General features: G+C 37.3%; 1 long non-coding RNA gene across 1 annotated transcript; it reads right to left on the reverse strand.

Moving 5' to 3' along the window:
- Window positions 1-1,961: 1,961 nt before the first annotated feature.
- LOC103886043 lies at window positions 1,962-35,437 on the reverse strand. Its single transcript, XR_002523211.2, has 3 exons — window positions 35,164-35,437; window positions 12,341-12,456; window positions 1,962-7,735 (listed from the first exon to the last, which is right to left on the reverse strand). It is a non-coding gene; the product is annotated as an uncharacterized LOC103886043 (long non-coding RNA).
- Window positions 35,438-72,089: the final 36,652 nt, after the last annotated feature.

The following is a 72,089-nucleotide window of genomic DNA, read 5'->3' on the forward strand; positions in this document are numbered from 1 at the left end:
GCAGCAGAGCAAGACCCTGTCTAGGGGGGAAAAAAAAAAGAGAACTTCACCCCAGTCATATAGTCACAGGGGTTGGGGTGGGGAGAGCTATACAGAGAAGGTATGCATGCTTTAATTGCCTTAATTTACAAGACGCACTTATCACTTAAACACAATTTAATTGATGGGAACTAGTTCACAAGGGCCCACCAGGATGCAAATGGACTTGGAATTGTGGTTTAGTTGCATGCCCAGTACAAATAAATGATTTGGCAAGGTGCTATCCGGTGTCTATTCAGATCATAGAGGAAGAAACTTTGTATTTTATCCTAAAGGTTACTACGGGGTGGTAACATTGCTGTGGTCTGAATGTTTGTGTCCCACCAAAATGTGGGAGGTTATTAGGTCATGAGGGTGGGGTCCTTATGAATGAAATTAGAGCCTTTCTAAAAGAAGCCTGAAATGTGATTATGTCACTGTACTCTAGGCTGGGTGACAACAGGAGTGAGAACCTGTCTCAAAAAACCCCAAACAAACAAACAAAACCAGACAAAACAAGCAAAAGAGGCCCGAGGGAGCTCAGTTGGCCCACAGAGGGGAAGACACAGGGAGAGTGCATCCTTTCTGAGCCAGGAAGCAGGATCTTACTGGACACCAAATCTGCTGGTACCTTGATTTTGGACATCTCATCCACCAGAACTGTGAGAAATAAATTTCTGTTGTTTGTAAGCTACCCAGTCTGATGTATTTTGTTATGGTAACCTGAATGGACTTAGACAAACATAATCAATTTTTGTGTGATCACTCTACTATCAGTATGAAGAACAGAGTAGAGAGGCTCCCTCTGGCCTCTGAGTAAACTTATGAGATAGATATATTTTTCTTTTCTGTTAGGCAAATGAATGATCCTTATGTTTCCATCTTCCTTTTCCAAAAAACTAAAACTTATAGCTAACTTTTCTTGAGAATCACATGAGGAAAAACAAAGTATCGCTGAAGTTGAGTCCACAATTTAAAAAAAACTAACAGAGGGCTGGGCTCACACCTGTAATCCCAGCACTTTGGGAGGCCGAGGCGGGAGGATCACGAGGTCAGGAGATAGAGACTATCCTGACTAACAAGGTGAAACCCCATCTCTACTACAAATACAAAAATGTAGTCAGGTGTGGTGACACGCGCCTGTAGTCCCAGCTACTCTGGAAGCTGAGGCAGGAGAATCGCTTGAACCTGGGAGGCAGAGGTTGCAGTGAGCCAAGATCGTGCCACTACACTCCAGCCTGGGTGACAGAGCGAGATTCTGTCTCAAAATAAATAAATACATAAATAAATAAAATAAATAAACTAACAGAATAGATAAATAAAAACTCTTCCAAGATAAAGAACCAAAAAAAATACAATAAACAACCTTTAGAGCTCCAAGAAGTAAAATTAGAATACTTAAAGTTATAAAAGAGCCTTAAAAACACCACACTAAAAAAAGCAACACTAAGCGATAAAATACAGAAACAGTATGAAGTAGAATTATAATTGTAGCATATAGTTCTTAAAATAAAATGACAGTAGTTAATAGAGTTAATAGATGAAATGGCAAATTAGACATATATAATAAATGCATTAGTGACTTGATTGAAAGTTCCATATCGAGGATCCAGTGTAAATGCCAAGATGGAGACTATAAGGGTGAGATCAAGTAATATGGGGAAGAGAATGGAAGGGCCGAAAGAGGGAATGGGGAAAGGGTATTTTGAAAAGGCAATGCAGCACTTTGGGAGGCCAAAGCAGGTGGATCACCTGAGGTCAGGAGTTCAAGACCAGCCTGGCCAACATGACCCGTATCTACTAAAAATACAAAAAAAAAAAAAAAAAAAGAAAGAAAGACAATTAACCAGGGGTGGTGGCAGGCGCCTGGAATCCCAGCTACTCAGGAGGCTGAGGCAGGAGAATCGCTTGAACCTAGGAGGTGAAGGTTGCAGTGAGCCTAGATCATGCTACTGCACTCCAGCTTGGGCAACAGAGTGAGACTCTGTCTCAAAGAAAAAAAAAAAGGCAATTCCTTGCCATTTTACAAATTTACAAAATTCCTTGCAAAAATTCCTTGCCATTTTACATTTACATTGCTCCTCGTATGTGAGAGGCACGAGACTGAAACATAAAACAATTAGAAGCAGTGCTGGACTGGACATGGAGGCAAACATCAGGAAATCGAAGAAAAGGAAAATTTTTAAAATGACTGTTAAGAATAGACATATTACCTCCAAATGCATATGCACTCGTTATATCAACCTTACATTTTTCAAAAAAAATTTTTCAAAAAAAGAAACATTTTCAAAACAGAATTTTTTTTTAATAGAGGAGAGAGGACATAACATTTTCTTATTCCTCTTTCTATCTATATACCTCCAAATAGTTATAGAACCTGTATCTCTCATGGTATGTACAGCTGAAAAAGGAAAAATCATAAAAATGTCCAAAAGACATGCTATTTAATTGTGTGGAGGGATGAATAAACATTTAAAGAAATCATAAAATGTGTTATTTTTATTATTATCTGCATTCTCATCTAAATGATCACCTTTCTACATTTCCCATGTTATAATTTCAGTTTTTACACAGTGAGGTTTCTAACAGTCCACACACTTACAGTTTATATAAAGGTGTATGTGTATGTGTATGTATATATGTGTATTTGAATATTTAGAAGTGAAGGCTCTGTGTTTAATGAAACTATGATAGAAAAGCATTCTCTGTGATATTAATTAAATTTTAATTCAGGGTGTCATCTCCTCCAGCTCTTGTTCCATCTGCTTGTCTATTCCTACTTCTTAATTGACTACTTTCTCATAGACTAAAACCACATCCAAGATTGTACCATACAATGAAATCCAACAATGAAACCTTGGGTTTAAGCCTCTAGCTGATGTGGTCTTAATAACAAATGCCACCAACCTCGCATGTCTCTCTGGCTCCAATTATCTCTTTCTCCTTCCCCTCACTGAGGGGTGTTTCCAAAAATGACCAGTCACCGAGGTCCCTACTCTAAATTTTCCTTTTCTCTAATTTTTTACCAAGCACAGGCTTTATCTTTTTGCTTTTTCACTATCGTCCCTCTGAAACTACCTTAGCAAGCTCATCAATCACGTCACATTTCTAAACCCAATGCTTTCATCTTGCTCTCTTCCTCAGATGTTAGAGGATTTGACATTGTTGAACTCTCTATTCTTCTTGAAGTTCTAATATTGGGCTTAGAGTCCTCACACTGTCCTGGCTTTTCTCCAATCACCCTGGGCCTTCCTTTTCCGTTATTAATGCTGACTCCTCTTCATCGGATCCTCCCGGAACCGTGCCCCACCTCACCCCTGTGTTAGATGATGGTTTCTTCTGGAGAGCTTACGTTCAGCATAATCTGGAATGAATTAGCCAATTTGATGGCTGAGAAGCTTTCGTCCAAGCCTTTGTGAATATCTTCTGGCTCAGCAAGACCCAAGGACATCAAGTCCCTTGTAAAATTCCGTGGTCTAGAATAAGGGATTTAGTGGGGAAGACGAGAAGGTCAAGGGAAACTAGAGGCACATTATAAACATCTGTTATTACAAATCTCTTCTCTAAGGCTGAGATTGTGAATCACAAGCCATTTAATTTCCACTGCCGAGTGGGAGGGTGAACAGTGTGAATCAGTGGTTAAGATGAGTAACTTAGGAAAACAGATACCTATGGTGATAGGGTCAGCTTCCAACTTCAATAACATTACCTCATTATCTAAAGTATTTGATGTCTGTAATGTTGACGTTTTTGTTACCTTTCTCTGTTAGTTAAAAATAGTTGAATTTTGTATTCCAAACTCTTCTCCTTCTATTCTAGAAATTTTTTTTTGCAAGTTTACCCAGTGAGATTCTGTATAAACTAGAAGAATATTAAGTCCTTCAAAACAATGAAACCTTGAGTTTAGGCCTCTAGCTGGTGTGGTCTTCATATACATAGTCCTTTTACAGCTGGCTGACAGTCCGTCAAAGGCACTATGGGTCGACCAGCAAGTGTTCATGCTCTAAATTGAGGAACATAAAACAAGGGGTGGGAGTACGCTTTGGGACAAAAATACCCTAAGAAAACATTTGATTATTTTTGAAGTGGAAGGATAGATATTTTTGGAGACAGATACTTCTCTGGGTACTAATAGAAAATCCATTCCTTCGTTCCTTTTCACCGATGGAATTTCTATTTTGTTGGGACAGCAATGTTATAAGATAAAAATCACATTTCTAGGAAGATTAGATGACCAGCAATGATCATGTGAGACACATTTTTGGTCATTTCTGTGTATTTCTGAAAAATACTTTGCTTTCCTGATGTAAATGCAACATCTTCTTCTTGTTTCTAACTCCTTTCTGCAGTCTGGATTACAGTCACGATGGCTGGAATTGCAACTGCCTTCATGTGCCTGATCACATGGGAAACCAGAAAGCATTTTCTTTCCACCAGCTTCAGACTGTTTATGTCTGAATTTATTGTTATATGGAAGAGAAATAAATCTCTGTTTAGTCTAACTGGTGGTCACTTGGATTTTTTTGTATGTAGCTGAACCCAAACCCTAACTGATGCAGTTTCAAGTCAGATGAGCCAATGCAGCAGAATGAAAAGAACAAAGACTTGATTCAGGCATCTGGTTTGCATCCCAGATTAGCTACTAACATCTGAGAGACCTGGGGCAAGATGTTAAAGCTTCTGAACCTCAGTTTCTGCGTCTGTGCATTGGGGCTTACGATATAGAACTCACTCTCTAAGTCGGCAATAAGGACTAATTGAATTAATGAATAGCTTCTGTAGACAGGAATTAAAATTATAATGAAAAACTTAATAGAAGAATGTTTTGAAAGTGCTCTCCAAAGTAACATACATCCAGAAGAATCCATTTAAAGGTGGAGTCAGACTATTTCTGACCCAGTCCATTTGTTTTATGCACTGCCAGCAATATCATTGTAGCGGAAAACATATTTTATGGTGTGCTGGGTGGCTGGAGCAGCACTCAGATGCACGTGCACTAATTCCAGGTCAGCAAGAAAGTTCCAAAACACCCCTGACAAGACCCAAACTGACCCCTTTTAACTCTTGAGTGAAATGTTATTTTACTCACCCAAGAAATCACTGAAAATAAAGCTATTTCTCAAAGAGGAATTTAAATAAATGCCAGAGAAAGAATAGTTCTCTCCAGGGCCTCATTCTGAACTTCCAGTTTGTTCTTATTGCTGTTTTTTAAATAATAATGCAGAGTATCAGGTGTGTTTTCCATTTCTAACCTCAGTATAACTACATACACTAACACACATGCTAGTTTGTCTTTTCCTGCTGTGTTCTTTCCACTTTCAGGAGTGTGGGGATATTTATGGGAAATTTCCAATAACTCGAGTGTATCTTTGAGATAAGGTAAGCCTAATGGGCCATGTAATGGGACAGAGGTGGCTGGTGGGGGGCCCTTCTTCTGGGTCAAAGGAACAGAGATATATCTGAGCAACTTCAGAAGGTAGCAGAAGAGAGAGGTGGTTACCATGTGCTGGCTAGAAAACTGAAGCAGGGAAGTAGAATGAAAGCGACATCCCTCTAGGAACCCACTCTCCTGCATTCCACTCTCTTGTCTGTCGCTGACAGGCTTCTATCTATTTTCTCTACCAAACAATTCCCTTTGCAACAAGAGTACAGAAAAACTAAATCCAGAGCTTCGTGACTCTGACTTTCCTAACTAGGATCATAATGATGATTGTCCATAGCATGATTTAAAAATTCACTAAATGTTTTTATACCTATTTTCTTATTCCTCAAAGTACAACTTCTCTCACCCTTCATTTGAATTCATCTCTATTCTACTCTAAATTAATATATTATCTATGAGGATTCAAAATCTTCATGGAAAGCAATCTCCCAAAATCCAAGTTACAAATCCCGAACAAAATATCTATCTACACCCCTGAACTAAAATCAAAGTCAAATTTATTCTTCATATTCACTCTGCACTGCTCTTTTATTCATCACCATCACCTATAACTTTGGTTTTGCTCAAGCCATGGTCAAAGTACCATGTTGCTGAAGGATTGGAGACTTTGTGACTCAAACAATTGAACAGAGACTTGACGATCCCCTTTGATTCAATTGCCATATGTCAGTTTCCTGTCTGTCCTGGAAAGCTGCACCTTTCTCAGAATCACCCATGTCCTGCTTTCTTTTCCTGTGTTGGGTGTATGGCTTCCGTCAGTTCCTCTGGGGAATGAGCTGCCCTTCTGTTGTGAAGCCTGTTTGCTTATCAACCTTTCAGGGAGGTTTTTGTTAAGGAGTCAGGAGGAAGTGCTCATCCAGATAGCACATGTGTCCATTCTTTTGGTGGTTGTAGTCACTAGGATTTCAAAAGATGTTCAATACATTAGCAATGATCAGCTTCTTTCAGCTTTTTCAGGGTTACCAAAGAAAAGAAATGGCAGGAACTATTTCACATAATAGAAAAAACACAAATAGCCAACCAACAAAAGACCTCACATAAATCAATTAGAGAATTATTAGGAAGCAATAGCAAACTTTTCAAGAGAGAAGTAGACTTAGTTACGTCTTCACCTATATGCAAAGATTTGGAGGGAAATAAACCACAAATTTGTATTTCAGTTGCAATGTGATATTAGTATATTTTATTAGTCTTATACTTCCGTTTACATGTTGAAAACTATCCTAAATAGCCAACACATGAATGTGAATAGATTTCTTTATCATATTTGTAAGGCTACAGGGGTAATTCATGAGCAAAACAGATACAGTAAATTCATGTATCTTCCACAAGGAAAGGCATCTTAGATTTCGTTGTAATTTTCTTAAAGTATTTCCAAAAATACAATCAAGTCTGTAAGAATGGAGGTTAGAGTGAAAGAAGGCACTGAAGCACCAACCTTTAAGTGGTTATTTCTACTCTCCTGTGTCTAAAGGCATCCTGGAAGAACATTTCTCACCAGCCAGAAGTCAGATGAAAGGATATGTTAAGTATCCTTATGGCTTCCCACAACTCTAAGATAAGTTCTTTCACTTATTCCCCCTTTTTAACAAAGTTATAAAATAACATCAGTGTGAGAATGTTTCATAATGTACTACCTGGGGTGAAAAACAACCCAAAATACTCTTCCATAGAAAAGCCTATAGAATATATCTTAAAACCCCAAATTATGCTCTTTAAATGGATAGCCCATCTACAGATCTTTTGTGAAGCAATTTTGTCCATAAAGAAAAATAATCATTTTCTCTATGATCTCTTGAGTAGGGTGACTCTTCTTGGTGCTCCCATTGTCAACACAATTGGTGCTTCCATTGTTTACTTTTATCATCACTGTGGTTGCTGATTGCTTTCCCAGTAGATTAACAAAAAGCAAATTCCAAGGGATTGTAGTGGCCGGAAAACTAATATGCATAAATGATTTTTCAGGGAAGGAATGGCGACTAATCCATCAATTATTGAGAAATATATATAATATTGTGTGTTACAAGTGCTATACTCTGCACCCATTAGTCAGTTCTACAATTACGTGTACATTTTACACAAATCACTATTTAATAAAAATAGGCATGATACAAATGTCAAAGCTATTGCTTTGTCTTTGAAAATCCACATTTAGGAAAATAATCAGCTTGCATATGGGAGGGATGAAAAAGAATAATGGGAGATTAACTAATGGAGATACAATACTTACAAGAGAATCTCTGGACCCAGTAACTGCTTCTTCAAAATTTTCAACTAAGGAAACAAAAGAAGTTTCTTTATAAATATTCTCTTGCAGTATTACTTTCAATAATAAAAGTTTGAGAACAACTTAAATGTTCAACAGAGGGGATTGATTAGGGGAAAACAGGGGCAAGTTGATAGAATATTAGTAACCATTAAAATTGAAAATTATAAAAAAGGAGCAGTGAAACAGCCACACTAAAATATGGCATCTCTTTCCTCATTGGAACCATTTAAAATTCATATGTGATTTTTTACAAGGCCTGGAGAGAAAGTGAAAAACTTGAAAAGAGTAAATTTGTTACCGTAGTGGAGTTATATATATATATTTAATTTGGCACTCTTGCTGTATCCTAGTGTACTAGTTGAACTAAAAAAAGTGTAAACTTAAAATTTCTTAGAAAGTCTAAGATAGCAATAAATAAATTGACACATATCAGGAGTTATAGGAGGCCAACACCTGAGACGCACATGATGAATATACACAGTCAATGCTGAAATGTGAAGAATGAAATCTTCTGTGCCAACTGGACTGGACAGAGAGAGCCTTTGGGTAAGAGTCCTTCACTTATCTCTGTGCTTAATGACTTTTTCCTTGAATCCCAAGGCTATGATTTTAGTTTTTTGCCTTGAACTTGTTTGTCCTCTTTGTCATGACAATGTTCTCCTGTTCCCACTTCCAAACTGCAATACCTTGCTAGAGGAAGTCCCTGAATTGGGTGGAAGTGAATACTGCTGTCTCACACTATCTAAATACAATGGAGCTACCAATATGAATATGGATATTATCTGTTGATTTTACAGTCCATCGAAACTATTGTTAAGTAACTTCTTCACTCTGTAAAATAAGAGACATATGCCTTTGAGAGTGTGCTATAGTGGCAGGAGGATGGTTTTGCAGTCAGACAGACCTGAGGTCAGTTTCTGGTTCTCCATCTATTATCATGTGAACTCCAACAAGATACTTACCTTCTGAAAGCCTCAGTGTCCTCCCACAAAAATGTACAACTTCAACAGTGCTGCTCTGAGACTTAACTATAGTGCTAGGCACATGAAAGAGGTTTAGTAAATGGTATTATTATTAAAACACTGCCAGCCAGGGGTGGGTGTTGGATAGGAAAGCATTCACAGCCAGGAGTTGAATGGGTGGGAGGAAGCATGGAAGGAGTGTAAGGTAACCCAAGCTTTTCAGGCATGAGTGGTTGGAGAGGGCTGTTCTTGCCACTAAGACAGACAAATACATGAATACAAAGTTGTAATTTTGGAAGAGCTGGTAGTAGGTTTTTATTTTCTTAGGGACCCATTCCATTTTTACCCTTCTCCTCTCTTAGAAGAAAAGGTGTCTAGCTTCCTTGAAATCCTTTCTTTCTGATCGAAGCTCCTGCTCTCACTTCCTCCTTCAACTCTCCCTTGTGTCCATGACCTCTGGCCCTCCCTTTCAGCTGACAAGCCCTATGCCTGCCTCTTTCATGTACATGTTCCCTGTACTGAGGACAGCACATGTGACTCTTCAATGCTAGCTACCCTGTTTTCCTTTCCACTCTAAGGCTTCTAGGATGACTCGTTTTTCTAAACTCTGCCACATCTTCGTTATCGTCTCACAACTTAACTCCCTGCATCTGATGTCTACTCTCATGACTAATCTAAAATTGTATTTTCTCAAAACTCCAACCATGGCTTTCTTTTCTTTGGATTCACATCTTAATCTATATTTTCCTTGGTGTACATCCTTGATGTAGGACATGTTTTGATACTGCCATCTTCCTAAATGTTTCTCCTCATAGTCACTTCTATATTTGTCAGCATTTTCCCCTCTGTTCTCTTTACTTCAGTTAAACAATCTCCAATAGCTATGTAGTTAAGACACTGTGTTGTAGCCAAGAACATTCTATTTGTATTTTCTTTGACCTTGCAACCTGGGCTTCTCTAAGCTTTAATTTTCCCATCTATAAAATGGAGTTAATAATCATATAACTGTTGTGAGGTTTAAACAAGGTAATGGTCAGCACAGGGCTTTATACACAGAAACCATCGAACAATGCTATTTGTGTTGCTGTTATTCTTTTTTTTCTTTTTTATGTTTTGGGACAGAGTCTCACTCTTTCGCCCAGGCTGGAGTGCAGTGGCGCGATCTTGGCTTACTGCAACCTCCACCTCCCAGGTCCAAGCGATTCTCCTGCCTCACCCTCCTGAGTAGCTGGGATTACAGGGGCACACCACTATACCCGGATAATTTTTGCATTATTGGTAGAGATGGGATTTCACACATTGGCCAGGCTGGTCACAAACTCCTGATCTCAGGCGATCTGCCAGCCTCAGCCTCCCAAACTGCTGGGATTATAGGTGTGAGCCACTGCGCCCGGCCTGTTGTTCTCTTTTTAAAAAATTAGATTATAAAAGAGTGCTTGGGATTGGAATTTCCTTGCTTGGGACTGGAAACACTTGACACTCTCATGAAACAATTTTACCTGTTCTTGGGAACAGCTGAGACTAATTAGTCAATTATGATAATTTCTTTTAGGCAATATCTACAGTATTTCCTGAAAGATACTACAGTTGAATGAATACTATCTAAACATCTATAATTAAATTTCCTTTGCTTAAGGGTTATGGTCATTTGCTCTTTATGTCATCCATCTCCTTGGACAGATGAGAAAGCAGCTTATCCCTCCTTATGCTAAACAAGGCAGTGATATGCTATTGCTTTTTTTCCCCACAAAACCACAAATAGCAACCTGGCAAACATAATTAAAAAGTCAGATAAGCCCTCTTTGGGTTAGAATTGATACCTTGTTTGTTCCAAACTCTAAACTTGACTCTAAGCCATAGTCAAGAAATCTCTTTCCTGTGCTCTCAACCACTAAACGAGCAACATCAGCACTGGCTTTTGAGATTAATCAAAAGGTGGAAGATTCAGAGGTTTAGACGGAGTGTACTGGAGGCATTAGGGAAAATATCTGGATTTTGGTCAGCATTGTTTCTGATGAGGAGTGGATTGGGAGAAAGACTGTGAAACCCATTATGAGTTTTCTGTCTTTGATATATCTCATTGAAATAAAAATATCAAAAAGTTGCCTGAGCTTTATAAGGCAGATGTCCCTCAAGAGGTAGACTCAAGCACAAATCCTCAAATACCTCATTTGTTTCCAAATGTCTTCAAATATTGCCTTATTTAGACATCTTCCAAACCTTTTTCTCTAGAAACATTAGAGGTTTATCTAGACACAGTTTGCTACAGTGATGATGTCACACGTGTTTCACCTTAAATGGCTCACTGTCTAAATGAACTCAACACTCTTGCCCTCTTCCCTTGTTGCAGATGAACCAGCTTCATAAAGAAGGTCCCCATTTGTGCAGTCCCCCAGCTCTGAAACCTCACAGTCATCATTAACTCCTTGTTTCCTTTCCTCTAAAGCCCAAACTGTATCAGTCCCCAAATTATCTTGACATTATCATTGAAATCTTGTTATTTATCTCCAGTTTCTTCTGTCTTTAACTTAATTCAGATCCTTTTGTGTCACTGTATGTCTGGAGAACAATGAAAGCCTCATAACTCTCTCATCTCACCAATCCATCTTGCAGGAATAATTGAACTAAGAGATTGCTTTTCATCATCTTTGACCTTTCAAAGACCCTGTATCTTCAGAGTGAAGACCAGATTGACATTACAGTCTTCAACCAGCTGGTGCAGACTATCATTACAAACTCACGCCTCTCACTGCTCTGGCGCATAAATTCTGTTTTCTATTCAAACTTGTACCAAAACCTGCTTTGTAGACTCTATATAATACACTAAGAATACCAGCTCTTCTCCTCTCTGTCTTTGAACTATTGCCCCTTCTCCAGAGCCTAATTCAAATTTCATCTTTTCTGTGTGACTGCCCTAATCATTTAGTCAGATTTTTTGCCTACAATTTTTTAGTACTTTCTCTAATAGTCTGTTCTCATGCTGCTGAGACTAAGCAATTTGCAAAAGAAAGGTTTGATGAACTTATAGTTCCACATGGCTGGGGGAGGCCTCACAATCATAATGGAAAGCAAAGAGGAGCAAGTCACGTCTTACATGGATGGCAGCAGGCAAAGAGAGAGCTTGTGCATAGGAATTCCTCTTTAAAAAACCATCAGATCTTGTGAGACTTATTCACTATCATGAGAACAACATGGGAAAGACTTGCCCCCATGATTCAATTACCTCGTACTGGGTCCTTCCCACAACATGTCGGAATTCAAGATGAGATTTGGGTGGGGACACAGCCAAACCATATCACTTTCTATAATATTAATAAATTTTTCAATCATGTCAGTTTCATTTCTCCATAGAATCTTTAACTTCATTGATGGTAAGGCCTACATTTCATACCTTTTGCAGTCCCTCCAATGGTCTGGCATAAGGACTTGTGCACGACATTAAAGATATTATTGATTGATGGCAGTAGAGTAGATGCTTGCATTCCAAAAGATGACTGAAAACATTAGAGTAGATGGATAATTCCTCACATCAGAAAGAGCCAAGTTTGGAATGTAAAGAATTAACTGTCACTTAATCAGGGTTGGTGCATATGACAGGATAGGTTGTGCACAACTTCAACAACTGTGCATAGCAGCACAACTACTTACCCCAGAGGTCAGAGCTGTAGGTATTGATACAATCTTGTAAGAGTCCATGAATTGGATGCATCCTGTGAAATTCATTCTATGCAGCTTACAAAATCTGGATGTGTCAGAGTTCTCACCTGTAAATGGAGAATGCACATAAATGACAACTGTTGCACAACAGTTGTTACCAAACTGTCAAGGGGCATTCTTTTGTGTGCACAAACATCACACTATATAATTTTCTATCCTCGAAATTGTATTTTTCACGGAAAATGGTTCAGCCACTATGGGAACGAGTTTGGCAGGTTTTCAAGAAGCTAAACATAGAATTACCATATGACCCAGCAATTCCGCTTGTAGGTATATATCCAACAGAACTGAAAACAGATACTCAAATACACATATACACATGCTCCTGGCAGCACAATTTACAAGAACTAAAAGATGGAAACAACATAGTGTCTATCAATGAATAAATAAACTAATTGTGACAGATACATATAATAAGATATTTTTAGCCATGCTATGATATGTATTAAACTTTGAAACAATATGCTAAGTGGAAGAAGCCAGACCCAAAAGTCCACATATTGTATGGTTCTATTTATATGAATTACTCAAAATAGGCAAATCCATAGAGACAGAAAGCAAATTGGTGTTTTGTAGGGGATACGTAGGGGGAGGATACGAAATAATTATTTAGTAGGTACAGGGTACCCTTTTTGGGGTGATTAAAGTTATTTTGGGACTAGATTAAAGGAGTGTTCTCATATAGTTGTGAGTATATTAAATGACACCTAATTGTTAACTTTAAAATGGTTAATTTTATGTTATGTGAATTTTGCCTCAATTAAAAACATGGTTCTCCTTATTACTATGCAACATATTCATTATACTCATTGCTTTTTTAGTGTGTTTCCAGCATTACACTGTAAAGAAAAACAGTAAATAAATAAAACAGTTTCCCTGCCATCAAAGGTTTTTGAAACCATTTGGGAAGTAAGTCCTAATCAAAGCAATTGGATAATGATACAAAACAAACTATAAAAAGATAGTACCATTAGCATCTGAGAAGGGTTTGCTTTCCTTAATTCCTCCCCGGGTTTTCCAGATAGCTTTTGAACCTGGGCCAGTCACTTGATGTCTCTTAGTTAATAGAAAGAAAAGATTGAATGTGACAGTCTCTAGGATTACTACTGGGTTCAAAAGGATTGGGAGATTTTAAAGGTGATATTGTATGGCAGAGATAATATATGTCATAAGGAGCAAATTTCTGGAAAATACATGAGTGGCAACAGTCTCTGGCAAATACTTCAGAGGAGAGTCGAAAGTGTGGATGTTGTCTTTAGCCTAGAGGACAGCGTTGGAGAGGTTGCCATTGCCATGCTACATGAGAAGAGAACCTAAAAATATTTTTAATATTGAACTAATGTGACAGAGTATATTTTCTATAAAAAAAAAGTATATTCTTAAGTTATAGCTAAGTCACTCACAGATTATCTTCTATTCAAGTTATCTAAGGGCACATTCTTCTCCGTAACTGAGACCCAATCATATAAAAATATGGTGTCTATAATAAAATCATTAGAACCCCAACAGAAAACACATTATATTTCATCATAATGACAGTTAAATTTCACCACATATGAAATGAAGTTCTCAATTATGAATCTGTCCGGTTTTATCCTCTGGCAGTTTGGATTTAATGAACCGAAGTTGGGATGAGTAAGACTGAGGTGTGAAAGCATAGAAGGATTCATCTTTCATACTGTGTATTACCAACCTCAAATCTATTAGTTATTTCATTCTCTATATAAATCACACAAAACAAACTTCTCCCTAAGCAATAATTACACTAACGCCTTAAATAGACATTTTCTCAACATCCCTAGAGTAAATGCATTATTTCAAAGGATGATAAAATGTCTGATGAAAGGCTACCAGGATTGCTGCACGACTTTGCATTCCCTATCACCATGTTACAGAGAAGAGGACCCGGATTTCCTTCTTTCACATTCTTTTACGATACATGAATACTCTTTGAAAGGTGCTCTCCTTATCGCATTTCATCTGGTATGTAAATTGCCAAACTGCAAGTCTGCTTGTCTGAGATTGTTTTATAAACCATCCTTGTTTATACATGTCACTGATTAGGTTCTTTTTTGTAGCTTGGATTGTTACTTATTTGAAAAAAGTGTTGCTCTTCAACTGAAGTGCCCTTGCTTCTCCTTTCTCCAACTGGAGTGGGGTGGGACAGTGGAAGTAGACTGAGCAATTCTTAACCTGGGGGGGAGCCACTTCCGGTCAGAACATCAATGACTGCCATTTGAATCAACAAAAAGAAGGAAATATCAATTTGAGTTTTGGAGAAGATGAATTTTCTTAGTCGCTAAACTTGGAAGGCTATGATTACCTGTGGCCAGATTGACACACGACCCTCTTCGCACCCTCCCTCCAGAAGCCCCTTCACACACATATCCACCGATAACATGCCCAGGTAGAGAGGGAACCCTGAACACATTGCCCCAGCCATTGCCTCTGGCTCCTTGGGTGCTGTGGCTGCAAGTACACCTTTCAGAAAAGCAAACAGAGATTTATGTTCCTTTTCACACCTTCTTCAGCAATCTTCTGTGGCAGAATATTTGGGAATGGGAACAAGTACAGTAGCAAAAAAGAAAAAAAAAAGAAAAAGAAAAACTGTTTATGAATAATGGAACATTTCAAATCCATCTGGTTTCTGAGACATTTTTTAGTTTCTCACTACAGCCAATTATATAGCATGCTTGAGTGAGAACTGGTTCTATCCTGAGGCTCATTCTGCTCTCAAATTTCTACATTGATAGTTGCTACCAACCTCTGAGGTTGGTAGCCATATGGTAGTCCAATATGGTACTTTATACTCTACTTGTTATACAGTAGGTGATATTCTGGTGAACATAAATCCACATTGTAGTAGGCATCATAAAGGGAGACCCAGGGTGGGGAAGCTGGTGGGCCTTCCCAGATTTTGGCAACATGCAATAGTTTCCCTTTTTAGTTTAAGGATGCTGGGGAATTATTTCCATAGTTTTTCCTTTTGCTGTCTATGTATATCCAGTGTGTCCCTGAGTAAATGACGAGAGCCCATGAGAAAAATAGGGAAAAAATATTTTGGTTTTGGGAAAAGGCATTTCATTCATTCCATTCTTCAAGCATCTTGCATTTCTATAAACTTTTATTATGAAATATTTGAACTTATAAATGCATATCTATATACTATTTTTTCAATTTGTATATTTCAACTTATAATACTTACATGTATTTCAATTTACATATTTCATTATGTAAAAGTAGAGCTAATACTATATTGAACCTTTGTATATGTCCATATATAGCTTCAAAAGACCACTCTCAAAAAATAAATTTAATATCATTGCTTCTAAAATTTTATATCAGTAATGCTTTATCATCATTAAATATCCAGTCAATTTACAGAGTAATGAAGACTTTATATTTGCCTGTTAAATAAGCAGTTTTCTTGTTATCTAAAGGCCTCTCTAGATGACTCACTAGAGACTACTGTGATTGTCCATTTCTACAGATAAGGGACTGAGGCTCCAGAAATGTAAATACATTGCTCAAACTTGCAAGGTAAACAAGGAACAAAGTGTAGCTCAACCTCAAATCTCTGCCACTCAAGTCTGTTGTATTAAACTGCTTTGCTAGGAGCTCTCTGGGTCTAGCCTTAACCTTAGAGAGGGAGGGCCATTGTGGACAGTCCCATGCAAACACCCAATTTCCAACAACATTTGGCTGACTCTATGTCTGTAGAACTGGACCCTCAGGAGGGTTATGAATATGCACTGAATACACATGATGCATTTATATGCATGGTGTATGTGGTTGAAGTTTAACCTTGCCACTGGAGACAATGAGGTTTTGCAGTCCTTCTTCAGTGACTGTAGCCTTCTCTGGCTTATTCTCAAGTCCACTCTCTTTTCCTCTTATTATTGCCACTAAATTACAAATCTTTCCAGGCAGAAATGTATTTTAAATGTTAGCATACTTCTCCCCTTTGGCCAGCACTATATGTTGTATGTAGAAGTGAGAGGTGAAGCCTGCTGGACTTCCTGGGTCGAGTGGGGACTTGGAGAACTTTTCTGCCTTACAAGAGGATTGTAAAATGCACCAATCAGCACTCTGTAGCTAGGATTGTAAAACACACCAATCAGCGCTCTATAGCTAGCTAGAGGTTTGTAAAATGCACAAATCAGTGCTCTGTACAAACACATCAATCAGCACTCTATGGCTAGAGAGAGGTTTATAAAATGGACCAATCAGCATTCTGTAAAATGGACCAATCAACAGGACATGGGCAGAGACAAATAAGGGAATAAGAGCTGGCCACCCCAGCCAGCAGTGGCAACCCGCTGGGTTCCCCTTCCATGCTGCGGAAGCTTTGTTCTTTCACTCTTCAGGATAAATCTTGCTGCTGCTCACTCTGGGTCTGTGCCACCTTTAAGAGCTGTAACACTCACTGCGAAGGTCTGCAGCTTCATTCTTGAAGTCAGCGAGACCACAAACCCACAGGAAGCAACCAACTCCAGACACAGAGGGACTAGATAAACACTGGTTGAATGAAGGAATATGAACAAAGCCACTTGTAAGTATTGTAAATTTACTGTTAACCATTTTAGGTAACATGTATCTAAATTTCATTCCAAACAGCCTATAATAGATTATGTAATATGCGCAATAGCTCCTCAAGCTAAACTGAACAAGACAGTAAAAATGTAGAATATTTAAAACCATATTCCAAGTCACAGTCCAATGAAGGATGGCGTACCTTAACAAGTAAGTGGGTTTTTTTTTTTTTTTTTTTCTCTCTCTCTGTCGCCCAGGCTGGAGTGCAGTGGCCGGATCTTGGCTCACTGAAACCTCCGCCTCCTAGGCGGGAGTTCAAGCAATTCTCCCGCCTCAGCCTCCAGAGTAGCTGGGACTACAAGTGTGCACCACCACATTTGGCTAATTTTTTGTATTTTTAGTAGAGACAGGGTTTCACCGTGTTAGCCAGGATGGTCTCCATCTCCTGACCTCATGATCCGCCCACTTCGGCCTCCCACCATACTGGGTATTACAGGCATGAGCCACTGTGTCCAACCTGAATTTTGAATTTTCTGCATGTATCTACTCTGACCTTGGCATAGAGCATGTCAATCTGCTTTAGCTAACTACGTGCTTCTTCAACACGTAGAAATATGGCTGCTTCAACAGGAAGATCTGAGTGGTTTTATGTGGCCGGAGGCTTTGATTTCTCCACTGAATAGTAAATTTTAAGCAGCAGAAAATGATTAACCCACAACTTTATGTATCATGGAACAGTATTTTAATTCAAGTATATCAAAGAAGTATTCATGTTCTCTAGTTTTTACATTTATATTAGGTTTAAGTCTTTCATATTTATGGGGTGCCAGGTACTTGTGCAGTTGTGATTTCCCTTTTCATTAAAAGGTGTTTATACTGTTTTCCTTATTTCAAAACTAAGAAAACCGAGATATGTAAAGATTGACTGGATCAAAGTGACGTCAGCTGGGTGTGTTGAGCTGGCTGTCATACCAGCATCTCTGACATTTTAACTTGTACTCTTCCCTCTTCAGGAATCCCTACTTTTTGGGTTTCTCCAATAAAGTAGAGTCACCAGTATAAGAATGAGAGGCATCTGTGTTCTCTAATTTCTAAAAGTGATTTCTAACTTAAAAATAATAATTAGGTTGAAGCAACCAGATACCTTCTCAACCATGATCTTACATGTGAAGTGCCTGGTATAGAGCTCAGCATATTGTCATTCTCACGAGTGGCAGGTAATTAAAATGATGTGTCAGTGCCTATTCCCTTCATTTCCTCATCTTTAGTGGTCGGCAAAAGGAGCTACAAGGGAAAGAGAGAACGGCTTTTCACCTACTTATTCAACCTTTTAAGCAAGTCTGCCTAGGGATCATCTGCTTGCAGGAGAATTGCTGTTCCTCTGTATGCATGAATTTTAACACAATCCCTCAATGAGCTAGGCTCACCAAGTTTAATTCATTTAACACTCCAATACTAGCAAAATTTGTTAAGATTTTCTTGCTTGGTATTTGTGGAAATTGGTGAGGGGAAAAAAAAAAACGAAGAACAAATAGCTCTGGGCAAAACCAGGCATCTGAGAACAGATGGTGTGCGAGCTTCTACCGCTGAGCGTAGCTGATAAACCGTAACAGTGACCTGTTCCGACACACAACTACTGGGAGTTTCGTGAGAAACTGGAGAATTCCCAGCAAAGCCAAAACGTTCCCGAGTGACCTTGACTTTATTTTGTCATAACACCACTAGACGTATCTTTACTGGTGGCATTACGGGATAACAGCAATATAAAAGTCCTTTTTAATAGAAATACTATAGGAAATATGTGGCCTCATCGTGCTGTAGAGAAATACAGACATTGATACACTCAAAACAGATCTACAGTGACCTGGGGTATTCAGGCATTAGTCTGATTCCAGAAGGATTTTCACAAGTTTGGGAAAATCACAAGTCCTTAGTGACTGTGTATTCAGCCTCCATCTTTTACCCACCATTGCTCTCTTCCCTGGAAAAGTACAAAATAAGTCAAAAATAGCAAAAAGAAACCATTTAACTTGGCCAAATAGCTCTTGTAAATCAGAGATGCAATTGTTTTAACAGTATTCTAATCTGGAAACCTTAAGGTCATTTGTTATCCAGAATTTCCAATCTATGTTCCACATTCATTTTTGTCCTTTAATCCTAGGGATTATTTCTTTAACTGTCTCTCAAATCTGTGCCTTTCTGTCTTCCTCATTGTCAATCACACTTTTAATTCATACTCATATCATTTCAAACCTGGAACACTATGACAGCCTCCCATCTGGTCTCTTTGTCTTGCATATAGTGATCATATCCTGTAGCTGTGAGAACACTTTGAGAAACTTCTCTTCTCGGACCCCGTGTATGTCCTGAGGGCCTCTGCCAACACCACAAACCCTCTCAGATAATGAGTTATTATCTTAGTTTAGCCAATATATGATATAACCTAGCTATTTCTGCCATATTAATTTCCACATATTTTCACATAGCCAAAAATCTTGTGTCTCAGTATCCCTCTACTTCACCGCCTAAATTCAAAGCCTACCATAGATCAGACTTGTATAGGCACAGCCATTTATTCATTCAACAAATATTTATTGAGTCTGCTCTGTAAAAGGCACTGTGTTCAGTTCAAGGAATGTAGCAACGGATACAACACTGACCCTTTCCCTATGGAGCTTATGTCCTAGTGGGAGGAGACAGACAATAAATGGATAAGTAAAATATATATAGTGTATGATATTATGATAAATGTGGAAGAGGAAAATAGGGCAGGGAAAGCGGATCGAGAACACCAGTGATCACTGTGCTGTTGCAACTTGTAAAAGGGGAAGTAAAAGACTAGAAAGAGATGAGAGAGTAAACCATGGCTGGCATTTGGGTAAAGAAAAGTTTATGCAGAGAGAATATCCATTGCACAGCCTTGAGGTCAAAGCGGCTCACATCTTTTAAAAAGTGTATTATTATTATAGCAAGAATACCTGGGAAGCTGGAGTGCAGGGAAAGAAAATGATGACAGTAGTAGGGGATATTGTTGGAGAGATGACAGAAGGCCACATTTGTAGAACCTTTAGGCCATTTCTAGGACTTAGGCTTTCCCGGAGGGGGTGGAAACCCACCATTAGCAGGTTATAAGCAAATATGCAGCATGGATCATTTAGATGCTGTTACTCGTAGACCAAATGGGAGCAAGGCTCAAAGAAGACAGTCTAGTTAGAAGACAATGGTGATAGTCCAGACGATGATAATGATGCCTTGTCCCAAGGGGACAGCAGTAGCTGGTGACAAGCAATTACATTCTAGGTATGTTTTAAATATTGAACATAAAGGAATTGACACTGAACTATATGTGAAGTGTGAGAGAAGAGTTGAGAATAATGGCAAAAACATGTAGAATGATGGCATTATAGCTTGCTGAGATTGGAGAAGAGGTAAGAAGAGCAGGTATGGGGCAGAAAATTATCAGCAATTTGGTTTTGTGTATGGAAAGTTTGGTAAACTCACTGGATATCTCAATAAACATGATGAGTAGGCAGCTGGAGATACAAATACAGAGTCCAGACAGTAGTCTAAAGATTTGCATTTGTAAGTCATTAGCAAATTACTTTATAATGGTTTCTACTTTGTGAATGAGCTGGAAATAAAGGTCATCAAATGAGAGTGAGAATGGGGAACAGTGGATTGGAAGTTTGAAGAGTTAGAAAGAATCATGAAATAGTGGTCTAGGAGAGCAGTGGAGTCAACAGATTAGGATGTGATATGATTTCCTGTTGCTGACTTGAGCTGATGATGATGCTTGTCTCTTTTACACATGTGAGTGCAGGCAGAGCTGACTGAGCGTACAATTTAACAACTTCCCTGACTTCTGTCCCATAAAACTCCAAAGGTTTCTTGGAAATGCACGCTCTCGCACGTCTCAAACCCTTTGTGTTCCTCTTTCCTACATACCTTTCATTTCTTGTGTTCTGTTATTTAAATCATAATGAACTTTTAAAGCCATTCTCATGTCCTTCCTCCTTTATCAATTTTCTTTCTGATTTCACCTAGTATTTATTTATACCGCCTATCATATATCCCAGAATTTTATTTAATAATGAATAGTAGAGTAATAGAGTGAAAAACTTTGGAGTAAAAATAATTGGAATTAAATTTTGGCTATGTCACATATTATCTGAGAGATCTAGGAAAGTCACTTAATTTCTTTAAACTCCAATTTATTCTTTTAAAGAATGAGAACAAATGTAATAATCTTATTTCACAAAGTTCTAAGAATTTAATGAGAAGTGATCTCAAAATAGTTTGTAAATTATATGGGGTTAAATAAATTGAAGATTGTATTATTCAATTTTATATTTTCCATAAATTATATTAATAAATTTAGTTTTCTTTCCCAAAGTAGATTTTAAGATCTTTAGCTATAAGGATTTCAGATCTATTTTATCTCTTACTGCAACCAGCCTAGTAACTTGCCTTACACACAGCAGAAATTTAATAAAAATAAAGTTGTTAAATAAAACCTTAGTAAAAACAATTCAGTCATTTTAAGAATAAATTAGTAAAAATGAACGCACTTTAATGAAGGATTTTTACCCAGGAAATTCCAGAATTTATAATACAAACAGAATATAACCCACATATTGGTTAAGATTCTTTTAATTTGAGGTTGTCAGATTTAGCAAATAAACAACCAGGATGACCAGCTAAATTTAAATTTCAAGTAAACAAAAAATAATTTTTAGTGCACATATATGTTTCATGCAATATTAGGGACATACCTATACTAAGACATTTTTCCTTCTGTTTGTCTGGTTTTGAATTTAACTGGGTACCAGGGTTTGAATATTTGTCTCCTCCGAAACTCATGTTGAAATTTAACAGCCATTGTGATGATATTGAGAAGTGGGACTTTTGAGAGGTGTTCACGTCACAAGAGTCCTTCCCTGGTGAGTAGACTAGTGCCATGATGAGGAGACTGGGTTTGTTATCATGAGAGTGTGATCATCCCCTCTCTTGCTTTCTCTCTCTCTCGTGGTCTCTTGCCCTTCTGCTTTCCCCCAAATAGGACACAGCAATAAGGCCCGATTAGATGTTGACACCTTGATATTTGATTTTCCAGTGTCCAGAACCATGAGCCAGTATATTTCTATTTGTTGTAATTGCCCAGCCTCTGGTATTTGGTTGCAGCAGGACGAAACAGACTAAGACATTGGGCATACTCTATTTTATTTGGCAACCCTATAAATTTAGTTACAAATTAAAGGAATCCAACTCAAAGTAGCTTAGATCAAAAAAGAATAATTTAATGGACCATTTGTCCGAACTGTTGGCAGGGCAGGGAGTAAAGCAGCCTCTTGGTCAGTGGGGCAGAATGCGCAAATATCATCAGAAGTTTGGCTATTATTAACCTTTGCTTTTCTCTGTAGGAGCTTCATTACCTCTGATGGTCTCATTCTGCCAGACACTTTGGGCTCACATCTTTCTAGAGCTGTCATTACACAAAATAAAGACTTTTTAAATAAGTTTAAATCACATAATCCCAGGCAAGGTCTAGGTTGATCGACCAGGACCAGGTCACCTGTCCACCCCCCAGAGCCATAACTGTAGAGAAGGAAACGTGATCTTCAGATTGGGAAACCTTTCCACACCTAGACCATATCCTCTGACCACGGAAGTAGATGGAGGCACCATTTCAGATCACGTATTTGTATAAGGAAGGAGAAACTGTTTCTCCAAAACAGGGAGAAAGAGATTCCCCCCAGCAAAAAGAGAAGAGATTCAGAACAGAAAAAGTAATAAATATTCACTATTACTTGAAATGTGAACAAATGGATTTCCTTTTAACATTATTAAACTGACTTCTTTCCCTCATTTTGACTGACAGCTTCATGGAAATCTGCGTAATCTCTCCCGCTGTGATATGTATGTAGGTACATGGCTCAAAATTCTTGTGAGTCCTCACTGAAAACCTTGAATTAATTTTTGGATAGTTTTACACAACTTTAGATTCAAATCTCTCAGTCAAACTGTCCCAAGCTTTTATTCTTTTGCCTTGATAGAGGGCATTCCACATGAAATAAGAGGCCCGTGTTTCCTAATTTAGTAAGACAGGTTGTAGATCCTTTCTCAAATCTTTATAACTGGTACTTGAGAACTCTGCAAATAAATTCTAGAAAATATATGCAAGTCTAAGTGACCAGTTCAGAATTTTATCTCCTGAAGAAGCTGGCCAGGCATTTTAGAATGAAATACATGCATTGCCCAGACTCTAAATTGGAAATGAGCATGTTTTCAACAAGTCCAGTGGAAAAGAATTAACAGTAGAACTAAAAACACCATATGCTTGTAACAGGAAAAGTCTCTCAGAGCAATATGCTATAATGATATAATTGAGTAAGGACCCAATTACATCAGGACAAAAGCTAAGATGCAGTGAGTAAGTTAGGCCTGATAACTCATGTTGCCTAGTTAAATTTACATATAAAAAACAAGGAGAATCTTACTGCCTTTTATTTATATTATAGAACAAAAATATCTCCAGTCGGACTTCTGCTTTTAGTAATAATGTACTAGGAAATTTGGACTGGCGAGGATAACCAGAAAAGTCATTTATATCTTCTCTTTGAAGATGCAAAATTGCTATCAGGACACTGCAAAGTGGCTAGGCCAGGATACAGAGGAGGAAAGAGATCTAATGAACAGGAGCCTGAGATTTGGAATCATTTTTCTCCTGGGGGAAGTTGCCATTCAAAATGGGGTGGTTGAGAGGAGAAGAGGTCATCGATGATTATGACCACCCAAGGAGACTAGAGAATCAGAGAACAGAGTCTGGAACTTGGCAAAGGGGACTCAGATGAACATCCTTGTTTAAGCTGATCCACAGAAGAATTCACAGCTTAGGAGGAAGAGTAAAGTGGATGTTGACAGTCTCTCATAGAAATTGCAGCCCAGCTTTGAATCTTCCTAACCAATAAATTGGATGAAGAAAATTCCATTTTGATATTGCATCCAGTACCTGGTAGAAACAACTGTTAATCATCTCTAAAGGAGGGGACATTATCCTAGCTCTTACACTATTTCTACAAATAATTTTAAAAATATAACTTAAAGCACACAATAAAATTTCACCAGTTTATAAAAAAAAAGTAACATGAATAAAACCCAGCAAAAACCTAAAGCACTACACAAAGCTGTTCAAAAGCTTGAGGAATTGGAACTATTAAACACAGAATTTAAAATATTCATGCCTACTATATACCAGGACATGGAACATAACCCACAGGTCAAAGAAAAAGTCAAAATGAGAATTAAAAAGATATCTGAAGCTGGGTGATAATAAAAAAGTATGATATGTAAAAACAATGAAAGACATCTAAAGCCATGCTTAAAGGAATATTTCTAGCCTTAAATGCACACCTTGGTAAATACGAAAGGCTGAAAGGTAATAAACTAAAAATTCGTCTCAGGTAAGAAAGAGAACAAACCAGCCCCAAAAGAAGTAGGAAAAAAATGAAATAATGAATATAAGAGCAAAAGTTAATTAAAAGTAACTGCATCATAGAGAGAATCAGGACAGCCAAAAGTTGTTCACTGGAAAAAAAAAATAAAAATTGCTGTAGTTGTAATGAATTTGTTCAAGAAATATCTGAGAAGGAGCAAGTAACTTATATCTGAGCCATAACCACTAATCCTATGATAAAAGGTTCAAGTATAAAAGAGGATAAAAGAAGATATTTTTGACAAAACTTGTGTTAACAAATTTCAAAATTTAGATAAAAAGGCAAACTTCTAAAAAATTTATTTAGCAAAATAAATACAAAAATGAATGGGAGCATTGACTAACACCACTACTTTAAAAAAAAATTGAATCGATAATGTAAAATTCTTGCCTCAAGGAAAACTCTTCTATAAATTAACGATAAGGAAAAGGCAACCAATTAGAAAAATTGACACCAGCCTTGTAAAAAGATTTCATAAAAGACTATGTCCATATGATCAAAAACATACAAAAGAGCACTCAACATTATCGTGTATAATAGAAATAAAATTAGAATCATGTATAATAGAAACAAAGTGATACTACTAAATATCTACCAGAATGTCTAAATTAAAAGGAATACAAAAACAGAAACACTGGCTGTGTGAAGCAATGCAAACACATCCAGTTGTGTAAATTGGTCACATCCACTTTGAGAAACTGTTTAAGAATTTTTTCTAACATTCAGGATATGCATCTTGTATGATTTCTTAATTTGATTCCTAGGTATATACCCAGCAAAATGTGTTCAAATATCCACCATGAGACGGTGATATGGCTTGGCTGTGTCCCCACCCAAATCTCATCTTGAATTGTAATCCTCATAATCCCCATGGGTTGAGGGAGGATCCAGGAGAGAGGTGATTGGATCATGGCTGCAGTTTTTCCAATGCTGTTCTTGTGATAGTGAGTGAGTTGTCACGACATCTAATGGTTTTCTAACGCAGTTTTTACTGCTCTTTCTCACACATATAAGACATACCTGCTTTCCCTCCCACCATAATTGTTAAGTTTCCTGAGGCCTCCCCAGCATTGCAGAACTGAGAGTCAATTAAACTTCCTTTGTTTATAATTATCCAGTCTTGGGCAGTATCTTGGGTAGTAGCAGTGTGAGAACAGACTAATACAGATACAAGAAAGTTCATAGAGACATCATTTTAATAAACTTAAACTAAAACAACCCAAATGTCCAACAATAACAGAATGGGTAAATAATTACAATCCCATAATAATGGAATATACAAGAAGACTTATGAACTACAGTTTCCCATAGTAACTTAATGAATCTCTCAAGCACAATGGATATAAATGAAGCCAGACACAATAGAATATAAAGTTTACATAAAGTTCAAAAGAAGACAAGACTCAACTGCCATGTTTAAGGATGCATATGTAGGTGGTCAGTGTATAAAGAGAGCAAATAAATAATGTTCTCAAAAGTCAGAAGTGTAGTGATCTTTGGAAGAAGGAATGGTGCTGTGATTGGGAACAGATTTGCTGGAGACAGGGTTTCTGGGAGCATTCTAACTTTTGACACAGTGTGGATTACACATGCATGTGTTGATAATAACTCATTGAACTCCTTTGTGTGTGTCATTGATACTTTTTTGTGTGTGTTTTATATTTACAATAATTAAAGCTTTAAGCTAAGGTTAATATATAACATCTTCATGTATGTCATTATTCTATAAATATGTAAAATAAGAATAAAACAAGGTTTGTCAATCACTTGGAACTTTTAAATTACTCCTCAGGTTGCCACAGGATCACAGAGCAGATAGCTAACAACCCTCTCCTCCACCCACACATTTCTAAAGAAAAAGAGAGTTTTTCTCTTGGCTCTCTCAGAAACTTGATAACATTTAGTCTCTCCTATTCATTTCTTTCTGAAATCTTACTTTGTTATCTCATGGTCTATGAACATGGGATGCCAATTAAAAATTATTTTATTTTTCTCATAGGAGATTTCAAAATATAAGGGGTTGGTGTGCAGTTGAACTCCCAAGTGTCAGAGAGTATGCAAAAAGATGGCCAATATACTTTTCAAAACACAGCAAACTTTATATGTCACATGTAGACTATGACTTCATGTATGTGCCATTAGCCCAGCTTAAGACATATATTTCTCATGTATTTCCAAACACTGAAATTTGTAGAGACTGAGTTCAGAGGATGATCACCCAACACATATCTCTGGTCCCTTGTCATACAGGTTCTGCATAAGCCAGAGAGACAACTGTGGGGAGGGTTAGATATTTGATGCCTTTTACAGTACTCTCAGTATCACTGTGTAGTAACATGACTGGTTGTACAAGCCAAAAATCTTAAACTTTTGAGAAAGATATAAGAACATATATTTTATGACCAATATATGTATCAAATAGGCATGCCAACTAACCATCGTGGAAAGATCATAGGATTCAGAAAATATAGGTTCAAATTCTAATCCTGTCTCTTACTGGTATGTGATCCAGGACCATTTTCAGTGTGGACATCAATTTCCCATCTACATTGACAGTGAACATTATATGAGATAATGCAAGGGTAAGTGGCTAGCTGTTACTTGTGATACGGGCTATACAGTAGGTGCTCCATAAATGTTGGTCAAGTATTCACAGAAAATTCCCAAAACAATAAATAGAATGCATTGGGGAATATTTTAAAGGAAAGACACAATTTTGGAAAACATATCTTGAGAGATGGTTAATGCTTAACTTGATGGATTTTATTTTCCTTTGTCAAAGATCCAAAGAGAACTAGAAATAAAGTGTACACTCCTGTGGGATAGAGACCATTCTTCTGAGGTCCCTTTGAGGCTTCTTCCTTCCCTGCCCAGTAGTCAATGCTAGTGTTTCACAGGGTTCTGAGGCTAGTCATCTCCTCTTTCGGTTACATCTGCTCTCTCCTCACTCATCAATCCTCCCTGCTAAGTCACCATCTTTACACTGGCCACGTCCAAATCTCCATCTTCATCACCATTGTACCACCTGAGCTCCAAACCCCAGAATCATGGAAGAGATCCTTCCTGCATCAAGTCTGCAGCTCTTTTTCTTTTAAATGAATATTTTAATGGAGTTTGGAACACTTAAATGATGAGTTCTGACAGAACACTTCAGCCTGTGTTACATATATCTGAGAAGTCAGTCAAGCAGAGGTCTCCTGGAATGCTTCTCAGGTTTCCACTGGTGCTCTGAGGGATTCAGCTCACCTGGAGTTATGATTGATTCTGAGCCTCAGGCAGTAAATGAGCAGCTGTCTACACAGACATCTCCTTTAGTCTTCAGTTATTACCATGAGAGTCTCATGTACTTGCAGTGGAACTGTTACTGGTATAATAGTCCTGTCATATACAAATTTTAATTCATTTAATTTTTAAGGAATTCAGTTTTCTGTCGGCAAGAAGGACATAATTGAGTTTCCATGAAGGTGTAATTAAATACAGTGTATGTTGACCTTGCGGAGATTTAACTCACTTCACACAGGTTTGTATTCCAATGCCTTCAAATAATTTCCATCAAAATAATAGGTGTTTCCCTGGAAAATAGTAACAGAAAATGTGTTCACCATGTCTTCCCCAGTCCTTCAATGACTTAGCAGTCCATTACAGAGTTCCAGGCACTAGGTTGGAAACTGAGACTCTCCCAATAACTTAAAAACTCAACTGACTACAAAAGCTCAATCCAGCACTGCGGTTTGAGGACGCAGACAAAAAAGACTAGCTTGTAGATTCAAAGGAACTAACATGATCTATGATAGAGATGCTTATCTCCCTTATCTAAATTTTTTGAAAAAAACTACTCAGCACGTTTCCTTTTTTCTCCTCCCTCACTCTTCACATCTTTGTAATTTGTCTTGGGCCCCTATGCACCCCTAAGAATGCTCCAGCTAAGTCCACCAATGACTTATTCACTCCTTAAAATTATACAGATGTTTATCAATCCTCACGGTTTACTTTACTTCCTTGAAATGTACCACACTTGGCCTTCACTTCTTTCTTGACGTGTTCTTTTTCCTTGGTTTCTGTGGGAATGAATTCTCCCTCTGGGTTTCCTCCTACTTCTCTGGTATTTCTTCTTAGCCCTCTCTCCAAATCATAATAGCTTTTTTTTCCAACTGGCACAAAATAGTTTCTATTCTGAAAGTAAACACACCATAGAAATATATACCTTCTTAGACATCCCAAATGAATGTTTCATAGGCAACTTAAACTCCACACTGAAACAATCGGACTCCATATTTTCTCCCTGGAACAGGTTCTTTGTACTGAGTTCCCTATCAATCAAAGGTATCACTGCCTTGCAGTTTCTTGGAACAGAAATTTGTGTATTCTTCTGTGTTTCTTTGTATTTGGCTCCCATACTCAAGTAGTCAACAGTCTCCTTTGATTCTGTCTCCTGATAATTGCTGACTCTCCAGACTTTTATCCATTCCACTAACCTTTCACTGCATTCAGATCTCCACAATGACTCACCTGTAAGTCCTAACTTCTATTGGCCTAGTAAGAAAATATAAATTCTTAATCCTTTACAGACTGACCTCTGCTTAATTATCCAGTCTATTTTTTAATTCTATTCTTACCATTGAATTCTATATTTAAACCAATTCATTCTACCAGTAGTTTTCCCCCAAAATGTGTTCTTCTGACAAGAGAAAGCATTCATTATCAATTTCCTAATGATATAAAGCCTTTTTTTTTTTTTTTTTTTTTTTTTTTGCCTTTTCCCTATTTCTGCTTGGGTCATGACCTTAACCCAACAAGGAAGATGCCCTTCTTGCATAGCCCTATATCTTGAGCTTATGGATGATTTATTGCAACTGGCTGTTACTTCTCTCCCTTGAGCTCACGGAGGGTGTCTTGCCTGATTATATTTCAAGCTGTGAGTAACACGGTTTCTAAAAGTGTAGTAAGTTGTGTTGACTATTGAATGAATCAAAGAGTATCCAAAGTCCCACTGGGAAAACAGAGGAGGGAGCAGTACATGCAGGTTCTGGAATGACTAAGTGTTTCATAATGGAAATGATATTAGGACTGGGTCTTACAAGAATATGAAGAGTGATACACAATTATGTGTCTATTATTGAAGAGATACCTTGGTTATGTTTATCCTTGCAACGTAAGGTAAAATGCATCTGGTTATTCCGGCCATCCTTCTGATTCAAACTATCCCCTTTCCTGGTATGATATTTAAATTAGATGTTAGTCAACATTGGCCAATACATGAAACTCACTGATTCTAGCTATGGAAGACAGTGACCTAATTCTGAAAAGTGTCCACTATCCAGGCCAATACTTTGTGAGTTGAACAAAGTTAAATGGAAATAAGAGATTAAATTAGTATGATTTCAGCTTGTACATTTAATCAGCATAAGTTAGAGAACAAAGACAGGCCAGGGAGGCAGTGAGGCTCATGGCAGGAGTTTATTGTATCACTGTTGTTCAATTACATGGCTGCTTCCTCCTCCAGTCCCTATGTTATAAAACTGGTGGGCCTGGGGCTGCCTTTGGATTACAGCCCCTTGAAGTGATAAACATGCTGTTTCTCTGAGATTTGCCCCAGGAGATAAACATCTCCGATGGATTTTTCTGACAAAGGCAAGAAAGCTAATAATTGCAATGTCAGGCAAAGAAAAAAAGTGAAAACTAATTCAGTGGGATCCCTTATGAAAGAAGGAAGAAGAGCAAAAGATGTTTCACAACTGGAAGCATGAATTGTCAAAACCTTTTGAGGATCTTTTGAATAAGCACATCCGCCAGGTTATAAATAATGACAACAGACAGTAATTTGCATGGATTAGGGTTGTTAACATTTATCAATTTCTGCATTGTAAGATACTCCCAAATTCTGGATGAGGAGTGTCTCTTTGTAGTGAAGGATTGATAGTGGGAGTAAAAGAATCTGATGAATTTAAAACTCAGATGAGAGAAAGCAAAGCTGTCCAGATCTAAACGGAGATACCATTAGTAGTTCCCATAAATCAAATCATGTTTATAGTGAGGATACAGTTGAATTGCCATCTGGACTTTTTAACCTCGACATTTATTTCCGAATCATTCCCTAATATTGGAAGTAAACTTAACCCTTGCTTTCATCTCCAGGGTTTGCCTTGATGCCAGTTTTTTTCTCTTTAAGAGAAATGATCTGATTTTTGATAAGGACAGAATGCCATGTGTGGCATGAAGTTGGAAGAACCAGAGAAATTCTTGTGTAACGTTAAGCTATAAAAGAAAGAAAACATACTTAGCTTTAAACCACATCAGCTGAGAAGAATTTAAAGTGAAGTCAGGGGTTGAGAATAAGCCGGAAATCTATATTTCATCTGCTTAAGATTGGGGCACCTAAATGAAGTTAAAATATATAATTATTTGATTTCTTCCCCCCAAAAAATCCTATGTACATATAGAAAGGTTTGACTACAAATAGAGAGAAATCCACATAGATTTTCAACAACTAAGACTAAAGCTCTCATTAAATGACTAAATAATCAAGTCACATATATCTTGAACTTTTTGGAACTCTTATTTTTCTTTTAAAATTTTCTATTGACAATGTTTACAGTGACAAAAAGAAAAAGCCAAACTTCACATATGAAGTACTCTTTTTTTTTTTTTTTTTTTTTGAGACAGAGGCTACAGTGCAGTGTTGCCATCTCAGCTCACTGCAAACTCCGCCTCTGGGTTCAAGCGATTCTCCTGCCTCAGTCTCCAAAGTTGCTGGGATTACAGGCACCCGCCACCATGCCCATCTAATTTTTGTATTTTTAATAGGGACTGGGCTTCACCATGTTTGCCAAGCTGGTCTCAAACTCCTCACCTCAAATGATGCACCATGTCTGCCCTCTTTTATTTTTAATCTTTAGACTTTAACACTTTACAAGGTGGGACTCATCAGCTGCTTTAGTAATTAGTATAATGTTAAATATAAATCAAGTGGCTCAACAGGAAAGAGAACCTTAGGGTAGGTATTGGCAGTGATGGTGATGGGTGAGGGGTGGTGCTGAACAGTGGATACATTGCTTCCTCTGGACCTGAAGGGACAGACAAGAGGCGTGTGGATTCTTCTTGGAACAAATTTGGAATCAAATTATGAGAACACATCTTTGACTATTCAGATATTGCTATCCTATATAATAGAAAACCATTGCTTTAAGGGAATAGACATTTATGATTGAAGGGAAGTTTGTAAGCTGCAAGGCTATATAGTGGAAAGGATGAAGAATACAGACTTGGGAAATAGAAACACATAGGCTCAAATTTCAGATGTCACTTATTGGTGAAACAAAGTTGAACAAGTTTCTTAAATTCTCCTGAGTCAAAATTGGTATTACCCTCCCTTAAACTGAAGATAACAGCATCTAGCTGGAAGTTTTAACATGAAACCTAAATTATAAACAGTGCAGGTCATGACTGGATATATGGGTAGGTGATAGCTGATGTTCTATATAAATAAAACATTTAAAAAATGGGTTTTGTGTCAAATCATGAGATGATGGATGGGTGCAGCCCAAGGAACATGTGTGAAATTCACATTTGAGAGGCTTAAATAACCCCTAGAAAAACATGAAGAAACAATGAACAAGACAACCTGTGGTTTCAGATGTCAGCCTCAAACTCCAATTCAGAATGGCCGGCAATCCATAGTGATGGCTCCAACAGGCATGCAAGTGACTTTTCACCCAAGAATATGCTGTGTTCCAGGGCAGTTAGCAATTTCTCTGATGGTTAATGATCCTCCCTATCAACCCCGGTGGAAGACAGTTATTCACTGCTACCAAGTGCAGAACTTTTTCACTTACTTTACCATTTAACTGTGAATATTATTTTAAAAAAAGATCTTTTTCTTCTCCCTTCTAACATGTTAAACTAAGAATCTTCCCACTGTGAATTACTGGCATCTTACTTTTTGACTCCTTGACAAGAAGAGTTGGAGTTACTAAAATGCTGTCATTTAAAGTGTTGGAGTGGAAACCAGAACATTACCTATATCAAGAAGGGGTTCCTTCTCAGGCATTCAGGTCTGGATAACATTTGTGCAAAATGAATGGTCCATTTGGAAATGAGTGGTTGGAAAACAGTCTGAAACTTAATACAGAATGGTGAGTCAGACTTTAGAAGCAGGTACCTTAGCTCAGGCTGTTATAGCTTCCAGCTTAGACTTGGAGGCTTATAAACAATAGACATTTATTTCTCACAATTCTCCGGCTAGAAGTCCAAGACCAGGGAGCCAGCATGATCAGGTTCTGGTGAGGACCCTCTTCTAGGTTACAGATGGCTGACTTATATCTTCACATGGTAGAGAGAGACAGCCCTCTCTGGGGTCCCTTGTATAAGAACACTAATAGCATTCATGAGCACTCTGCCATCATGACTTAACTCCCAAATCCCCCACCTCGTAATGCCATCACATTTGTAGAAGTGTATTGGGATTTCAACATATTAATTTTGGGGGGACAAATAGTTAATTCACTGAAGCCCAAAGAAACAATCTTTTCAATTGCAGGATCTCTGAAATTAGCCTATCCTTTTTCCCCCATGACACAGCTCTGATCTTGTTGTTAACATCTTTCTCAGAAGTTCAGCATTTCTAGTGCCAGGAGAACTAAATGTTAACTCCTGAGAAAAAATACATTCTTTCTCCCTGGAATGTGCTCTTTCATCTTCCAATTTTAAAGTGGAATGGAACATTTTTCTTTTCTCATTTTATACATGAACCAATTCTCTTGTCAATACCAACTGTATCTCGTCAGTGTCATTTATAGTTATTATGAAAAGTTAAATGGAATGAAATTTGATAAAAAATATAAACCACTTATTAAAGCTACCTAATTGGGGAAAGGTGAGTTTAATCTACTGTTTCATTTTTAAGTTTCTGTTTCCTCTCCTTTTCCTCATAAATAGGAAAAAAAAAATTGGCACAGAAACTTGGCTCTTGAGATTGTGAAGAAAGTTTATTCTACATGGAACTTGACACAAGCTGATCAGGGAATGTCTTTTGTCTGCGGACTTTCTTTAAAAAAGAAGAATTGGTTTCTTAACTGCTTTCAAAGGTTGCCTTGATAAGTTTCTTTGTGTCATTGTATCTTTCATTTTGAGTTGAAGGTTTTTCACCCAGCCCTTATTATAGATGACCTAACATTTTGCTCCGGGGCTGATGCCAGAATCCTTTTCCTTTAGTTCCTGGCAAGGTTGCTGCCATTTCCTATCTCACGCCTTCCTGAATTTACCTAAACTGAAGTTCCAGGCTTTTGTTGAAATGCTTTTCTCCCTTCCGCTCTTGTGTACCCTGTGTCACATTATCTGCAAAAGGTTGCAACCAACTTCCCTTCACTGTGGACACAGGAAGGGGAAATGAAGAGGGGAGAAGTTACTGATCTGATTCTAGAGGTCAAGGGTGTGGGAGGGTGAATGTACATTTCTCAATAGCTTTCGCTGCCATGTGTGCTTTCCTTTGTTGACCATCCCTTGCTATTGTGTTGGGGAGTCTTTTAATAACACCCAGCAGAGTTGACTCAATGGCAATACCAAGATGAAAAAGACTTGGTTAAAAAAAAAAAAAAAAAATTATATGTGCGCATTTGCCTGGCACATACGCAACAAATAACCAGCTATTTATTTCTGCAGGATATTCTGCGTCTGCAGCTTTTCTCACGTCATAGAGAGTATCAACGTACTTAATTCTCCCAGCGTCTCATTAAATTAAGTGTTCTTTCACCACTCTAAAGTGAATAAAACTATAAACAGAGAATTAGGGAGGAGCAGTCTGTTGTCTAAGATCACACAGCAAGTGACAGGGCCACTGTTCAAAATCGATGCCCACCCCTGCTTTTTCAAACTTCCAGGCTGCTGTTAATGTATGAGCACACAGGCTGCTGACGTGGAAATCAAAGTTACAATCTAGGACAACTTTTTCACATCAAAAGGGCAGTGAGATTATCTTTTTGATTTAAATTATTCTCTTCTGGTGCAGCAGGCTAATTAATGTTAGTGTATTTCCATTTTTCCAGCCCAGAGATCCTTGGATGACTCTCAAAGTGCCTCACTTGCAACCTGGGTCTCTTGCAGGCCTTAATTAATGAGATTCCTCTGCTCCACTGTCTCTGCAGGGCTGATGGTAGCCCTGTGGCTCTTCCATCCAGTTTGTGGTGATTACAAAAGGAGCCTCGGAGTCATGTAATAGGCAGGACCACTGCTCTTAACAGGGTCCAGCATCTGGGAGGGTAAGGCCTGGCATGGGGCTGGGACAAAGCATGTTTACAACACCCTGAAGAGTGAGCTTGAGCTTTTCAAGACCATTGAGAGGATACTTTCGAAAGTGCAGGAGTGCATTAATGAACACACAAATGTCTTTGATTTATTAGCATCCCTTAAGCATGAGAACTAATAGAATAACACATCAAAGGTAACATTTGCGTTATGAAGGGAGGGCTCTGTAAACATGAACAATGGAGAGAAAGAAAGTAGACCTTCTGTAGAGATGTCATATCCATCCTCACACCTGCTTCTGGTCGGAAGATGCAATCCTTCATTCTGAGCATTTCCTCTGGCCAAGTCCATACTTTGGGGCCAGAATTAAAGGGAAAGAAAAAGAAAGAGAGAGAGAGAGAGAAGAAAACAGAAAGGAAAGACAGGAGAGGTGAAGCAGATAAATGGAAAAATCAGTGAGGACCCAGAGAAGTAATTGTTTGCACTTACTTTAAATGTTGAAAGTTGTCTTCTTCACTGCTTAATTCAAGGACAAATAGTGAAAGTATTTTCTAGAGGGAAATAATGAGGCATCGAGAGGTTAAGTGGGCGGCTGGGAGGAGCATCCAAGGCTCTGACTTTCCGTCCCCATCCAGCTGCTCTTCCTCCTCAGTTGGGGCCAAGTCCAAGACCACAAAAGACGCACTAGGCGTCCAAATAAAGCAAATAAAGCAGAACGTGCAAACCTTTATGCAGACTTAATCAAAGCAAATGGATGGGACATTTTAAAGATATAACTTTAACCAGACCATTGCCTAATGGCCATATTTTCAAGTCAAAATGTATCACAATCACATACTAATTTAAATGATCACTCTTACAGAAATTAGATAGGAAAATTTTAAAACTGTATGCATCTCGGAAACATTTAGAAATGCATTGCTCTCCAAAGCTAAATTTTGAGAGAAGCTGAGAGCTTACACTTATCGACATAATTTTTCTTCTCCACCCTTAACCTGCCTTTTATGTTACTTCCTTAATGGTCTTTCTTAAACAAACACAAAAGTAAAGATTTTCTTCTGATTTTAGAAGCAATAGGTACCTGTTTTAGAAAATTTGGAAAGCACACAAAAGTATCAACAATAAAAATAAAAGCCACCTATAAATGCAAACATACCTTTACTTTGGAGCGCCATATGGGGTAAGAGGCACTGGGAGTTAGATATGAACTGACCCAGGTTTAGCCCCAGCTCTGTCCCTCAATATTGATGAGTCTCCAGGAAAATTACTTAGCCCTTTCAGGACTCACAATGTCCTTTGCAAAATGGAGGTACTAAGAGTGCTTATATTGTAGGATGCCAAAGAGGACTAAAGGGTGTGTGTCCAGTGCCTAGAATGACAGCACTCAGCAGGTTTTATTGAGCACTAACTCTTTGCCAGATGATAAGTTCAGCTTTATGTACAGATTATCAAGTTATCAGTGGGGGAGTTGAGATTTGACACCCCACCCACAATGATAAAAAAATTTTATTAAAATTCTTGCGATTATGTTTCCCAGAAATATTTTTCTAAATTTGATATTATAAAATATGTATAATTTTGCATATTATGTGGAGTGCTGTAGCATAAATCCCCCGATAATATATACACTCAAATATTTGTGACAGCTGCATGATACTTCAATATAGACTATTACATGGTTTACGTAAGTAATCCTCAATTATTGGACTTCTAAGTTTTTGTTTGTTTGCTTGTTTTTTGAAGAAAACACTTTTGTTTATCAACCTTTTAAGGAATCTTAGATTTCCCTTTACTTAGACTAATATGATTGGGTCAACATTAAGGTACACTTTTAAGGTGTAAGTTTCATCTTGATGAATTACTTTCTATATTATTATGTCAATTATTCATGTTAATATATAAAGACAAAGAAACTCCAATTAAAACCTTAAAATGATTTATTTGAAGATCAGCTCTTTGACAGAAATTGTAAATTTCACCCAAAACACTAGTTGTTAGAATAGACAGAACTTTTTCTCAAGTGAAAAACTGAGATCTACAAAAGTTCAATTTCCTTAGTTCTAAAAATGTAAAATGAAAATTATATGTGTATGTATAATTGGCTCTGAATTTTACTCTCTGAATGTAACAGCAATTTGGTCTTACTATGCTGCCCCCAGATTTAAATATTATGCTTTTATGTTTTAAAATACTACAAATGAATTAACCCCCAATTTGCCATAGGTAAACCAGTCAATACTTAGAACTCTGAATTTTTCCCCAAAGCTGCGGGGTTTGCATATGCACAGTAATGAAGTCCAAAAATCTCACTTAGCACATACATCATATAACAGAAATATTTACCAGTTGTTCTCAAAAAATAAATAGAGGTAAAAAAATAATTTCTGGACAAATGGATTCAAAATCCCAAATTGGGACCCCAACTACGTAATGACATCCCTGCTTTGTCCCAGCTCACCTGCCCACCAGACAGCAGCTCCTGTCTCAGTTGCTGGATGTATCTGGTGGCTTAGTTAGTGCAGGGTTTAAGGCAGGCAGGGTGAGGGCTGCTTTTGCATTGTTAAGGGAGGCTGGAGAAGGGGATGGTAGAAGCTCAGGGCTGTGACCCTGTGGTGTAATGCTTGTCAGAAACTTGAAAGTCTTCAGCCTTTTATCCATTCCAAGTGTTATACATTTGGTCAATTTGTTTTGATGTCTACTTTCCCTTGCTTTCTCAAATCGTTATCCCCATCACATCCTGGTTATTGCTTATCAGCTCAAATCCTCATTATCCTGATACATTTAGAAGGCAAATAAATGCAACCACAGCACAGTAAGATACAAGGACTTGGCTGAGAGTGAGATCAGAACTTCCTGTGAGGAAGCAACAAAGGACTATAAAAGAGGTCATTTAAAGCCCTTGTTAGATGTAGTAACATTCCTTAAAATCATGTGGTTTGCTTAGGATTAGGGTGCTTGTAAGTCAGTTGGAAAAAGGATACTCGTAAAAATCAGTCTTCCCTTAGCCTCTTCACCCATAAGCTACTTTTCATATTCCTTATGAGAATATCCTATTCATTATTCTTATATAATGGTTTTAATGTTTGCCTGATATTTTCTTTATGAATGTATCCTGATTTTATAAAATACCCTTCTTTGAAGACTTAGATTTTTTTCTTTCTAATTTTGACTTGCCATAAACTACACCAGGATGAACATAGTTTTAGCTATTGCATTATAAATGTTCGTGATTATTTCCTTAGGGCAAATTCCTGGAGAGGGAAATGCTGCACCAATGGATACATGAGATGCCTCCCAGAAAAATCATACCAAGGTTTATTCCTGCCAGTAAATATACATAATACATGTATACATACACAGATATAAGCACACAATTATATGAGCCAATGAATAGCATATATATGTCCACATGCTTATACATATATATTAAATAATTGTCATTTTCAGTTTTTAGAACTAAAGAAATTGAACTTTTATAGTCCTCAATTTTTTCACTTAAAAATTCCGTCTATTCTAAGAATAAGTGTCTTTGGTGAAATTTGGAATGTTTTGTCAAATAGCCAATCTCCAGATAACTTATGTTGGGGTTTTAATTAGAATTGCATTGTCTTTATATATTAACTTGTGAATAATTGACTTTTGTTTAACAATTAATTTTTGGATTAGAGCATTCCATGTTTCACTGTCTATTCAAGTCCTTTTAAGTGTCAGAAAAATACTTTGTAATTTTGTAAGTGCTTATTGATACAAGAATTTCTAGACATTTTATAATATTAGTCTTACAGTAAATGGGATATTTTTTAATGTTAGAATCTAACTGATATGGTTATAAGCAAAAGTGTTTATTTCATTATGTTAACTGTGTAACTGGTAATTTTAGAGCTTCTCTTATCAATTCCAATAGTTCACTTTTTTAAGTTAATTATTTTCAGTTTTCCAGCTAGACAGTTATATTATCTGCAAATGATTATAATTGTTTTTCATTATATATACTTAATTACATATATTATCTATATTAGATGTTTACAGATATAATTTTTTATTATGTTGTATTTGTTAGCATTTGAAAACAACATTACACAGTGATGGGAATAGTTGGAATTCCTTTCCCTAGCTTTAATGAGAATATCTCTAGTGAATTATCATTAGGCATAATGTTGGTGGCTTATTTTATCAGAACATAGAATTTACCATACTAAATAAATGTCATTCAATTTGTATATATTTTGAAAGTTTTATTCCAAATGTATGTTGAACTCTACCAGATGCCTTTTGGAAGATTTTTAGATGAATAGATGGTGTTTCCTCTTTGATATATTGATGAGGTAGCATATTAGTAGATGTCTTCACATTGAAAGATCCTCATACTTATAGGATAAACCCCATTTTACCGTGGATATTAGTCACCTGATATGATACTGCTGTGGCATTCTTTAATTATGGAAAGTTGATTTTCCATGTATACTCAAGTCTGAGAGAAATTCATTTTGTTTTTATGGTGTGCCACCTCATGATAATAATTGTAGTTTTCCATTTTTTTTTCATCCTTGAAATTGGTATAAGAAGTAACTATTGGCCGGGCGCGGTGGCTCAAGCCTGTAATCCCAGCACTTTGGGAGGCCGAGAGGGGCGGATCACGAGGTCAGGAAATCAGGACCATCCTGGCTAACACGGTGAAACCCCGTTTCTAGTAAAAAATACAAAAAACTAGCCGGGCGAGGTGGCGGGCGCCTGTAGTCCCAGCTACTCGGGAGGCTGAGGCAGGAGAATGGCGTGAACCCGGGAGGCGGAGCTTGCAGTGAGCTGAGATCTGGCCACTGCACTCCAGCCTAGGTGGCAGAGCGAGACTCCGTCTCAAAAAAAAAAAAAAAAAAAAGTTCCTTGATGTGTGAAACACTTACATGTAATTAAGTGATGTGCCTTTGATTGGACATAAGGTGGACATTAGAAGCAGCTGTATTTTGACAAATTTTCAAATTCCTGCCAGAGTTTTTGGACAAAAAGTTTGTATGTATAGTTTGGTTATTTAGTAGAAAATCACTTTTTTTAACAAAATGTTCAACTTTATTACCACTAAAATGAAATATTTCCTTATAAATGGTCTACTGAATCTTTTTATAGATGTGAAATTTTAAAAACATTCTATGTAGGTTATTCTGTCCTTTCTTCTCAGTAACAGAGATCTTTTCAAGAAACTATTCTCAGATCTTATTGGTCTTTTCAAAGTCCATTCTAGATTAACCAATATTTACTGCTCTTTTAATTCATTAATTTCTGCTTTTATCTATATTATCTTCTTTCTTCTACTTTCCTTACATTCGATTCATTTTTTTTTTTTTTTTTGGTTCAGTTGCATATGTGATTTATTTACCTTCTTTTTAATTTTGTTTGTGTTTAATAAACACTAATACAAATGATTTTTCTTTACCTCTATGATATGGCCATCCGTACCCACAGCATAATTGCTAGGTCCGCTGGTAAGCATTCTACTTAAACTTAATTTCCCGCTCACTCAACTTTTGATTTTTACTGTGAGCTGACTCGAAAGCACTGTAGTTTCTCTATAGTTTGATTTCCTTTACTTAACGTGGGAAGAGGATAAGTCTGAAGGAGATGGTTGTAAGGTTGTAATGGTCACTTTAAGCATGGGAAGTGTTGGTCTGAGTCATTCATTTATCAGTTTTTGGCTCTTAAGCACCAGAAATTAAGGACCTAGGTCCTGAAACTATAAAGTATAGAGCTTATTTTACGAATTTCTCTTTATTTGAATGGCTATTTTCTTCATCTTTGACTGGCTGTCTATATTTACAATTACATCCTTCCATTTGTCCTTCCCAGAATTAAACCATAAATACAACTTAAAGCTGCTAGTTTCTTAAAATATTTTTAATCATCCAGAGATTCCGTGCACAAATGACAAATCTTTTTCTGTCTCCTAGCATATTAACAAAAAGTCTTACCCTTGTACCTACTTTAATCAGATCTGGCCTAATAAACGTGGTAGGGAGGCTATGAACAGAAGTTAGAAACAGCATGAGCCTCAAAGTAGAAATACGAATCCAGAAAAATTATTTGCTGAATGAGGAAGATAGCAGGAAAGATTGGGGAAAACACATGCCCCAACAGCCATGAAGCAGAACTTTCATTCCAAACCATCTTTACATTAAGTTTATTTTATATTTAAATTACATTTTTATATATAGATTCATGATTGACTGCACCATGTACTATTTCTATTGTTACAGTATATATATATGTGACTCTAGATGAGGAAGACATATTAATGAAAGAATTCTTCTGTTGGAAAATGTATTTCACTATAAATTTATTTTTTTCATCTTCTGTTGAGGAAAAGGCTTATCCTGTACTTTATTATTTGAAGGACTGGTTTTATAGAAAGAAGAGCAAAAGGATACTTAGAAAAAGGGAAATACTCAGGGAAAATAGAAAGGACGGTAAGAAGAAATAAAAGTTGGGAAAATTAGTACAGCTTGTATGGAAAGAGAGTGGGAGAAGAGGCTGCACTTTACTGACTTGTTTCAAGACCCAAGTAACTTGCAATCCTTTTTCGGGGCACAAAGAACCCCTAGCTTAGTAGGTGTGGTACCTGCATCACAAGTCAGGCTCTCCTGGATTCTCTGGATTCTTTTTTTTTTTTTTTTTGCTTTCCTAATGACTAATAAGAGACATCAACTTCTCCTGTGACTTCCACATCCTTGTTCAGTTTAGGGCCTTGGGAGCCTGAGATGCCTAGTCTTCCAAAAGTAAGGATTACCGATATGGATCTCGAGGTCCTTATGCAACTATAAACATGATGGAAGATTCGTCTCTAGATCAATTAGAATTGTAGCCCGTATAACCCATTAGATTTTCTAAGGCCCTCATAAAACCTACCCTGGTCTCTCCATGCGTTATCAGAAATCATCTATTGCCTGAGAGAAGATAATGGGAAAACAATGTCAATCTTATTAAGTCTTCTTGTTCATTTCTCTGTTGTCTGTATCCACTCCCTAGAATAATTTTTATGAGAGCAGTGATTTAGTTTTCTTATTCCCTATCACATCCCCAATGCCTGAATCAGTGTCTGACACGTAGTAGGCCATCAGTAAATACATGTTGAACAAATAATAAACACAGAGGAATATTTTCTTACAATCTGGCTGATTGTCACAAAGACAAAGTATGTTCATCTTAAATGAAACTCAGAAGGTTGTAAACAGCATTTCAAACTTGGAACTGCTCTTTAACTGTTAAGTACATTTACAGTTCAGTTTAACACAGCCTACATCTTCATTTATAAGCCTGGTGAGGGTAAGGATTTGTGGCTTTTGTAATTATTTTGTTAATTCTCTTTCCCCAGAAGCCCCATGGTTTTGTCAGCTGAAATAGTACACCCACTATAGAGTAGAGTGAATTCAGTGTTTATTTCTGCTGATGATGAAGGAACCATTCCAAATTACTGTACTGGATTTACATTGAACATGGACAAAAATCTTTAATCAAATAAATTCATACAAAAGGAATTCAGGGTATTTAATCAGAAGAGAAGGAGACAGAGGAGGCAAAGATGCCATCTTCAAGTGTCGGGGAGTCCATATTGTCATTTAGAAGAGGGCGTGGTCCTGATCAGTGTTGCATATATTATTGCTCCTTTCCATGCCTATCTCAGTAAAGAAAATAGAGCAGATTTTAGTTCAATATAATCAGTAAACAACACTCAGGTATAACACAGAAGCAACAGTTCTCTAGAAATACAAAGCTCTCCAAAATTGTATCAATTCAAATAGAAGCTAAGTTCCTATATGACTTTTTATAAATATGGTAAGAATGACTTCTTGCCTATGTGAAAAATGGGATTCAACTAGATGGCCCATAATTTGCGTTCCAACTCTAAATTTCTAGTGTATATGACTGAATGAGTACCTGTAAAATAGTTTGCATTCCCTAAGAGGTTAGGGGGCTCTTAAAAAGTGTAAAACTGGTCACAAATATTAATTAAGAAGGTGGCAATCTATTGAGGAGCTCACTGTCAGTTCTAAGAAAAAGAAATGAAAGAATGCAATGCAGGAGTTCAATAAAGAAATTTCAGAATACATTGCTGCTTAGTCCTGTAATTTTCCATAGCTACAACATCTAAGGCAGATACGTGGTGTGTCCAGCCCAATCAAATATCATTTGCTATATGAGCGCAAGTCCTTCTACTATAGGGGCTGTAGGATGGTCTTTAAAAAGTCAAGAAACTGGATTTAGAGAGTAAGGTATACTGTGATCAATAAAAGACCTTACTAGCAAAAGGCCCAATAGGTGGGTTCTATTAATCCTCAGAGATAAGTGAATGGATATTTGAGGACTGGATTAAATATTCTCAACTTGGAGCATTTCTAAAGTTTTTTAACTTTGCTCACTCATGAGCTTAAATGTAGAAGAACAGGTGCCACTGAGCTAGGTGATCAGTGCTTAAATCCGTAAGCATCTGCATCAGAGTTCATTGATCTGTTTCTTATCTAATATATAGTTCCATTCATTCCTCACATCTGCCCTGTGAGATAGGTATCTTTTTTCCCATTTTACAGATCAGAGCAGAAAACATCAACATCCTCAGAATATAGCCCTAATACAGCCCAAAACCTGGACTAACATAGCTGGAATGATGAATGGGTTTTGGGAGTGAAATAGGAGATTGGAGAATAACACTCACATGGAAAGATGGAGGACTACATGTTTGGCTCCTTCAAGCTGTCTGTTCTCAGTCATATTTGGAGAAACGGAGGTAGTTGAATAACTCCTGTGGTTGAAAGCCCCTAGGATAGCTCCCAGTGACCCTGCCTCCTGACATTCACCCACTGTGTAATCCCTTCCCCTGGAGTATAGGTTGAATTACTTTATTCTCTAGAATAGAATACAAAAAAAAAAAAAAGTGATACGTTGTCACTTCTGAGTTTGGTTACAAAAGCATCGTGACTTCCGTCTTGTTTGTCCTCTCTGGCTCTCTGGGAGAACCCCGGTGCCATATTGTGGTGGAACTCTGGAAAGGCCCAGGTAGCAAGAAACTGCCATCTCCAGGAGTAAATAAGGACTTGAGGCCTCCCAACAGTAGTGTGAGTGAGCATGGAAACAGGTCCCTACCATGGAGCCTTGAGGTGACTGCTGTGCAGGCTGACGCCTTGATTGCAACCTTGTGAGAAGCCCTGAGTCAGAGACACTCAGCTAAGCCATACCTGGATTCCCAACTCACATAAATTATGAGATAATAAGTTTGCTGCTTTAAGCTGATAAATCTTGCTATAACCTGTTACACAACAAATGATAACTCATACACTCCTGTTAAAAGTGAGTTATCTTTGGGATCTAGGAGAGTTTAGGAAGATTTTAGGAGGAGGAGTGGAAGTTTGAACTAGAAAATCTCGGCTAATAGAAAGTCTTGAATCAGTGCAGAAAACAAACTGGGAATATACAAAGATGCTGAGACTGATTTTCCCTGATACAGATAAGCAGAGCAGGAACTATAGAGCCACTAATATTAAGTGATAGATGATGTGCCAGGAAATAATGAAACTTAAAACAGCTACCTGTACAGGTAGGGCAGTTGTTCCTACATTTTTCAATTACAAGGATGTTTTATTCTGTTTTACTCTGGGGGTGTAGAAAACCAACCTTGTCACACTCTCATCCAGCACCTTTCCTTGGCTCCCCACTATCTACACAAACATGCCTGATCTTTCTAGTGAGGCACAGCAGGCCCTCCCATTGTCAAGCATCTTCCTGCCCCGTCAGGTTCACCTCTTGCCCATCACTTCTTCAGACTTTATGCAAGGAGGTCTCTAAATGCATCAAAGACTTTAACACCTCTTGACCTTACAGCGATGATCTCATGTTCCTGGAACGTTCTTTATCACCTTCTTCAAAGGTTAACTCCTCAGATGCTTTTATGATTTCCTGGAACCGTCCCACTGCCAAGGCAGAGTTTCCTTTCTGTGTGTCCCCTGAGGACCAGCTGTAAAGGCAACTGTAGAACACCCCATGTTGTATTGAGATGATCTTTTCCTAGGTCTTTCTTTCCATCCCTCCCTACGGTAGAAGCTGAGTTGAACTGCCCTATCACTTGAAATATTTTGTGTGTAAACCCAATTTTATAACTGTGTTTTGCTTCATCAAAAGCTTATATAGCTGCCCATTAGAGCTTAATATCAGACTGAGACAAGATCAGGATAGATTCAAACATACTCAATATATATCATTTATGTCAAAAGCAGATCATCTCAACATTTTTGTAATTTTACAGAGGTGATGGTATGGTTGCTCCGTTGCTCTTAGTCTCTTTAAAATGTTTTAGTAGCTCAAAGACACCTCCCTCCCCACTACTGGTGTTCTTAAAACCTGTAGAGGTCCTTGTGCAGCCCTGTGATTTCTTGTTTTCCTGTAGAATCTGTTGACTTTTTGTGAGCTACAAAGCAAAAATAAAATAAGGAAACCCATATGTATGCTTGTGTTATATATGCATCTTGAGTAAGTTCTCAGAAGTGCTGGAGCAGTGTTTTTCAACATGTTGCAGCCTCTGTGGTAGGGTTTAATGTTGTTGTTAATTTCAATCAAACGCAATGCCAGCTACTATAGTCCATGCACCCCTTTGTCATATCTGCAAAATGAAACAGGGACATCTCATGGTTCTTCTCAACTCGTGTTTAGTAAAACACCTCATATAATATTAGAAAAAAAGGAGATAGTGGCCAAAATGTCTCTAAAAAGTGACATAGTTTGAAAGCTGGAAAGGATGTCAGAGACCGGCTGGTGCAACATCCTCACTTTTCCAGTGGCAAAGGTGACTGAAAGTTGTGAACTAACAGACTCAGTCACACAGCTGGTTAGTAGCAATGCTGGGAGTGATGTGGGAACAGAGGCAAGTCAACAATTTTCTATTTTATAAGCAAAGGCAAATATCCTTAATTTTGCTTCAACTCTGAATATTTGGGACAGATCATATATTACCGTTAACAATGCAGATATCAGCCTTGGGCTCTGCTTCCTTTTGTCTATATAAAGAGCTCACACTAGATCAATCAACATGTTGCATTTGCATGGTGTTGTACTGGCTCACATTTTCTCTTGGATCCTGCCTTCTGTTCTTTCCATATCCCTTTTGTGTATGAAAACATGGAACACGTTGCGGTCTGCAGTTACACTGGCTGAGAACAGACATTGAATCAATCCCTGGGAGCAATAGATTCAACCTTGGGAAGCTCCAGCATGTTCTGGCAGCTGCTAGTGAAACTTGTACTATACATGTCTCCCAGAAATTTCCTGGGCATGTCGCTTTTTAAGAGAAACATTTATATAAACTACCCATTGTGCAAACTTAACATCAGTTAGTGGTTTCTCATGCAACTTGTAGAAACTTTGCACAATTCTCTAAAGAGAAAGCAGTGATTAACCCAGAAAGAGACCTGCTGAGAGAAATAGGGCCCTGAGTAACTAGAAAGAAAACCCAAGTCTGTTGGAGACAGGGTTACTGACGTTCTGATTCTTCCTTTGCCTTTTCCTTGCTGTGCTAGAGAGAAATCAGTCCACATGACAAGATTTTAAGTATATATGAAATCTTACTTTTTAGGAGTTCAAGGAGAAAAACAAACTGAAACCAAAAAAAAACAGCAGGTATATAAAAAACACGTGTGAAAAGGTGAGCATTTCAAAGGAGAGAGGGATAACAAATAATGAAGAAATGCACTGAAATATCTTCAGATAGATGTAAAGCAAAGTAATAATGCTGTATTCCTTTCTGCAAATTAAATTAAATACACTACATTTTATTACATTAATTTTTGTGGGTGCATAGTAGGCTTATAGATTTATGCAGTGCATGAAATATTTGGATACAGGTATGCAGTGTGTAATAATCACATCAGGGTAAATGGGGTATACATCACTTCTACTATTTATCCTTTGCGTTAAAAACAATCCAATGATACTCTTTGCTATTTTAAAATGTATGATTAAATTATTTTTGATGATAGTCTTCCTGTTGCTTTATCAAATACTAGAACTTATTTATTCTCTCCATTTTTGTATCAATTAACCACCCTAGCTTCTGGTAACCATTCTTCTACTCTCTATGTCCATGATTTCAGTTGTTTCAATTTTTAGCTTCCACAAATAAGTGACAACATGTAAAGTTTGTCTTTCTGTGCCTGTCTTATTTAACTTATAATGACATCCAGTTCCATCCATGTTGTTGCAAATGACAGAATCTCATTATTTTTTATGGCTGAATAGTACTCCATTGTGTATATGCACCACATTTTCTTCATCCATTCATGTGTTGATGGACACTTAGCTTGTTTCCTAATCTTGGCTATTGTGAATAGTTCTGCAATAAACATGACAGTGCAGACAACTCTTTGACATACTGATTTTTCCCTTTGGGTATCTACCCAGCAGTGGGATTGTTGGATCATATGTGTGTTAGATCATTCTCACATTGCTATAAAGAAAGAGATGGGGTAATTTATACAGAAAAGAGGTTTGATTGGCTCACAGTTCCGCGGGCTATAGAAGCAGAATGATGCTGGCATCTGCACAGGATCTGGTGAGATCTCAGGAAACTTATAATCATGGCAGAAGGTGAAGGGGGAAAAGGCATGTCACATGGCCCGAACAGGAGCAAAAGAGGGAGAGGAAAGATGCCACATACTTTTTTTTTTTTTTTTTTTGAGAGGGAGTCTCGCTCTGTCCCCAGGCTGGAGTGCAGTGGCCGGATCTCGGCTCACTGCAAGCTCCGCCTCCCGGGTTCACGCCATTCTCCTGCCTCAGCCTCCCGGGTAGCTGGGACTACAGGCGCCCGCCACCTCGCCCGGCTAGTTTTTTGTATTTTTAGTAGAGATGGGGTTTCACCGTGTTAGCCAGGATGGTCGCGATCTCCTGACCTCGTGATCTGCCCGTCTCGGCCTCCTAAAGTGCTGGGATTACAGGCTTGAGCCACCGCGCCCGGCCACCACATACTTTTAAATGGCCAGAGCTCATGAGAACTCACTCACTATTGTGAGAACAGTACCAACGAGTTGATACTAAACCATTCATGAGAAATACACCCCCATGATCCAGTCAGTTCCTACCAGGCCCCAACTCTGACATTGGTGATTATATTTCAGTATGAGATTTGAGCTAGGACATATATCCAAACTGTATCAGTATGTAGCTTTATTTTTAGTTTTTCAAGGAACCTCCAAACTCTTTTCCATAGTGATTGTACTAATTTACATTGCCGCCAACAGTATACAAGAATTCCCTTTTCTCCACATCCTTGTCAACATTTGTTATTGCCTGCCTTCTGAGTGAAAGGCATTTAAACAGGGTAAGATGATGTCTCAAGGTAGTTTTGATTTGCATATATCTGTTGCCATTTGTATGTCTTCTTTTAAAAAACATCTATTCAGATCTTTTGCCCATTTTAAAATCAGATTATTAGATATTTTTCCTGTAGAGCTGTTTAAGCTTCTTATATATTCTGGTTATTAATTCCTTGTCAGATGGATAGTTTGCACATATATTCTCTCATTAAATAGGTTATATCTTCACTTTGTTGATTGTTTCGTTTGCTATGAAGAAGCTTTTTAGCTTTATGTAATCCGATGTATCCATTTTTTGCTTTGGATGCCTCTGCTTATGGTGTGTTACTCAAGAAATCTTTGCCCAGTCTAATGCCTTGGGGATTTTCCCTCAAGGTTTCTTTTAGTAGTCTGAGGTCTTAGATTTAAGTCTTTAATACATTTTGATTTGATTTGTATATATGGTGAGAGAGATAGGGGACTAGTTGCATTCTTTTGCATATGGATGTCTGGTTTTATCAACACCATTTATTGAGGAGACTACCTTTTTCCCAGTGTATGTTCTTGGTTACTTTGTCAAAAATGAGTTCACTATAGTTGTGTAGATTTGTTTCTGGGTTCTCTATTCTGTTCCATTGGTCTATGTGTTTGTTTTAATGACCTTTCCCTGCCATTTTGGTTACTGTATCTTTGTAGTATAATTTGAAGTCAGGTAATGTGATTCTTCCAGGTTTTTCTTTTTACTAGAGTATTGGCTATTCTGGATCTTTTGTTGTTCCACATAAATTTTAGGATTTTTTTTCTATTTCTGTGGAGAATATAATTGGTATTTTGATAGGCATTGCATTGAATCTGTAGATTGCTTTGAGTAGTATGGACATTTTAACAATATTGATTTTTTTCAATTCATATATATGGACTATATTTCCATTTTTTTGGTGTCCCCTTTAATTTCTTGCATCAATGCTTGATAGTTTTCCTTGTAGAGATCTTTCACTTCTTTGATTAAATCTTATTTTATTTAATTTATTTCTATTGTAAATGGGATTATTTTATTGATTCTTTTTTCAGATTGTTCACTGTTGACATGGAAGGATGCTACTGATTTTTGTATGTTGATTTTGTATCCTGCAACTTTGCTGAATTTGTTTATGAGTTCTAACAGTTTTTTGGTAGAGCCTTTAGGCTTTTCCAAATATAAGATCTATCATCTGCAAACAAGGATAATTTGACTTCTTCCTTTTCAATTTGGATTCCCTTTATTTCTTTTTCTTGTTTGGTTGCTCCAGCTAGGACTTCTAGTCCTATGTTAAATAACAGTGGTGACAGTGAGCATCCAGATCTTAGGAGAAAGTCTTTCAGTTTTTCCCTGTTCAGTATGATACCTACCTATGAGTCTGTCATATATGGCATTTACTATGTTGAGGTATGCTCCTTCTCTTCCGAGTTTTTTTGAGTGTTTTTAATCATAAAGGGAGTTGAATTTTATCAAATGCTTTTTCAGCATTAATTTAAAGGATCATGTGGGTTTTGTCCTTCATTTTATTGATATATGTATCACATTGATCGATTTGTGTATGTCAAACTATCCTTGCATCACTGGGATAAATCCCCTTGGTCATGATTAATAGTCCTTTTAATGTAAGATAATAGTTTACACATCGCAATTATAGTATTACAGTATTCTGTGTCTTTCTGTGTGTGTGCTTACTATTACCAATGAGCTTTGTACCCGCAGATGATTCATTCTTGCTCATGAACACCTTTTTCTTTCAGAATGAAGAACTCCCTTTAGCATTTCCTATAAGACAGGTCTGGTGGTGATGAAATCCCTCAGTTTTTGTCTGTAAAGACCTTTATATCTCCATCATAAGCTTGAAGGATATTTTTGTCAGATATATTATTCTAGGGTAAAAGTTTTATTTTTTCTTCAGCACTTTAAGTATGTCATGCCACTCTCTTTTATCCTGTAAGATTTCTACTGAAAAGCCCACTGCCAAATGTATTTGAACTTCATCATATGCTATTTGTTTCTTTTCTTTTGCTGATTTTAGAATTCTTTCTTTATCCTTGACTTGGGGGATTTGATCATTAATGCCTTGAAGTAGTCACCTTTGGGTTATATCTGCTTGGTGTTCTCTAACCTTCTTGTACTTGAGTGTTGATATCTTTCCCTAGGTTTGGAAAGTTCTCTAATATTATCTCTTTGAATAACTTTTTTATCTCTGTCTCTTTTTCTACCTCCTCTTTAAGACTATTGACTCTTACATTTGCCCTTTAGAGGCCATTTTCAAGATCTTATAGGCATGCTTCATTGTTTTTCATTCTTTTTTCTTTTGTCTCCTCTGAGTGTGTATTTTCTTTTTTTTTTTTTTTCTTTTTTAATTTTTGAGACAGAGTCTTGCTCTATCACCCAGGCTAGAGTGCAGTGGGGCAATCTTGGCTCACTGCAACCTCCAACTCCCAGGTTCGCTGCCTCACAGGTTCAAACGATTCTCATGCCTCAACCTCCTGAGTAGCTGGGACTACAGGTGCAACCACCATGTATGGCTACTTTTCTTTAATTTTTAGTTTTAGTAGAGACAGGGTTTCACTAGGTTGCCCAGGCTGGTCTCAAACTCCTGGGGAAACTTGCAGGTATCCACCAGCTTCGGCCTTCCAAAGTGCTAGGATTATAGGTGTGAGCGACCATGCCCAGCCTGAGTGTATTTTCAAATAGCCTACCTTCAAGCTCACTAATTCTTTCTTCTGCTTGATTAATTCTGCTATTAAGAGACTCTGATGCTTTCATCAACATAACAATTGCATTTTTCAACTGCAGAATTCCTGGATAATTCTTTTAATTTCTTCGTTAAATTTATCTGATAGAATTCTGAATTCCGTCTCTGTGTTATCTTTAATTTCTTTGAATTTCCTCAAAGCAGCTATTTGAATCCTCTGACTGATAGGTTATATAGCTCTGCTTCTCTAGGATTGGTTTTATTTATTTCATTTAGTGAGGTCATGTTTTCCCAGATGGCCTTGATGCTTTTTGATGTTCGTCTGCGTCTGGGCATTGAAGAGTTAGGTATTTATTATAGTTTTCACATTCTGGGCTTGTTTGAGCCTGTCCTTTTTGAGAGAGATTTCCAGGTATTCAAAGGGACTTGGGCCCCAAGTCCAATAATGCTGTGTTTTTTGTAGACTTGTATAGGTACTACCTTGGTGGTCTTGAATAAGATCCAGAATAGTTCTCTGGATTAACAGGCAAAGGCTCTTATTCTTTTTCCTTACTTTCTCCCAAACAAATGGAGTCTCTCTGTCTGTACTGAGCCACCTGGAACTAGGGGTATATTGATGTAAACACCCCTATGGCCACCACCACTGAGACTGCACTAGGTCAGACCTGAAACTAGCACAGCATTGGGTCTGGTTGAAAGCCCTTCCCTTCAGGACGGCAAGCTCCCCGAGACCCTGGATATGTCCAGTGATGCTATCTGGGAGCCAGGGATTGGAGTCAAAAACCTTAGCAATTTACATGATGTTCTACTCTACTACAACTAAGGTGGCACTCAAATTATAATACAAAGTCCTTCCCACTCTTCCCTCCTCTTTCCACAGTGGCTGAACTGGTCCCTTTCTCTGTGGTCACAGCCAACAGTGGTCAACAGGGGATTCTGCCAGGTGATTGCCATTGCTCACTTAGAGCCCAAGGGCTCTTCAGTCAGCTTGTGGAGAATGCTGACTGGCCAGGGATTCACCCTTTATGGTAGGTCCAGAAATGCTGTCCAAGAGCCTAGGCCTGGACTCAGGGCCCCCAAGAGCCTGCTTGTTGCTCTGCTCCACTGAGGCTGAGTTGGCACCTGATTTTTAGTTTCTGTGACAGTGTTTATCTGTGTGCAGATAGTTGTTAAAATTTGGTGTTCTAGCTGTGGGGATGAATGGTATAGGTTTCTATTCCATCATCTTGCTCCACCAAAAAAAAAAAAAAAGCAACATACAAAGATACTTTATTTCACTTATTGATAATACACTTATTATTTGTGTAGAATATTTTATTCATGCTAAAATTAGAGTCAACTTTAATATCCATCTAAAAAGAGCAAATAATTATTTTATCTGTTACATTAGAGAAATTTTAATAAACATAGTAACAATGTGTTACCTGTTGAAAAACACTTTTTTAACTTTTTATCTCAGTTGTTTTCACAAAAAAGTCTCATGAGGAAAGGAGAGTAAGAATTATCCCAATTTTACAAATATAAGCAATTCATATCAGAGATTAAGTAATTTGGCCAAGGTCATCAAAAGTTAGAAGTGTAGTTGGCAAAGATTCAAGACTTGATTATTCCTAGAGACATTCCTATGATATTAACCTGCCTTGGAAGGCCTGGAAAGCCCCTTATAGACCCAGAAAACTTGATTAATAAAGAATTGAGGAGAACTACAAGAGTATGGATTAGGGCATCTCAAAAGGTACCTAGTGGGTTATCCACTGGAGTGGAGTAAAGAGAACAGGCCCAAGGATACCTCATGTGGGCTCCTACCGAAAATGAGCAGGCCCAGAATCCAGCAGAGGAGAGAACTGAGATGAGAGGGAAGTCAAATACTAAAGGAAGAGGTCAGGGGACATTAAAGAGAAACTGACTTGTTGACAATTTAAACCATGGTCCTTTTAATTACCACAATCTATTTTTCCTTCTACAGTAATTGAGATGGAGGTGGGCACATGGCAAGACAACATTTCTCAGCCACCCCTTCGGTAAGGTTTGGCAAGGATCTAAGCTGTCCCCCGTGGATATAAGCACACATGATACGTGTCTTCAGGTGTAGCTCATGATAGAGTATGTGGCTTCTCCCTATTTCCTTCTGCTTTCCCACCTGCTAGAACCCAGATATGGTGGTACCATGCAATACTAAGGAATGCAGTCCCTGATCGTCTATGTGGGGCAGACTGACTGCTAGCCGAAACTCACCTGTGTCTATATGAGCAAGAGAAAAATATCTTTGTTTCCCCAAACTTTTTGGCATCAGGGACTGGTTTCATGGAAAGCAATTTTTCCACGGACTGGGAGGGAGATGGTTTTGGGTTGATTCAAGTGCATTACCTTTATTGTGCACTTTCTTTGTTATTCTTACATTGTAATATATAATGAAAAAGTTATGTAACTCACCATACTATAGAATCAGTGGGAGTCCTCAGCTTGTTTTCCTGCAACTAGACAGTCTCATCTGGGGGAGATGAGAGAGACAGCCACAGATCATCAGGCATTAGAGTCTCATAAGGAATACGCAATCTAGATCCCTTGCATGTGCAGTTTGCAATAGGGTTTGTGCTCCTATGAGAATCTAATGCTGCTACTAATCTGACAGAAGGTGGAGCTCTGGCAGTAATGCAAGCGATGGGGAGTGACGGTAAATACCGAAGAAGTTTCACTTGCTGCCCACCTCCTACTGTGTGGCCTACTTCTTAACAGGCTATAGAACAGTACCAGTTCATGACCCTGGGGTTGGGGACCTCTGTCCTAAGATATGTATTTTTTTCAAATTGTATCAACTTTGTCTTACCTCCTGAATGCAGGAGTAAACTAACATTTACATCCTATGCCCACACCCAATTAGATGCTTTACCAGTGTCTGATCAGATAGTTGTAACAACTCTGCAAGGTGGATATAATTCTTCTTATTCTGTAAATGAGAAAACTGGGTCTAAGAAGAGGTTAACTGACTTGATGAAGGCTCCATGGGAGACAGTGAAATGTAAGGGTGGGAAGTGGAGTTTTGACTAGCTGGTTGCAAACCCTGCCTGTGCTCTTCATTGGAATGTAATTTTTAATCTCCCTAAACCTCATTTTCTTCTTCTGTAAAATAGGGGTAATTACAGAACCTGTCTCTTAGGGTTCTTGGGAAATTCAATAAGATAATCAATCTGAAGTGTCTGATATATGGTAAGAGCTCAGTAAGTGCTGATGTCTTTATTCCACAGCTAGTAAACGGTTGAGATAAGATCCAAACCAAATTCTCTGACGCTCCAAAACCCATAATCTTGTCACCCAGGGAGCAAGATCTGATCCGTCTTTGTGCTGCCTGTTTCCTGCTTTTAGAGCACGTTTTTCCTCCCTTCCCACACTTGTAGCTGCTACCTTTTTAGTGGATTGCTTGTGAGGCTTAGGCCCAGTATTATATCTGCTACTGAAACTAAAAGTGGTCATAAAGAAAATATAGTTTCCTGCCATTAGAAAGACTTTCCTCTGTGTCCAGGGAAAGATGTTTCATCCATTTAATGTTTGGGTGAGGGAAAAGGGACAAGATGGAGGAAGGTGAACAAGATGGAGCAGTCCCCATTGTTTCCGGGTTCTTCATCACAGATTTTCCCGCGCCGGGGAAAAGAACCAAATCAACTGAACATGCGCAGAATGACGTCAAGCCGGGGACACCGAAATTCAAGAAGCCACTCCTACATACACGCCCCAAACTCCTCCCCTTCCAGCTCCCAGGCATAAAAGTCCACCGCCGGCAGGAGCCCGCGTGACTTCTTCGGCCCCCCCGCATTTGTGGACCGGAGAACATCACCCGAGAGCGCCAGCGCGACTTCCCTGGCCCCCCACACCTGAGGACCAGTGAACCTCGTCTGAGAGTGCATGCATATTTGCAATAAAAGACTGCCACTTTCTTACGTACTTTGGCCTCATGTTTAATTACTTAGCTCTCCTAAATTAAGTTACATTACATTAAATTAAAACATTTAATACATAACACAGTTATACAGGTCCTCCAGTCAAAACGCTCCAAAATATATATTTGTAAAAACATAGTTAAGATGTCATAGTTTTCCCTACAGTACTTTAGAACTAAATGTGTAGCATCATTTGTTTCTGTTTCCTTGTCCTGAGGTCCCTCCCCTTTCTTCCACGTCACCTGTCTGCTGACTGTTCTGGTCCTTTTTATGTAAGCACATCAATGTGGCCACTTGAAGATCCACACACCTGAAGGAATTCACTTCCAGGAAATGTAAATGCATTTACCCAATATCAGTCTCCCATTTTATTTTTAGTCCTTTTCTTTCCTAATAGAATGCTTATCACCATCAGTGAAAACAAAAATTGGGGGTTGGGAAGAGGTGGGTCAAAGGACATAACTTTAAGTTAGGAGAAATAAGTTCAAGAGATCTTATGTTGTACAATAGTTAATAACAACAAATTGTATTCTTGAAAATTGCTAAGAGAGTAGATTTTAGGTGTTTTTACCACACAGACACAAAAATGGTATGTGCGTGAGGTAATGCATATGTTAATTAGCTCAATTCCACCATTCCATAATGTATACATATTTCAAAACATCACATTGTACACAATAAATGCATGCACTTATTTTTGGTCAATGACAAAAACATGGGAAGCATTTTTCATATTCCTCAAAAAAAAGGGAGCATTTTTCACATTCCTCTAGGGCATCCCTGCTCATCAGAACTGTATTAGTCCATTTTCAAGCTGCTGATAAAGACATACCTGAGACTGGGTAGTTTATAAAAGAAAGAGGCTTAATGGACTCACAGTTCCACATGGCTGGGAAGGCCTCACAATCATGGTGGAAGGTGGAAGGTGTGTCTTACATGGTGGAAGACAAGAGAGAATGAGAGCCAAGCAAAAGGGGGTTCCCCTTATGAAATCATCAGATCTCCTGAGACTTATCCACTATTAATTATCTCCCACCAGGGCCCTCCCACAATATGTGGGAATGATGGGAGCTGCAATTCAAGATGAAATTTGGGTGGGGATACAGCCAAACCATATTAAGAACTCTCTGCAATGATGGAAATGATTTATATCTGTGCTATGCTGGCCAGTATGGTAGCCTCTAGCCACATGTGCTGTTGAGCACTTGAAATATGGCTAGTTTAACTCAAGAAACCAAAATTATAATTGTAGCATATTTAATTTTTATTAACTTAAGTTTAAACTGCAATAGGTAGCTAGTGACTACTGTATTGGCAGCACATTTCTAAAGTCTAGACAAGCACCGTCCAATAGGAAGCATAATATAAGCCAAATATGTAATTTAAAATTTTCTAGTAGCCACGTTAAAAAGCTAAAAGAAAAGAAATGAATGCAGATAAAAGTTATTTTAGCAACATATTTTATTATCGTGTTATTATGTAGTCTTCACGTACAATAAAATAAACATGTAATATTAACATTTTTTCAGACCTTTTTTTTACATTAATTCTTTGGAAATATCTTTTGTATTATATTTTAGGCTTTCAGGTATCTCAGTTGAAACCACTCAGATTTCAAGTGCTCAACAGACACAGGACCTGTGGCTACCGTATTGGATGATGCAGCCCTATAGCATTAAAGTGTATGCTTCTTAGCGGCAGGAGTCTGTCTTGTCCATCAATAAATCCCTTGCTTTCAACACTACACTGGCCCATAAGAAGTCTTTAATAAATGTATTTATTGACTTCCATTCAGGATGATCAATTCTCACACTGGATTTACAGTTAAACCAAATAATGCCTACAAAAATATATTAAGCTCTTACGTTAGCGCTTCCATTTAGAGTTAAATCTGTTTAATTTTTACAAGTACCTAAATGTTATGAGTTTCCATGTATATTGTGAATTTTAATGCTTGAGAGCAGGAATCAGCAACCATTTTCTATAAAGGACCAGATAGTAAATATTTTAAGCTTTGCAAGTCATATAGGCTCTGCCGTAACTACTCAACTCTGCTGCTCTAGGGCAAAGTGATCATAAACCATATGTAAATGTATGGGTGTGGTTGTGTTTCAATAAAACTTTATTTACAAAATCAAGCATCGGGCAGGATTTGGTCCTGAATGCTGAATTTTGCTAGCTCTTGCTGTACCTTACAGTAAGGTCTGTATTTTAAATATATGTTGTCCTTAACACTTAACATGGTACTGCATAAACTAGAGGTGCTCAATATATAAATGCTGACCTAATATGAGAAAAGTATTCTGCTTCTGTTTAAAACCATCAGTTCACGTAGTTACTCTTTTATGAAACATTTATTGCATGTTTAAATTGCTGCATCCTCAGGACCTTGCACCATGCCGGACACATAGCAAGTAATTAACAAATGTTTATTAATGACTAATAAATGGATTAAATAGCATACTAGGGGCTGAAGGAATCCAGGAGGACTTCAAAGAGGTGGTAGCGTTTGAAATGAGTATTAAAGGTGAGTAAGAGATAGCAGAGAAACCTGTCAAATACTATCTCAGCTAGGTGAAAAAAGTCAAGGTCAATATCAGTAGTCATAAATTATGTTAATAGTAGGTATTCTTCTTTGGGAGGTTGGGGCGTGTGCAGCGTTTCACTCTGTCACCCAGGCTGGAGTGCAACGGGGCGATCTCCCCTCACTGCAACCTCCGCCTCCCAGGTTAAAGCAGTCCTCCCGCCTCATCCTCCAGAGTAGCTGGGATTGCAGGCAAGCGCAATCACTCCTGGCTAACTTTTGTATTTTTCGTAGAGACGGGGTTTCTCCATGTTGGCCAGGCTGGTCTGGAACTGACTCAAATGATCCGCCCACCTCAGCCTCCCAAAGTGCTGGGATTACAGGCATGTGCTACCGCGCCCAGCTGATAGTAGGTATTCTTGATGTGGTGTAATAAAAATAGCCCTTTACCTCTGCATTTTTCTTCCCAATAACTCATAGAACCAGTCTTATTATGTGAAAAATATTAGATAAATTCCCATAGAGGGACATCCTACAGAACATTTGAACAGTACGCCCAAATTGTCAAGGTCATCAAAAACAAACAAAGTCAGAGAAACTATCATGACCAGGAGGAGCCTAAGGAGACATGAGCACTAAATGTCATGTGTTATCCTGGGACAGAAAAGGGAATTCTGTAAAGACGAGGGAAATCTGAATAAAGTATGGGTTTTAGTATATGATAATGTATCAGTATTGATTCATTAGTTGTGACAAATATCCCATAATAATCTAAGATGTTAATAATAGGGGGACACTGAATCTGGGGTATATGGAAACACTGTGTACTCTCTGCTTATTTTTTTCTGTAAATATAAAAGTTTTTTAAAAAAATAAAGTCTATTTAAAAATAAAGAGCAGATGCAATCTACCAGCCAGCAGGACTGGAATGCTAATTGCAAAACTGGCCAAAAATTTAAAAGTAGGGTTCTCTAGAAAGAAGAAAAGGACACCTAAATCCAGGTACAATGAACAGCACGAGCAAGGACATGGAGACTTGTGATAGTCAGTGGCATACACTTCTTGCTAATGAAAGGATGAGACATGAAAGGTTTGGAGGTGGGGTGGAAAAACATGACCAAATTTGTGTTTTAAATCTGAGGAGTGGGGCAGTGACATTGGTGGTGGGAGTCACCTCTGTGTGTTTTCTAGCGGACAATATCACATTGCATCACATCAAGAATAGTGCAGCATTAATCTGTTTTTTACTGTTAAAAGAACCCTCTAGGCTCAGCCCTTTTACACTGGCAGAGGGAGGCAGATGAACTCATAGAACAAAATCAGTTAGTTCTAAATAGTTTCTTTTTTCCTTTTCTTCTGTTTTGTTTTTAAATTAGTGATATGGTAACAGTACTGAGAGCCAAAGCTTGCAGTTGCAAGAACTAGACTGAGGACCTCAGCATGAAGTTGAGACAGTGAATGCCAACTACATCTCTGCTAATAGCCTCATTTTCTAGATGAGTAAACAGAGCCATGGAGGGATTAAGTTACTGATCCAAGGCCTTACAGTCAGAATTCAAACCTTAATACCACACAGTACTACTGTTGCTGTAACAGATATCATTCTGGTTAAAATCAATCATACTCTCTTGTTTAAGTGAGAAATGATTAAGGTTATCACTTTGGTTTTTAAAACTTCCATTAATGGGTAAGTGAAGCCACGTAGACTTGCAAATATGTATATATATGCCTGATATCCTAGCCACTTAGAGGGAGATTTTGAAAAGATGCCACCTTGAATCACCAGATGGTGCAACGTTCATGTCAGTGGTAATGATAATAACACAGAACTGGAAAGAACGTATCTGTAGAAAGCTATTTAGTCATGTTGAATCCAGTATGTAAGTTTCTTGTGGCTGCTGTAACAAATAAGGACAAGAATGGTGGCGTAAAACAACAGAAATCAATTCCCTCACAATTCTCGAAGCCAGAAGTCAAAAATCAAGGTGCTGGCAAGGTCATAGTCCCACGGCAGCTTCTAGGGGGATTTTCTTGATGCCTCTTTTAATTTCAGGTATGTTGCTGAGAGAGGAAGAAGAGAGAGGTAGTCTGATAAATAACAACAATTTAAACTTCTTCCTTATGCATCATATTAAACCACATGAATTAATTTTATACTCTCACCACCTGTAACTTGGCATGTCAATGATTTAAGATACCAAGAAGTAGTTCTTTCATACTCTAATTTATTTTTTTTTGAGACAGAGTCTCGCTGTCACCCAGGCTGGAGTGCAGTGGCACCATCTCAGCTCACTGCAACCTCTGCCTCCCAGGTTCAGTCAATCATTCTGCCTCAGCCTCCTAAGTAGCTGGGATTACAGGCACCCACCACTGCACCCAGCTAATTTTTGTATTTTTAGTAGAGACGGGGTTTCACCATGTTGGCCAGGCTGGTTTTGAACTCCTGACCTCAGGTGATCTGCCTGCCTTGGCCTCCCAAAGTGCAGTGATTACACATACTCTGAATTTAAGGACCTCTAGTACAAGGCATTTTTAGTTGCTTGACTTCCAGTTATCTTAATACAAATATGTTCCACTTACTCCTGTGAGTTGTTCTGTATAGAGAATTCATGTGGGGATATGGTTTGAATATGAAAATGTACCCTTGGAGACAGGTGTCCATATATCTGTCTGTTCTCGTGGCTATGGTCACCACAATTCTAAGATCAAAAACAGTGGAGTGAGATGGTATTCAGACTGATGAGAACGTGTTTGGCAGAGACTTTCAGTGCTGAATCTCAGCGGCTTTGTGAGGATGCAAAGCCTGTGATTCAGTCCTAGTGTGTGAGGGATGAGGCCTTCCAACTCTGACTGTCTCCATACTCTGACAGAGTTTTTATCACAGGCGTGGGGCTTCAGATATTTATCATTTTCATCCCTTCTTAACAATGATGATAGCTTCTTATGTCTGAGTTCATCATTATTATGGAATTTCCTCAGAGTGTTGGAGACTTTACCTTCAACTCTGCTGTGGAAATTTCACATACCAAGGAGATTACAACACCATGGCTCTCCATATCATTGGTCTCCTAAGTATGCATTTGAAAGCGCTGCAAAGTAGCGTGAGTTTGTGGTTGAACATGAGGCGTATGACTGTAGCTGCGACTTCATGGCCTGAGGTTGCTGACAGATTTGGTGATTGTCCAATTAATTTGATTAATATTGACAACATAAACAGGCATCTCATCTCAATGTGAGACATGTCTGTTTTACATTTTTAAAAACAGGTTTATTGAGATTTAATTCCATGTCATCGAGTGTAATAGTTTAATGTGTACAAGTAAGTGGTTTTTACTATGTTCATAAAAGTTCAGTTATGTGTAGATCAGCATTGGCTAACTTCAGAACATTTTCATCACCCCTAAAAGAAACCTTATACATATTAGCAGTCACCTCCCATTCCCCCTGCCCCCAGCCCATGGCAACCACTACTATAATTTCTGTCTCTATGGATTTGCTTCTTCTGAACATTTCATATATGTGGAATCACATAACACTACAGTCTTTTGTGCCTGATTTCTTTCACTTAACATAACATTGTTAAAGTTTGTCCCATGTTTATAGCACACATCAGAACTTCATTCCTTTTTGTGTCTCAGTAACATTCTGTTGCATGTATATATCACATGTTAATCTTTTCAGCACACATGTAGTGTATACATGCAATAGAATGGACATGGATTGTTTCTACTTTTTTGCTATTATAAATAATGCTGCTATAACAATTTGTGATAATTTGTTGTGTGGACGCATTATCATATCTCTTGAGTATACGTCTAATAGTAGAATTATGAAGCCACATGGTAACTATGTTTAACATTTTGAAGACCTGGCAAACAGATTTTCAATGTGGCTTCACCATTTTACCTTGCCGCCAGCAATGTATGTATGTTCCAGTTTCTCCAAACCTTCTTCAATACTTCTTAGTGCCCACCATTTTTCACTATGGTCATAGTACTGGGTATGAAGTAGCATCTCATTTTGGTTTTAATTTTTATTGCTCCAGTGACAATGATGTTGAGCATTGTTTCATATACTTATTGGCCATTTCTATATGCTCTTTGGAGAAATGTCTATGTAGATCCTTTGTCTATTTTATGTTTGAGTTGTCTTTCTATTGTTGAGTTTAATCAATTCGTTAAATACTTGGAAAGTGGTCTCTTGCCAGACATATGACTTATAAATACGCATTCAATTCTTGCATTCAATGAATTGTCTTTTCACATTATTGACAGTGCCCTTTGAAGCACAAACATTTCAAATTGTTATAATGTTCAATTATCTATTTTTCTTTTGTTGCTTGAGCTTTTGTTGTCATATCAAAGAAACATCTCCTAATCCAAGGTCATGAAGCTCTATAACTGCTTTCTTTTAGAATTACATAGTTTTAACATATGCATTTGGCTTCTGATCCAATAAGAGTTAACATATGTATGTGGTATGTGGTAAGAGGTCAACTTTATTTTTTTTTTTTTGCACGTGGATATCTAGTAGTCCTAGTCCCATTTGTTGGAAAGAATTTTCTTGCTCTTATTCAATTTTCTTGCAACACTTATCAAAAAATCAGTTCCCCATAAATGTAAGAATTTATTTCTGTACACTCAATTTCATTTCATTGACTTATATATCTATCCTATGCCAGCACCACACTATCTTGATTACTGTAGTTTTGTAGCAAGTTTTGAAAATCAGAAAGTATGAGTTTTTCAATGATGTGTTTTTTCATTTGTTTGGTTCTTCCTTAGTTTATTTCAATAATGTTTTGCAGTTTTCGATGTGTAAGTGTTTCACTTCTTTTGCTACAGTTATTTTTAAATATCATATTATTTTATGCTCTTATAGATGGAATTTTTTAGATTTCATCTTTGTTACTCATTTTTTTTACATTGGCTTGTATCTTGCAATCTTGTTGAACTCATTTATTAAATCTAATAGTTTTTTGGCAGATTTGATAGCATTTTCTATATACACAGTAATGTCATCTGCAAATAGAGATAGTTTCACTTCTTTATTTTCAATTTGGATGTCTTTAATTTTTTTCCTTGCTTAATTGCCCTGGCTAGAATCACCGGTACAATGTTGAATAGAAATGATGGGAGTGGACATCCACATCTTATTCCTGATCTTCAGGGAAAGTATGCAGTCTTTACCATTAAATGTAATATTAATTGTGGGGTTTTTGTAGATGCTCTTTATCAGGTTGAGGAAGTTTCATTCTATTCCTACTGTGTTAGTTGTTTTTATTGTGAAAATGTATTGAATTTTGTCAAATGTTTTCTTTTCATCTATTCGGCTGATTACGTAGATTTTGCCCTTTCCTCTATTAACAGGGTGTATTACATTGATTAACTTTAGTACGTTAAAGTAACCTTGAATTCTTGGAACATATTCTACTTTGTTACAGTGTTTAAGTCTTTATATATGCTGCCAATAGTGACCTCATAGAATGAATTAGAAATTGTTCTTTCCTCTGGAATGTTTTGGAAGAGTTTGAGAAGGATTGGCGTCAATTCTTCTTCGAAAGTTTGATAGAATTCACTCAAGAGTCCATAGAGGCCTGGGTTTCTTATAGTGGAATTTTTTAATTGTAATTCAATACCTTCATTTGTTACCGGTCTATTTCTTTTTTTTTATTATACTTTAAGTTCTGGGATACATGTGCAGAACATGCAGGTTTCTTACATAGGTATATACGTGCTATGGTTGTTTGCTGCACCCATCAACCCATCATCTACATTAGGTATTTCTCCTAATGCTATCCCTCCCCTAGTCCCCGACTCTGCCGACAGACCCCAGTGTATGATGTTCCCCTCCCTGGGTCCATGTGTTCCTATTGTTCAACTCCCACTTATGAGTGAGAACATGCAGTGTTTGGTTTTCTCTACCTGTGTTAGTTTGCTAAGAATGATGGTTTCCTGTTTCATCCATGTCCCTGCAAAGGACAAGAACTCATCTTTTTCATTTTTTATTTTTGGTTGCATAATATTCCATGGTGTGTATGTGTCACAATTTCTTTGTCCAGTCTACCATTGATGGGCATTTAGGTTGGTTCCAAGTCTTTGTTATTGTGAATAATGCTGCAATAAACATATGTGTGCATGTCTCTCTATAGTAGAATGATTTATAATCATTCGGGTATATACCCAGTAATGAGATTGCTGGGTTAAATGATATTTCTGGTTCTAGATCCTTGAGGAATCACTACACTGTCTTCCACAGTGGTTGAACTAATTTACACCCCCACCAACAGTGTAAAAGTGTTCCTATTTCTCCACATCCTCTCCAGCATCTGTTGTTTCCTGACTTTTTAATGATTGTCATTCTAACTGGCAGGAGATGGTATCTCATTGTGGTTTTGATTTGCATTTCTCTAATGACCAGTGATGATGAGCTTTTTTTCATATGTATATTGGCCACATAAATGGCTTCTTTTGAGAAGTGTCTGTTCATATCCTTTGCACACTTTTTGATGGGGTTTTTTCTTGTAAGTTTGTTTAAGTTACTTGTAGATTCTGAGTATTAGCCCTTTGTCAGATGGATAGATTGCAAACATTTTCTCCCATTCTGTAGGCTGCCTGTTCACTCCAGTGATAGTTTCTTTTGGTGTGCAGAAGCTCTTTAGTTTAATTAGATCCCATTTGTCAATTTTGACTTTTGTTGCCATTGCTTTTGATGTTTTAGTCATGAAGTCTTTGTCCATGCCTATGTCCTGAATGCTATCGCCTAGGTTTTCTTCCAGGGTTTTTATGACTTTAGGTCTTACATTTAAGTCTGTAATACAGCTTGAGTTAATTTTTGTATAAGGTGTAAGGAAGGGGTCCAGTTTCAGTTTTCTACATATGGCTAGCCAGTTTTCCCAGCACCATTTATTAAATAGGGAATCATTTCCCCATTGCTTGTTTTTGTCAGGTTGGTCAAAGATCAGATGGTTTTAGATGTGTGTTGTTATTTCTGAGGCCTCTTTTCTGTTGCATTCATCTATATATCTGTTGTGGTACCAGTACAATGCTGCTTTGATTACTGTAGCCTTGTAGTATTGTTTGAAGTCAGGTAGCATGATGCCTCCAGCTTTGTTCTTTTTGCTTAGGATTGTCTTTGCTATACAAGCTATTTTTTGATTGCATATGAAATTTAAAGTAGTTTTTTTCTAATTCTGTGAAGAAAGTCAATGGTAGCTTGATGGGGATAGCACTAAATCTATAAATTACTTTGGGCAGTATGGCCATTTTCGCAATATTGATTCTTCCTATCCATGAGCATGGAATGCTTTTCCATTTGTTTGTATCCTCTCTTATTTCCTTGAGGAGTGGTTTGTAGTTCCCCTTGAAGAGGTCCTTCACAACCCTTGTAAATTGGATTCCTAGGTATTTTATTTTCACTGTAGCAATTGTGAATGGGAGTTCACTTATGATTTGGCTCTCTGTCTCTTATTGGTGTATAAGAATGCTTGTGATTTTTGCAGGTTGATTTTGTATCCTGAGACTTTGCTAAAGTTGCTTATCACTTAAGGAGATTTGGGGTGGAGACAATGGGGTTTTCTAAATCTACAAACATGTCATCTGCAAACAGAGACAATTTGACTTCCTCTCTTCCTATTCGAATGCCCTTTGTTTCTTTCTCTTGCCTGATAGCCCTAGCCAATACTATGTTGAATAGAAGTGGTCAGAGAGGGCATCCTCTTCTTGTGTCAGTTTTCAAAGGGAATGCTTCCTGCTTTTGCCCATTCAGTATGATATTGGCTGTGGGTTTGTCATAAATAGCTCTTATTATCTTGAAATATATTTTATCAGTATCTAGTTCATAGAGAGTTTTTAGCATGAAGGGGTGTTGAATATTATTGAAAGCCTTTTCTGCATCTATTGAGATAATCATGGGGTTTTCGTCATTTGTTCTGTTTATGTGATGGACTACGTTTATTGATTTGTGTATTTCGAACCAGCCTTGCATCCCAGGGATGAAGCCGACTTGAACGTGGTGGATAAGCTTTTTGATGTGCTGCTGGATTCGATTTGCCAGTATTTTATTGAGGATTTTTGCATCCATGTTCATCACCGATACTGGCCTGAAATTCTCTTTTTTTGTTGTGTCTCTGACAGATTTTGGTATCAGGATGATTGATGCTGGCCTCATAAAGTGAATTAGGGAGGAGTCCGTCTTTTTCTATTGTTTGGAATACTTGCAGAAGAAATGGTACCAGTTCCTTTTTGTACCTCTGATAGAATTCGGCTGTGAATCCGTCTCGTCCTGGGCTTTTTTGTTGTTGTTGTTGTTGGTAGGCTATTACTGCCTGAATTTCAGAACTTGTTATTGGTCTATTCAGAGATTTTACTTCTTCCTGGTTCCATCATGGGAGGGTGCATGTTTCTAGGAATTTATCCATTTCTTCTAAATTTTCTAGTTTATTTGCATAGAGGTGTTTATAGTATTCTCTGATGGTAGTTTGCATTTCTGTGTGATCAGTGGTGATATCCCCTTTATCATTTTTTATTGTGTCTATTTGATTCTTCTCTGTTTCCTTCTTTATTAGTCTGGCTAGCACTCTATTTTGTTAATCTTTTCAAAAAAACCAACTCCTGGATTCATTGATTTTTGAAGGGATTTTCGTGTCTCTATTGTCCATTTCTAGTTTCTATGTCTTCCTAAATCAGATTCAACAGTTCATGTCTTTATAGAAATTTGTCAGTTTCATCTAGGTTATCTAGTTTGCTGGCCTACAGTTGTTCTTAATATTCCCTTATAACCTTTCAAAGTTTTGCATAGGTCTGTGGTGACATCCATTCTTTTATTCCTGATTTTAGTAATTCGAGGCTTCTTTGTTAGGTAATCTAGATACTGGTTTGTTAACTCTGTTTATCTTTTTAAAGAACCAGTTTTTAGTTTTTTTTTTTTTATTTTTTATTGTTTTTGTTTTCTCTTTTTAAGTTGATTTCTGTTCTAATATTTATTATTTTATTCCTTATGCTTGCATTAGGTTTAGTTTTCTTTTTATAGGGTTTTTTTCAGGTGGAAGGTTAGGTTACCAATTTGAAATTTTAAAATATAGGTGTTTATAGCTATAAATTTTTTCCTCTAGTGATCACTTTAACTTTATTCCAAAAGTTTCAGTATATTGTGTTATCATTTTTATTAAATTCAAAGTGTTTCCTAATTTTCGTTTTTATTCTTTCTTGCTCATTGGTTACTTAAACATTGTTTTATTTCCACACATTTCTGAATTTCCTAATTTTTTTTTCTGTTTTTGATTTCTAATTTCCTTCTGTTGTGATCAGAGAATATATTTTGTGTAACATCATTTCTTTTAAATTAATTCAAGCTTGTTTTATTGCCCAAAATAATGTTCTGCCCTTGAGAATGTCATATGCACTTGACAATAATCTGTATTCTTCTTTTATTGGGAGGGATAATCTATAGATACATGTTTAGCGTAGTTGGTATGTGGTGTTGTTCAAGTTATCCATATCCTTGTTGATTTTTATGCCTAGTTGTCCCATCCATTATTAAAGTGTAATGTTGAAGTCCCCAATTGTTGAATTATCTATGTCTCTCTTCAATTTTGTCAGTTTTTGTAACATATATGTTGGCACTCTCTCTTTAGGTACATATATGTTGTCTTTTTTATAATTACAAAATACCCTTCTTTGTCTCTAGTACCAATTTTTGTCATAAAGTCCATTTTTTCTGATACTGGTTTAGTACGTCTAGATTCCTGTTGTGTACTATCTGCATAGTACTTCTGTTTTGATGCTTTATCTTTCAACTATTTGTGTGTTTTAATCTAAACTGTATTTCTTACTGATCACATATAGTTGGTTCATGTTTATTTCTCCATTCTGTTAATCTTGGTTTTTCTAATGTAAGCATTTAATTTATTTATGTTTAATGTAATTACCAATAATGTCCAATTTACATTTGACACTTTGCTATTAATTTTTCTCCATGACTTATGTCTTTTTTATTTCCTTATTTCCTTATTTCTGCCTTCTTTTATGTTAAATATTTTATAGAATATCCTTATTTCTTTTACTATATGTTTTTGTGTCTTTTTTTAATAGGTGCCCTGGGGGGCATAATTAACAAGTTAACTTAAAACAATCTAGTTTAAATTAATACCAACTTATTTGCTATTAATTCAGTGGTGTGCAATATGATTGCTCCATTTCAGCTCCATTTCCTCTCTTCTCTACTCTTATTGACATACAAATTCCATCTGTTTTTTTTTTTTTTTTTTTTTGAGATGGAGTCTCACTCTGTTGCCCAGGCTGGAGTGCAGTGGCATGATCTCAGCTCACTGCAACCTCTACCTCCTGGGTTCAAGTGATTCTCTTGCCTCAGCCTCCCGAGTAGCTGGGATTACAGGTACACTCCACCATGCCCAGCTAATTTTTGTATTTTTAGTAGAGACAGGGTTTCACCATGTTGGTCAGGCTGGTCTTGAACTCCTGAGCTTGTGATCCACCCATGTGGGTGTCCCAAAGTGCTGGGATTACAGGCATGAGCCACGGCGCCCGGCCACAAATTACATCTTTATACATTATAATCCTGTCAATGAAGAATTATGATAGTTTACACAGTTGCTGCTGTCTAATCAAATAGAATAAGAAAAGTATTAGGAATGAAAATATATTTATAATGTTTTTTAAATTTATGTATGGATTTATCATTGCCAGTGTGTTTTATTTCATATGTGTTTAAGTTACTGTCTAATATCCTTTCATTTAACCTGAAGTAATCTCATTAGTGTTTCTTGTGGACCAGATCTGCAAGCCATGAATTCTGATTTGCTTCTCTGGTTTGTTTCATCCCTCTTCATTCTTCATTTTTCAATGGTAGTTTTGCTGGATATATATATTATATATATAATATATATATATAATATATATTATATATATATTTTATATATATTATATATATAAAAATTATATATATATATATAATTTTTTTTTTTTTTTTTTTTTTTTTTTGCTCGACAGTCTTCTATTTCAACATTTTTAGTGTGCTATCCCACTGCCTTCGGGCTTCATGGTTTCTAATGAAAAGTCAGATATTAATCCTATGGACAATCACTGGTTTGCAATAAGTTGCTTTTCTCAGATTACTTTCAAGAGTGTCTCTTTGTCTCCGGCTTTCAGCAGATTGATTGAATGTCTCTAGGTATAGGTCTTTGTGTTTATTTTACTTGGAGTTCATTGAACTACTTGCAATGCAGATTAATATTTTTGTGTCAAATTTGGAAGGTTTTGGCTATTCTTTTTAAAATATTTTTTGCATGAAGTTTTAGGTTCACAGCAAAATGAGAAGGAAGGTACAGAGAGTTTATATGTACTCTCTGCCCTCAAACATTTAGAGGCTCTCCCATTATCAACATCCTCCGCTGGAGTGTTATACTTGTTAAAATTAATGGACCTATGTTGACATATCATAGTCACCCAATTCTATCTTCAAATATTCTCTCTTCCCCTTTCTTTCTCTTCTCTTCTTCTGGATACCCCAATATGCATATGTTTGTATGCTTCATGGTGTCCCTAAGTTTCTGAGGCCCAATTCTTGTTCTTTTTCCTTCAATTTTCTTTCTCAGATTAGGTAATCTCAACCTACTCATCTGCGTATTTGTTGTTTCTTCATTCTGTCAATTGTAATCCATTGTCAAGTCCCTCTAGTGAATGTCTTATAGCACTAATTTTACTTTTCAAATGTAGAATTTCTAATTGGTTCATTATTTATTTTATGTCTCTTTATTGATCTTTATTTGTGATAACATATAGTTCTGATTATTTTCTTTAATTTTGTGTATATGTTTTCTTTAGTTCTTTGAACATATTTAGGATAGCTGATTTTAAGTCTTTGTCTAGTAGGTTCAACATCTGAATTTCCTTAGGGAAGTCTCTGTTTTTTCCCTTGCACATGGATCATAGTTTTCTGATTTTTGTGTGTCTTGTAATTTTTTATTGAAAATTAGATATTTAAGATAATGTAATGTGTTACCTCTAGAAATCATATCCTGTCTCCCACCATGGTTTGTTGTTGCTGCTTTTTTATAGTTATTATTTAGTAATTTTCCTTGATTGTTTCTTTAAAGTTTGTATTTTTTTTTGTTTGTCATGTGTGCCCCCTGATGTCTGCTCAGTTAGTTTAGCATAAGCTAATGAGCAGACAGAGATTACCTTAAATGCTTGAACCAATGAGTCTCCCCACCTTTTCTGAGAGGCCCTGTTGAGCATGCTTTCAATGTTCTGACAGTCTAGCACTCTGTCTTAACCTTCACTTCTTCTTTGCAAGGAGCCTAAAAGTCAGCCAGAGGCACAAGCTTAAGGCCTTCTCAGGTCTTTCCTGAACATACACACAACTCAGATAATATGCACAATCTTGCACATATGCATGGCTTTAGAGATTTCCAGGAATATGTTACAGCTCTTTAAAGACTCCTTTGCAATATTATTTCCTAATTTATCCCTTTCAGTTTTTTTGGTCAGTGCATTGTTAGATTAACACATATCATGGTTCTGGCAATTGTAATGTTAAACAATTGCTGCTGATTCTTTTCAGCAAATACCCAGTGGGTAGGACTGCTCACACAGAGTGAGTTTCAAGTCAGGTCAAATAAAAGCAAGCTCGGCAAGCGGACTTTTTCTCAAGCTGCAGTCAGGTCAAATAGTGCTGCTCTCTAGGAGCAGTTATTCGAGGCTTTTAGAGAGCTCCAAACTGTTCTGGGCCTTCAAGTGGATAGTAGCCTACTTCCTTTCATCACTACTGTAGTTGTGATACTGTTGGCTTTCCAGGCCATTATGGTCTGGAAATACCGTGATGAAATTAGGGCAAGTTAAAATACTAGAAGGCTTACTGTTCTTATTAACATTCAGTTAACTTTTTCAATAAACACTTCTCAGATTGTTGCAAGCCTTAATTAATTTCCCGACTTCATATGCTTTTGTAAAGGAGTGGATTTCAGAAGTCCTTACTCAGTCATTTTGGAAATCAAGCTCCTCTGCTTTGCTTTTGATGATCATAACATTTGAATAGCATAATAGCTTTTAAAAGGGACCTCACGTATTATCTCTTTGCTTCTTTTTAAATTTGATCTATGGAATATTTTAAAAATAAATGTAGAAAAAACAATATATCAGATACTCAGATTTCAAAGATGTTCATATTTTTCTATATTGTCTTCAAATTCCTCTATTTATAAAGAAAAAAATTTTTATCACCCTTCCTTCTCTCCCTCTAAAGAGTTTGACCCTCTTTTGATGTTAATATGTCTTAATTCTAATCATATTTATTTCATTTACATATGAATGCATAGTGTGTGTGTGTGTACAGTTTTGCATGTTCTTTAAATAATATCTTATGATAAATATATGCCCTTTGAAATTACCTTTCCTTTACTTGGTATTAATTTTTTGAGATTAACAAAATGGTATTCTATTGAATGATCAACTGAAATCTATTTATTCAATCTTACAATAATGAGAACTCAGCATAGTGGTTCTCACTGTGAGCCCTGAAGTATGAGCCCTGAAGCTAGACTTCCTGAGATCTAACCCTTATTTGGTTACTTCTATTTGTTTTTTTGATCTTGGGAAAATTATTTGATTGCTCTGCCTTCATTTACTTATACTATACTGATATTAATAACTCTATGTCACTGTATGACCACATAGTAATTTGGGGGATTAAATTATTATTATTATTATTATTATTATTATTATTATTATTAGTTTGAGATGGAGTCTTGCTCTATTGCTGGGCTGTAGTGCAGTGGTGCGATCTTGGCTCACTGCAACCTCCACCTCCTGTGTTCAAGCAATTCTCCTGCCTCAGCTCTCAAGGAGCTGGGACTACAGGCATGCGCCACCAAACCCAGTCACTTTTTGCATTTTCAGTAGAGACAGGGTTTCATCATGTTGGCCAGGATTATTGCGCTCTTGTGACCTCATGATCCACCTGCCTCAGCCCCCCAAAGTGCTGGGATTACAGGCATGAGCCACCACACCAGGTCTATTATTATTATTGTCACTCAGGCTGAATTTTATGGTTTTTAACTAATAAGAAGTTTAGACTAGTTCTCAGGAACCAGCTAGTGTTTAGAATGAATTAAATATTCCTATAAACAGTGCTGCAGAAAACATCCTTATATATAGCTCATGAAATTTCTGGATTATAGCACCTACAGCATCCAGTTCAAACTGATGATATCAAGGTGCATTTCCACCAACATTTCTTGCTTGCTAATTACACTGACATAATTAGACAACCCACAGTCTAGGAAAAGGTGATTTCTGTGCATATATATATTCAAAAAATCACTGTTTAAATACATATTTAATAAAACTTCCTACAAGTTGAAAAAAAAATTCCCACTAGAAAAATGAAAAAAAAAATGAAAAGAGAATTCACTTAAAACCCATATGACTAATAAACTGAGCAAGACTACCTGACTAAGTGGTAGTTAGAAACCTTGTTAATAAGTGGTCCAATGTATCTTGGATGCACATCCAGCCTTTTTCCACTATTCCACTTTTCTTCTTCCAAATAATCAGCAACTACCGAACGACAGTAAGTGTCTGCTTCTGTAAGTGATGCGTAACAGCATCATCCTTTCCCTCCTTTTGGAATGTCCTTTTATTTAAAGAAAAACATTTTTTTTTTTTTTTCCTAGGAAGAGTTTCTCTGAGCCGAAATTAGCTAGAGCAACTTGTAACACATGGCGTATTGTCCACGGTTGTGAGCATGTGTTTTTAAAAGCCTGTGTAGGTGTTTCTACAAGTGTATGAATGTAACAGGTGTCCAGGCACACATGTTTTTTTTAAAGCTAATGCTAGTAAAATAGTCGATGTAAGTAATCTCCTTTCAGAATGGCAACACAGCTAACACTGCTATTCAT

The sequence above is a fragment of the Papio anubis genome, chromosome 7, assembly GCF_008728515.1.
Source record: "Papio anubis isolate 15944 chromosome 7, Panubis1.0, whole genome shotgun sequence".
In the NCBI taxonomy this organism is placed as follows: Eukaryota; Metazoa; Chordata; class Mammalia; order Primates; family Cercopithecidae; genus Papio; species Papio anubis.